The sequence below is a fragment of the Bradysia coprophila genome, unplaced genomic scaffold (assembly GCF_014529535.1).
Source record: "Bradysia coprophila strain Holo2 unplaced genomic scaffold, BU_Bcop_v1 contig_232, whole genome shotgun sequence".
NCBI lineage: Eukaryota > Metazoa > Arthropoda > Insecta > Diptera > Sciaridae > Bradysia > Bradysia coprophila.
The window spans coordinates 11,480,257-11,536,695 of record NW_023503493.1 but is presented as its reverse complement, the minus strand read 5'-3'; the positions used below and the strand labels follow the sequence as shown (position 1 = coordinate 11,536,695).

The following is a 56,439-nucleotide window of genomic DNA, read 5'->3' as shown; positions in this document are numbered from 1 at the left end:
GACTGAAAACAACAAAGATATCTCAATTTTAGTTTTCATTTCCTATCCATACAAAATCCAAGGCTGTAAACTTTGGGGAGGTCACGCAGATACAGATACGCGGGTGACACACCACAGTTGAAGATAAAATGGCGGATTTCATACAAAAATTCACCTCCTGCGACGATTCTCACATGACAAAATCGCCAAATAAACTGACAGATAATAACAAAGAAGAAAAAAGCAAGGTCTGTCGTACAAATTTATACCACTCAATTCAAAAGTCCGAAAGACACAAAAAAGTATTTCGCTCAAACTGCAACTGTAATGGCGAGTGAATAACAGATAGCCTGTCAAGGTAAATTAAATGAACTAACCGAATTGCTTAGCGTTGCCAACGTTGTTAGAGGTTAAAGTACCTAGAAAGGACTTCGACCCTAGAAGCTAAAACCACTTTTTAAAAAATTCCTCGAAGCTTGTGTGGCTGGTGAAAGGTGATCAAAAACCGAAAGCTTGCACTTTTCTTACCAAAATTTCTCCAGTTATGCGAACCATGTCGTGTGGGGTGTCATTAGAAAGGTAATCACACGAACTATTGAACCGAATAGGGTCTAATCATGATGATTTTTCGCTGTTTTTACTTTTTTCAAAAAGGATGCGAGCTCAAAATTATCATCAAAAATATAACATTTTTGCGCCCAAATGTAGGCTCCAACTTTGTCAAGTGAAGATGGCTCTTAACAATTTTCCTAATTCTAACAGTAGTTCACTCAACATCTGCCGCCACTTGTGAGGCAAAATTTTGTTGGTAGAAATGTTCTTTTTCTAAAATTGTTGGGACAATTTTTGTAAAAAAAAACTTTTGCGTAAAGCCGCAGAATGCGTCAATATCAGTTATTTTGTAAGTGGAAACAAGGACTTACGCCACTTCTCCCTACGGTTTTTTGACTGATTCAAACAATGTTTCAGACAATGTGCTCTATAGATCATTTTCATTATACGGTACTCGTCAACGTAACACCACTTACTTTCCTCAAGTAGTCCTTAACCTCAATTAAATGACGTAAACTGTGTTTAATTTACTGAAAATCGTTGGTTCAATTCTTTCGATATTTTTCGACATGTCTAACAGCTGTGATCGTGTGTAACATTTACAAGGTCATAAAAATGATGTATTGTATGAAATGTGAACTGCCATGTACACGGAAGCAAAACGGATGACTGTGAATTCAGACTTAGATTCTCAAAAAGAATCAATTACGCATATATACGATGCTGCGTTTGATTAACTTCAATACAATGTGGCTCCTGATCTTCCAGAACCTAGCTATATTATGTTCGTTGTTTTTGTGAATGCTATGGAAATTCTCAAGCATGCATACAATATTGCATATAAACATCTTACGCTATCGGATCCCTGCCCTGCTTTCTAAACGAAAACAGTTTATTCCCAATTTTTTCAGTTCAATAATGCAACATTTGCAGTCATTTTTTGTCATTTCTCTGTGTGACTATTTCCAACATGCACTGAGTATATGATTCAATCATCACACGTCAGACCTTTTTTCAGCTAATAAGTGAAGAAGAAGCAAAAATCTTATTTTCTTTTTTGTGATTTGATTGTTTCCTTTTTTCTTATTGACAAAAAGCAACATAAAATACAAATTTTTACTCATATCATAGAATTTACCGGTGAAACCGAAACCCCAAAATCTATCGACATGGACCTATCGTCATTGCCCGACCAAAAGTGCTGCATATGCGACAATTCCGTCGAGTCCGAGAATAGCAATATCTTTGAAGTGGTCAGTGGTCACAGTCAAACTCCTGTTCATTTATTTATGGAAAAATTTCTGGGACACAGCCTGTCTAGTCGAACGGAAACAAATTTTTCGAATCAGTTGTGCCAGCATTGCATCGATAAATTCAACGAATACGATTTGGCTGTAGTAACGGCACAAAAAGTTTCTAACGAAATGCTGGAACGTTACAATGCAACGATCACCAAATATGACGAATTCAAATTGGAAGTGGTAGAACAGGACAATTGCGTGGAATTCGACCAGTTGAGTGGTTATGATGACGGTGTCATTGTGATAAAGGGTGAAAATGCGGAAGGCTATGATGATTACACGTTCATGGCAGATAATTTGGATCGTATGGAGAAGACAAATGTAGCCAGAAAACGTACACGCAAGAAACTGAAAGTGGAACGTTTGCAAGAGGATGATGGTAGTGAACATTGGGGCTCCGTTGAAGTTGTGGAAAAGAAGTGTCAGCGACTGTTCAAGTGCCAGGAATGCAAAATTGAATTCGAAGACAAGTCACAGTACAGAGAACACATACGGAGTCATGACATGGGCAGTAAAGAGATGCACGTCTGCGACGTCTGTGGTCAGACATACAAATCAAAAACAGCGTTGGCCATTCATGTTGACCTGCACAAAGGCGTCAGTCCGCATAAATGCGAGGTAATGACAAATTTTCGATTTCGTTGCGGAATGCCAACCGAAACTCGGTCCATTCACAGGTTTGCGGCAAGAAATTCACTCAGAAGGGTGCACTAGTCCGACATATGCCGATCCATACCGGGGAACGTCCCTATCAGGTAAAGTCGCTCCACGTTTGCGAAAGTCGAACCAAAACATTTTGATTGACCGTTTCAGTGTGACAAATGCGGCAAGCAATTCATTCATTATTCGTCGTTTCACATGCACCAATTGGCCCATGACAATATCAGAGAGAAAAAGTGCTCGATTTGTGGATTGGAGCTGCGTTCGAATTCTCATCTCACCAGACATTTACGAGTCCATTCGGTAAATATTGAGGCCATTTCCGACGACGTTGCATTTCTTTTGTATTTTTGAAGAGAATTACTGGAATTTACCTAAAATTCATTTTTTCCATAGGGCGAGAAACCGTATTCGTGTCCCACCTGTGGTCAGAAATTTGCGCAGAGGTAATTCAACGGATTGAGTATTGTTAAGGCAGGTCCCAGGACCTAATTTAGGTTAATGGTTTATAGTTAAGGATCGAAAATGGTCGATCCACTTCTGCCTTGGAATTTTAGAACGCACAGTAAAACCCCGGACTCAACCTTTTGCATCATGCCGATGGGAATTTTTTTGCTAATTTTTTACTCGTAGATGGCATGTAGGTTGAATCGATTTTACAAACTTCAAAATCAACAACCATTCCCTATCGCAGCTTACAGAGAAGAGTCCTCTGCAGTTTTAGCTTATCATTTCGGACAACTTTTGAATAATCCACCTCAGCTTAACTTAACAATGATACCTTGTATGGATCTGTGTGTACCGGCTGCCAAGGCATCTGATTTAGTATCTTCAACCGATGTAGTGGATGTATTGGAACTGTAGACAGTTCGAGTAGATGTAGTGGATGACATATTCACACCACAAAAGTGCACTAAAGTCGTCCAGATGCAGTTGGACTATCATTGGCAACTACAGTTTTCATGATCTACAGACGGGTTTCATGGAGCACCAGTGCTCCTCGAAGTTCAAAATACACCGAAAAATCGTTCAAGTTGAGGTGGGATATTCAAAGGGAGTCGGAAATGTTAAATTAAAAATTCAGAGTGGTTTGTCTCGGCAATCTGCAATAGGGAATGGGATGTTGATTTTCAAGTTCTTAAAATCTTCCTGCTCTATACCAATGTTCAATACTTATGCTCTTAGTTCTCATGTCAGAAGCGGATCCTTATTTCCATTTCCTCTTGAGGACAACCCTGAAAGTTCTAAATCGAATTAAAGCTCGGGTCTGCAAATATTTTCTTCAAGAGTCGTCAATGTCTTGATACCCGAATATTTCTGGCATCCTCTAAAATTAGTTAACCAACGACAGAGTCAGTTGGAGTACTCTAGAGATTTACTTAATTCTTCACTGTAAATTACCTCGTCTCCAATACACTTGCTACTTGACTTCAAACTAAAATTCGTCGCATCATTCCATTCCAGATACAACATGACCACACACCTAAAAGCCCACCAAGGTATTCACCGTACTACAAACAAAATCCATTCATGTCCCGTATGCCCAGTGACATTCAACAAATTGCCGAAATTGGCCGAACACATGTCCACCGCTCACAATATGAAAATGGAATTGCCGGCTGCTCGATCGAATCGGGTGCAAATCAAGTCACAGACATCGAAAAATAACGCATCACTCGATGCGGACGCAAATTTGGTTTCGTTGGTGTCGGATGTGGATTTGGTATCGAACTATGCGGGTAATGTGGGCGACAATTTCATTGGCATCATGGAAATCAAGAATGAATTTGCCGCCAACGTGCAATAAACGGAAATTTTTGAGTTGAGACTCGATTGTGTTTGTGTTGGATTTTTGCGTGTTTAGAGTGGAGGAGTATGAGGTCAACCAAAAGAATGGAATCTCGTCTCAAGTAAGTAACACCGTTGTATCTCGGTCGGGTTTTTTTAATTTTGAATACTTTCTCGTTTAAATCGATACCATCCATCACGTCGATTCTTCACAAACCTCGGAATTTCACAGTCTTACGGAAATGAACCGCTCACTGAACTACTTTCGTTTTCACCAAGTCATCAATGGCATTTTTGTCTAAACGTAACAAATTCCACTCTTCCGATTCAGTCCAATTTGTCGCTCCCATGGACTCATAAAATCGACGGGCTGCCGTATTCCATTCCAAAACATGAAAGTACAATCGTGAAGCATTCACCTCCTTTGCATGCTCGGCAATAGCTTTGATCAGTCTTCGGCCGATGCCCAAATGCCTGTAACCGTCTTTGACATAGAAGTCTTTTAGTTTTAGTGTTCGCCCGAGCCACGTAGAATAACCGTTAAATACAATTGCATAGCCAGTTGACGCTCTAAAATGGAATGAAAAGAAAATGGGAACTGATGTCCAATAAAATTTCATGTAAAAAGTCTCAGCACCTCTTGCCATCATGTTCGGTTTCAGCGATGAAGCACACAAATGTTGTAGGATCAGTTGACGACAGGAAACCACCGTCTCTGTGCAGGTCTGTATTGAACGTGACAATATTTAATTGCATTGGTTTAGGAACGTGGACGCGATACCTTCTACTGTTAAGCTGGGTTCGTTGGTCATTTTTTCGAATTTAGCAAGTTCCTAGAATAGAAAAAAGTAAAATTTTCAATTTTTTTGTCATGGCTGTTAGGATGTCGGTTCCACAAACTCTTGAAAATAGGAAATAGATCTCGTAGAAATGTGAGCCCATAAGATTGGAATGATTCATATTGGAAAATCGATTTAGTGTCATTCGCATTTAACATAAAGTCCAATTGGGAATGGTTCTGAGGAATTAAAACAATTTGTTTACTATGAACCACGGCCATGGTTTGAAACCTCTGCCATAGTATATTACACAACCCGAGACGAGAAACATTTTACCGCGACTTTTACTTGTGAGCCCTTGTGAACGAGGATCCAAATGTAATTTAAAAGTAGGGCCTGACTCGGTCGAAATATAATCTACTACTTCCCTCGTTAATGGCCCTTCTAGGATACACTAGTAAAAGTTGTGGAACAAATGTTTTAAATGTTTTTAGATCGCATTGGATATTCCAATGATAAACTCAACTCAATTAAGAGCGCTCACCCCTTGGTAAAATTCTAGCCTACATTTGTGCGCAATAATATTCGTTTTTTGATGATTTCTCTGAACGAAAATCATTTTTGAAAAAGTAAAACCATTAAAGCATGCAAAAATGTGTTACTTTTAAAGGAAAAATTGGTTTGTAAGTCATAACTTTACCCACTTGGAGAAACTATTGCAAAATGTGTAATCTGTTATCAATCAAGCAAAACACAACTTTTAAAATTATAGGTTCGGATTGTCATGATCAGTTTCCTAACTAGTGTTGAAATATCACGACTTCGTCGCTTTTATTTCGACTCCAGAATTTGACTTGTTCAGTTCTTCGTGGGTTATATTCGCGTAGGATAACCTCTTATTTGCTAAAAAATCCTTTTAAAATTGCTTGGTTAGTTTTCTTTGGTACAAAAGCACGGGAGCCAGATTACATTGTCTGTTTTTCTCGTCATAGTCAACAGCGAGGACTAACTGATTCTGAATTTGGTAATGAGCATGCCTCAAGAAGGCAAGATGTTATCATCTGTTATCTAAAACGACGACAGAAATAAACGATGACCTATCCACAACGTCGTCTTATATATTGCAAGATCCAATTTAAAACAAATGAAGTAAAAGATTTTTTGTCAATCCTTCGAAAATTCTTAGATCAAATCAAGTAATAGATTCGTTCAGTCGGAACTCCCTAACTCTGTCGTCTGTTAAAGGTTAAAATCAATCTAAGTGGCACATTTTCAAGCAAGCTTCAGTTAAAATCTATTCAAATAATCTGGAGCATGAGAAATAAGGTAAGAAAACAGCAATGAATTGCTTGAAATGATACTTTAAGTGCTTCAAGCTTAGAAATAAGGTTTGTAAAATGTAATGTCAAGTTAAGAAAATGTTTTTTTTTTGTTCGTAACCATCATTTAATTTCGATTCCAATTTCAATTTGAACAAATTTTATCCAAATCTTCCCTACGAAATACATAATAAAGCCAGCTTTTCGATTCAGTCAAATTGGCTGCGCCCAATTTTTCGTAAAACTTTACGGCCGGATTCCAATTTAACGCTTGAAAATCGATTCGACAACATCCAGTCTCCGATGCATAGCTAGCAATTTCTTGCAAAATCATTTTGCCTATGCCAAGTTTACGATAGCTGGGCTGGACGTACAAATCCTCCATATATAGCGTTCGACCACCCCATGTGGAATACGATGAAAAGAAACAGATTGAATAGCCAATTGATTTTCTTTGGGAAAAAATGAAAAATATATTCGAGTTGTGGTTGGCTGTCTTCGTCGTCGCGTAACTTTTTTAATTATTAAATCCAGACGAGAAATTTATTTTGAAATTTTATTTTTCATAAAAAAAACACAAGAACAAAAAACAACACAAATGTTTAAAGTCTATAAAACCAATTTGACGTTGAACGAACACGATATAATCACAGCACAACAAATATTTCATTTTCTTATCGGAGTTTTTAATATTTTATAAATATAGATGATCTTACCGGGTCATTGGCTGTCGATTTAATGTTAAATCAACATTACCATCGTCGCCGATTCGATTCGTTGTTGGGCTGATTTCTTCAGCAATGAAACAGAAAAATAATGGATGGCCATTTGCGTCATTCGAATCGAAACCACCGTCCCGAATGAGATCTTAAAGATTTGAAAACAGGTTCGTTAGATGGTTAACGGAAAACTTGTGTTGAAATCATACCATCAACCGTAAGTTTCGGTCCATCTGGCATCTTTTCAAAGTCTGCCAATTCCTGAATGTGAAGAAAATGCCGACGGTAAATGAGAGCAGTCACAAAAGATATCACATTTCCATTTTTGTTGTTGTTAGGTTTCTTTTAGAAAGTTTCTTATTCACATTTTCAACTGTTTTTTTACAAAAACCTTCAATCGTGAGATGCAGAATCACCGTTTAATGTCTTCGTAGGACGAACACAGGTTACACGAAACAGTTAAAGATGTGTCAGGCCTTGGACATAAAGCTATAAAAATCCCCAAATTAAGTTGCCTAAACCTGAAGTTCGAGCACTTCCAAACTACACTTTGACTAAAGTGCGCTAGGTCTATTTTCGTTAATTAAAATTCTGTAAATTCTACAAAATTCTTGATCATTTATTTTGAGAATTTCAAGATTAATTTTCATGAACTTCCAAGAATTCTCGAAAATAGGTCATGAATTCGAGGGTCTTTAAAACTAGCAGACGAAAGAACCTAAAGCCCATCTTGTCCAAATGAACTACTTTCTGATAAATTCAGGACAGACTTTATGAGTCGAATGCACTAAATGCTGACAGATTTCCGTATGCAACTCTTTATCAATATCAATGAACCATTTTGGTCTAGAATTAGATGGAAAATTTCGCTCCCATTTCCCGCTATAAATGAATTAAGACCTCTTAAAAAGAGTAATCATCTGTTATCGGTTGCATCGACGAAAGTGAAAGATGATCCCTAACATGCGTTACCTCATATGGAAAACTGCATGTTAACACCAATGAAGTAAAAGATCATATTTTATAACAAACTCTACCAATGCTAGCAAATACAGTTGAAGCAAAAGAAGTAATAGATTGTACCGTGATATGATTAACATTTTTCAAAGTTGATGATCTCTTTGAAATCGCTAATACCCGATGAGGGCAACCCAAAATGCATCTATGTCGCAATCATAACGAAACTGAGTTATTTGCTAGCCTTTCTAAAATAGATATGGTGATAGATGATGGTCATAAATCAGACAAATATTTATGTACTTGAGTGGCACAACTATCTTGAACTAAATTCCCATCCATTTGCCCATTTTAATAATTTCATGGTCAACATAGTTCAAATTTCATCTTAAGTAGCACCAGAAATGAACACAATGTTTACCAAAATATCCAAAACAATTGTTAAATTGAACGTAAACATAAATTGCATAGACTGTGACTCATATAATACAGTATTTCCCTTCACACTAACATAACAAGCACTCGAAAAAAAATACATTTTTAAAGTACAGTGAAGGTAATATACCTGGCCTGGCTGTGCATGCATCGTGCAACGGTATTTAAATGACCTATCTGTACATGACCTATAATAATAAATCTTAAAGATTACAATTACGAATTATTTAGTGTGAGTAATATGAGAATATTGTTAATCTATCGATTGCATCCAGTAAAGATGACTAAAATTGGTTGTTATTTGCTTACAATATTTTCTGAGTATTGTTGTCTTCGTTTAGTCTTATTGCATTCTATTAAACCCGTCCAAAGTACAGATTCGTATTTGTCATTCTAAACGCATATATTCAGGCGGACAGAATGGATTATAAAATTTGAAATAAAAATTTATGATCATCCATTGGTTCACCGTTATGTCTACATCATACACCGAATATTCGACGTCCTTACTCATCCGTAACAAAATAAAATAGAAAGAAATCTGTGTAAAATTGGAGAAGAATCGAAAGTGATGCTTTCGATATAAGGGTTGACTTTCAGGTAGACCGATAGGTAGAGCGATAGACTCACGTACAATATCTCATGGGTTCGACTCCAGTATCAGACATCGTTCATAGGGTTTTTCCTAATAAGTGATTGGTCGCTGCTGTTAGTTACCACTTGTCGCGCTATGGATGTTATACGTGATTCTAAAATATCAGCTACTAGCGACACCTAATAGATGTTCTAATAGATCAATTATAATCGATTCGCAACTCACAAATGTAAAATCTCAACATGCCCATTTGCAGCTTGGGCTGTTTGCAGGGCATTAGCGTTCCTGTCCATCTTATCCTATTCTAAGAATGATTTCACATCATGAAATAGTAGATTACGTACTGGTTTCGAGATTTTTATTTCGACGAGTCTGGCGCTTGCAGCTCCAGCCGAAGACGAGGGATGAAAACACAAAAATCAAAATAAGAATAGCCAAACAATTGCGTAGTATATTTTACTCGCTCCATCACCGGCATCTCGTTTTCATTCACGAGAAATCGTTTCCGGGGATTTGGAGATTGTTACTTTAACTTTTGTGGTTGCATGCATGCATGGAACAGCATTTAAGGGGATGATGAAGTGACAAATAGGGAATGCGTGAGACAGTAAAATTACAGGGCAAATCATCGATAATTTGAAATTCGTTAGATTTCCTGAAAATCGTGGAAAAATTGTATACTTGCAGCTACATTCATTTTAAAAATGAATCAGATGATTGCAACGCAAATCCTCAAGAGAATAGAAAACGTCCTTTTGAGGAACCACCCACTTAACGACAAACAATTGTAGTTGGACTGAGAACGACCGAAAACCACACAAATTGAATGGGCTGTTCTTGGTTATTTTGCCAGACGCTTTCATAACAATTTCATTATAGAGCGCACAGACATTTGTACGCATGAGTTGATATAATTATGTGAACAACAACAGACACAAAAAAATACGTTCTGAGTTGAACAGTTTCTAAACGTGGCTCCATATATGGTGGCTTTTCGATTGATTTAATAACTTTGTTATCACTGCGTTTCGTTTCTAGCTAATGAAATGTATAACTCATTGAACTACTAACCCCGTGAAGCGAGTTAAAGTTCAACACAATAATTAGTTTTTTTACGTTCCTCAAACACAAACGTTTTTAACTCAGGCTCAGCCACTACATTTTCGTATAATTTACAGCGTTCAGATTCGGTTTTTTTTTTGATTTTATATCGACGGACATACAGTAAGTCCTTCGGTCGATTTAGCGTAAAACAACACTATCACTGAAAGTTGGCATCGCTTTTTCGAACCTGAATCATTAGAAGAACATCAGCCATATCCTCTTTTGCAGCTCGCCTGACGGTAATCCTTGATTGGTCGGCCATGTTTCCCTGTTACAATTTTTCCCACTTTTCATTTACACAGAAACTGTAAGACTGAATTCGTCTACTAATCATGGAACTACACCAAGTGAAAAACGATTCTCTGTAATCACATTGAAATGTTCCTCTTGTTACAATTGAGCATGCTGATTAGATAAGGGCTTGAATAAAAATTTCTTTTGGACGGGGGCTCTTTATCATTCGTTATAATTCTTTATAATATTCCATATCAATTTTCAGGAGTTGTTCACCGTTCAGTTGTGCGATAACTTCTTCTCTACTTTTTTTTATCAAATTTTACATGTTATCATGTATGGTATGAGGCCGGTCTCTTCTCAATCTTCTTCATTGTCGATTGTGTACATCATTCAGATTCCAACATAGGCGAATAACCTCTTCGATAACAAAAAAAATTAAATGTTTCAGAGAGAAACACAATAAAATTGGAAACGTTTCTGTCTGAGTTCGTATCATTCAGTTTAGAATGATAAAAACCAAAAAAAAAATTCTGTTGCATGTGAGTGTGTCGTTATCAAAAGCGGATCGCAAATCTATTCAATGTTGTTCAAATATTTCATTTAAATATATTTCAAAAGGTTCCCTTAAAACTGAATTTTGTTGGGTAGGCAGAAAAGATCACATAGTTAAAAGCCATATTTTTGGAAATCATATTAGGACAGACAACTTAAACAAATAGAATTTTTGATAACGAACATACTGTGTACAAGCAAACCGAGTCTAAGTATATATTTATACAGAGCGCAAATAAAAATTGTTTCGTTCTTATCAAGTTTACATAACAACAAACTAAAATGTGTTGTGGTTTCTTTTTCGGGAAAGGAAAATTTATCTGAGACTATAATTCTACACACAGACACACAATTTCGTAGAATAAAAAACAACCAAAATCATTTGATTCTGCTTTACACGTTCTATAATGGAAATGACGGTTAAGATGGGCCATGTTTATTGGAAAATTGAAATCAGTCTATCGATGTCGAAAGTGAAGAAACTTCGAATCAGACATGAGGCACAATTGCCGTAATCGAACGATGAATCGTTTTATTCTCCTCAACAATACCTACGCAGGCTGCAGTTGTCGTAGGTCACAACTTGGTATTCTAGGTTTGACTTCGCTGGTAATTATGAATGTGTCTTGACAATGCAAGTAAACTAATGTAGCTCCTTAGAATTGTTTACATACTGGAGCTACGCGGATCAATTGCAATCGATATATTTTTACGGAAAATAAATGAAATGAACTAATGTGTGGACATTGTCCTAGATTGTGCCTAGATTGATATTTGTCCTTGCCCTAGTCGGTACATGAAACTTACCACTCGCCAAATTATAAAAATGTCCCAAGAAGGGCAGAATCTACTACTTCAATTTTCTATTACTTATGTTGACAGAAGTTTTTTGATTTTTACATGACCTGAGGCCTAATATTTAGATATTTTCAAAGATTTGCTGACAATATTACGAAATTTTAGCAAAGAAAAGTTCCAAAAATACACTCTGGTCCAACGCATTACTACCATGAGTGGTATGTGGTACTCTAAATATTTGACACTGTAAAAAAGGTGGAAACACTTTTCATACAAAATAGTACTCTATCTGGCTCTTCTGGTCTCTTCTCGAAATTGTTATTAAACAATAATTATACAATGGATCATTCTGTCAGTTCCGTTGTCTCCTCACCTGAAGAGAATGTAGTCGTAAATTTTACACTTTGAAGCCGATGCTTTGTTTGCCATTTTTCGCGTAGAAAAACGGATGTAAATGTACCAGAAGCTGTTAAAAAGTTTCACAATTTTCCATCAGAAGTTCCATGTACAGAAAGCAAATCATTTCATTGTGCACATCTAACAACATCTGATTTTTTTCCAGCTGGTGTGTCATTGATTTTGTTAGTATGATCTACATTCATAGTTTGTTACCCGTGACATACACATGCATATTAAGATATATAAACCCGAATTAAACCAAGGTTCTGTAAGAACAAATTAAGACACTTACGAAAGCGGGTGGGGTGAAACACAAATCTTGACAATTTAGACATTTATATTGTTTCAAAAGTCAACTTGAAAACAAAATTTTGATTCCACTGCCTTCGTGATCAACTGGAAATTGTCTCTCTTATTGAATTAAGCAAACATTTCAATGTTGATCAGCTGATTCAATGTGAACACCGAAAAAATTTACTCCCTGTACTTATGTGGTCCACACAAATGCGTTACTTCTAGTCGGAACTTTGGTTTTGTGTACAATGTAAGCTCACTGAAACTGGCAGAACAAATATTTTTCGTATATTTGGTAGCGAACAGGTTTCTTGGTGCCAGGCGCGTCGAGTTTTAGTTGAGTCGTATGGGGCAAGCGGAGACGATTTTGGAAAAATTTGAAAATGTCGAAAAAAAAAGTTCTCTGAAACGTGGCATGTTTTGTGGGTCTTGTGTTATTGCATCTCTCGCCTTTAACTCGAGCTGGAAATGCCACACTTGGCAAAATTAAAAGTAAAATTAAAAGTAAACAGGGCGTAAGCTACTATTTTTATAAATGAATAAAAGCTTGCACCGCTGCTCTTCTAAAAATTTGCTTGTTTTCCGTTGTATTATGGTAACCAAAAAATCTGCAAATACTTTTGCAAAGTTTTCACTCTACAAAGTTAAAAAATGTTGTAACGTCGTTATGGTGTAGTACAACGCACTTCAAGCATGAGTGGTACTCTAAATAGGGTCCTGAAACCTGGCAGTGTGTTGCACAACTGTAACACACTGTAAAAAAAACATTTCATACAAAATAGTACTCTGTTCGGCAGCTGTATCATGACAGTGATGACTTTGGCTTGCAGTGCGTCGTGCGGTACCAAGTTTTGCCAAGGTCCAATTTTTAAAAATCTCACATCTTCTGGGTAAATTTTCTACAAAGTTTTCTTGTGATGGCACATTTCGAGATGTAAATTTAAATATTTTGAGTTATCTTTGTCGTAAGGCCCGAAAATAATGAAAGTGAATTATACCCTTCTAGGATTCACATCAATTGTTCAAGTTTAACTTTGTTCGTCCTAGATTTTTGTTGAAAAAACCTTCTCGTAAAATGTTTGAGGTTTGTTATTTGTGCATAAACTCGTATTCGTATTTTACTTTTCCAGAAACATCAAGATTATCGCTAGTAACCATCATATACTTAAAGCCCAACACACACTAGCATCTAGTGTCAGTTGGGAATATGATATTTCTATTGTTAAAACCGGTTTTAACAGATTTTAGCTGATTTAAACAATAGAAATATCGTATTCCCGATGACACTAGATGCTAATGTGTGTTAGCCTTAAAACGTTTATGTTTCGAGTAGTACTTAACACAAATTGTATTACTTCATTTCTTTGAACATTCGTCTTACTATATCAGAACAAATACCTCGCAGATCATCTCGTTAAGTCTTGTCACTGCTGTCGCTAACAGATGACTAGAAAAAATTCAAGAAAAATTAGCATGTAATGCTTGCTAGGAGAGTGATATATTTCCCAAAGGCAATGTGAACAGAAACATTATACATTTATAACACACAAAAAAAAAGTAAATTTAGAACGGAGAGTTTTCTATCCCCGTTTCACATTATATTGTAACTTGCTTAAAACTATAAAACAGCAAACAACATCACACCAATACTAACACAAAATAAATTTCATTAATCAAACACATCATTTTTCCCATATTGTTCATTTTTATGGTATTAACCGCGACTCGAATATTATATTATGTGCAAAGAATGAGAATTTGAAGCGACATTTTTACATGAAAACACCATACACAACACACATTTATTATTCCAACATTTTTATATAAGAAATTTTATTTGAATTGTTGGTGCGGCCATTTTGTTTTTAAAACCATTACAAAGTAAGAAATTTTTTTCTGGTGTTGTTATTTCGAATCTAAGTTGGGTACATGTTTGAGACGTTGTATATGTATAGACACCAATGTAGGGCTTGATGTTTCTTTTTTTTCATTTTTTTTTTTTAAATTAAACGTTTTGGTAACATCCCATAATTAATGTCGCTAATGAAGTCAATTAAAATCCCAAATTTTATTAGAACCAATTTTTTGTACAATTTTTTTTTTTTGCGCTTGTAACAACATCAAATTCATATATACTGAGTTATATATGTAGGTTCTCGTTATATATAGAAAATAAAATAAAATTTATATTTTCATTTCACATTCATCGTACATTCGACCATTTTTAATAAAAACGTTCATAAAGTCTCGGGTATGAAAAGCACAGCACAATTTATAATAAAATGTGAGTGAAGCTTATAAAGAGCTGGTATAAACAACAGTATACGCGCTACACTTAAACAATTTACAACCGAACCGCGGTCATTTGACGCACAGAACTCCGTATCGAACGATTTACACTTTAGAACTGCACAACCAATATTTTGCTTCCGCCAGTTTACTTTTTAATAAAAAAAAGAATTATTTTTTTTTCTATATTTTCAACGGGTGTGATTTGTACAAATATATTTTAAATAATAAATTTTGTTCGTTATAATCACTTTACGATATTGTGAGCTATATATTTGTATGTACAACAAAACGTGTGATAAGTACTGGAAAAACCATTATCAATAATATTGCCAATGCCTTTTCGAATCAACGTTTAGTGGGAAAAAAAAGTGATAAAGACTTTGTCGTCACAACGAACACACCGACTTTTCTGATAAGTAATACTTTTAAGATAATAGAAACTTTGATACGGTGCTGTATGGTGAAAAGTGTTGGTAATTTTTTATGTTTTGTTTTGTATATTAATTTAAAGAAACACAACAGTTCAAGTTCACGCGGAAAAAAGGGGTTAACATAAAACCATCAAATTGAACTTACAATTTTCCAATATGTCGTCCGATAAAGATTATTTTGGTAAGTGAAAACTGTTCATCACACCGAAAGGTGGCCATTTTTCTCTTTATTTCATTCATCAACCACATTTTCCATCATCATTATCATCATCATCATATCCACCTTACACTGGCGAATAAAACTTATCTCTCCTCCAATTAAAGATAAACCGAACACATAGTTTTTGATTAGGACTTGTGTCGTATTTAATGCACCTAAAACTCACACAAATCCCGATTCGTTGTTATCAATTTTTGTTGTGTAGATTGTGTTATCACAAAGTTTCCGATAAAGATATGATAAGGTGTACATAAGGTGTGATAACTGCACTTTTTCATTCTTGACAATTAAAAATAAATAAAAAAAAGTTCAGTACGAAAGCAAAAGTGGTTCAGTCGGATGCTATTTGTTGCAGGAATAACAACGAAATTTTTGCATGATTTTTTTTGTTGATTTTTTGTGTGTTAAATGGCGAGTGTGGAACTATAAAATGTGGATTAACTGATTGGAATTGGTGGTTGTATTTCTGTTTTGAAAGACTTTTTTATGTGGGAAATTTAAGTTCAGTAAAAAATTAGTTTTGAGTGTCAAAAGATTCAATAGCTCGTATGGTTGTTAGTACTAAGTTGTTTAATTTCTTATGGTGTCTGAAGAATTATCTGAAAATTGTATTTGATAAAAATGTCACTCCTAATTGTAACAGTGAACGAGTTTGCGCTTCTTTTTTTGACAATTGACCATTATCAAATTAACCTGTCATCTGTTATCGATAACGACGACAAAAATAATGACAAGCTCTGTGTAATATATAGTTATTTATATAGTAAAATGGATGTTAAAGACATTGAAGTACAAGATTTGAAGTCAACAGACTAAAAATACTTTGATCAATGGAAGTAATAGACCCGATAATAAAACTGATCATATGCTTGCCGTCTGTAACAGGTTAATAATGACTAGACAGGACATTCATTTAACGAATTTACTAAAATTTACCAAAAGCTACCGAAGTTTATTGAAAATTTCCCGGTAAATTTCCGTAAATTTCAGTAAATCTACCAATAAAATGTCCTGTGGCTCGACTTCGGATTTGACACTACGAAGTGACTATTGGCAGGCGCCTGCAAATAGCCATTCTATTATTGAAAATACTATTGGCAGGCGCCTGCCAATAGCCAATTTATTATTGAAAATGCTATTGGCAGGCGCCTGCCAATAGCCAATTTATTATTTAAAATGCTATCGGCAGGCACCTACCAATAGCCCATGTATTATTGAAAATGCTATTGGCAGGCACCTGCCAATAGTTAATTTATTATTGAAAATGCTATTCGGAGGTGGATTTAGTCTAACTTCAAAATAAAAATAACAAAATTGCAAACGAAACGACTAATAATCTGGCGGGTCATTAGCCTCCTACAATTTTTTCGTTTTAAGTGACTTGTCCAACAGACAGCACATCATTTTACTGCTATGTGACCTTATTCTCCTTATACGAAATGATAAAGGAAACAATTTTGCCATGACACGAATTTGATTTTCCTGTGGAAATATTATCGAAATTATTTTAAAATTTGGAAGAAGCATTTTACAGTGAACTCGAATTTTCTCTCGAAGACTATTGGCACGCATGAGTGATTGCTCTATAAAAGACTAATTGCTAATTAGCAACGGCCACTCTATTATAAATTTAGCTTTTCCATAAATGCAATTTTTGTGTCCGAAATCGTGCTAATTTTCCACATAATAAAAAATGAGAATATCCAAAAACTTGATTAGACTTAAAGACTGCAAATGTTGGAATAAAACTTAAAGAAACGGAGATATTGTAACTCCGTTTTTATGCTCTGAACTGCTGCAATAAGTCTATGGCTGTCAGACTGGGAAGTTCATCCCTTAATTGTTGCAGTGGATATATTGAAAGACGTATTTAGACTGAGCAATAATAATACTGTGTATTCAGGTTTTATAACACATAATGTCACACGATACAATAACTATATTAGTAAAGGAATTTGCTTACTAATTTCCCTTTACACAATGACCGTTGTCATTGCACTCACTAAATATGCTCACGGTGAAACATTCCATACTCGATATTTCAACACTTTCCCTTAATGAATAATCAATTTCCTAAAGATTCTTCATTATACAATGCAAATATCCAAAATCACTTGAAACTAAAAATTGATAACACATTAACCATAACCCAAGTCTCAACTGTTACACATCATTTCACCAATCACATTCCATTCAGATGATTGCCATTCTACAAGTTAATCGGACCTCACTCTCCCGAAATCAAACTCTCTCAAACTCAAGTGATTACCCACTTCTTCTTTTACTTGGCCATTTAACAACATGGATATAATCTAACGATTCACGAGCGTGCACTACTGTGCAACATACGAAGTGTCGATTCATCAATTCATTACTTCAAAATTAATGAACTTCAGCAAAAGGTCTGTGGCTGACAGACTAGAAAGTTCATCCTTTCAAGAAGTGCTGCAAAAGATCTGTGGCTGACACACTAGAAAGTTCATCCTCTTACGAAATGCTGCAACAGGTCTGTGGCTCACATGCTAGGAAGTTCATAATTTATGAAGTGACTGTTGCAAAAGGTCTGCAATTGACAGACTAAAAAGTTGGGATATTATATTCGACCTATAGTTTAATTCAATACTACCGATAAAAAGTAACCGACACCATATTTATACTCTAAATACAGCATAGTTTAAAGAGCCGTGAATAACCGATAAAATCTCTTGTAATAAATTATCGATTAAAAAAGGCATTACGCCCATAAGTCATAACCCATACAGGTTAATGCTCGTCATCGTTGGTATAGTATCAAATATTAATCAAATAAAGAAATTTACCTTAATAGTCTAATTATTATTGACAAGACTATTCGCAGTCGAAAGTGGAGAACATGAGGTGTTTTGGCGCTGCGCCAAAACACCTCATGTTCTCCACTTTCGACTGCGAATAGTCTTGTCAATAATAATTAGACTTATCGCAGGCGCCTGCCAATAGCCAATGTATTATTAAAAATTATATTGGCAGGTGCCTGCGAATAGTCTCTTCAATAATAAATCGGCTACTTGCAGGCGCCTGCCAATAGCATTTTTAATAATACATTGGCTATTGGCATGCGCCTGCGAATAGTCTTTTCAATAATAAATATGCTATTGGCAGGCGCCTGCCAATAGCATTTTCAAACATAGATTGGCTATTGGCAGGTTTTGCCTGCCAATAGCATTTTCAATAATGAGTTGGCTATTGGCAGGCGCCTGCCAATAGTCTCTACCTTGACACTAAATTAATTCCACAACAATTGCAAGTTCTGACAACGAAAATTGAGTTCTGTATAAATAGTTCTGCAATAACTTGTGAAAACCATGTGAATATTTTGTGCACCGTGTTGCACAACGTCGATTTTCGGAGTCTTTCACGAGGTACACACTACGAAATGTACTAGAAATGTAATAAAATTACTCAAAAATCTATTACAATGCTGATTTAGTTTCCAAAGAGCAATTCCCTATTCAAACCCTGATAACAATTGAGAACATAGTGACTACAGCAATAAGACCGAGATATTTCTTGTAATCTTCTTCATTAATTTTCTTGCTTCCTCTTAAACCAAGGTCAATTTTGGGATAAATAGAACAAATTCGAATAGTGATCTCTGAGAGCTGTCGGCTTCTGCTCAATAAATTCCCTTGATTATATCTGGAATAATGGAACTCTTACACCCATTCTATAACGCTCGAACGTTTCTGTTCTTTGTTTGATGAAAAGTTTATTGAGTTTGTTCTAAGCAAAAATCAAGTCTCTAGGAAATTGTATGTATGAACCAGATAAATGTGTGCTGTGCATGTAATAATAAACTAAAAACTGCAATTTCCAATTGTTATGCCAGCGTAATTCAATAAATACCTAACTCGGTAGCAAATTTTTTTTTATGACTTAAACAGTCTTGAACTAGTTTACAGGAGGTGCATTACGTATTACATTTGCAACTGTGTGTGCAAAGCAAAACTACGGATTGAAATTAAATTTCATTTTAAAATGTTGCCACGTATCGATATATAAATTGTAAACATGAAATGTACCGTACATACACCGTAGTTACATTCAGCAATATGAATTTTATTGTTACTTGTGAAAAAAGTACTCACTCGGCTGTCATGGAGAACTTACATTGGTTCAACAAAAAAAAAGTTGTGTTGTACAGTTCACATAATATGCAAACTAATTATAACACAATAGGTATACGATACAAAAAACAAGTAACAAAATATCGGTAAAAGAAATGAGAATGAAAGCATATTTTGATAGCAGCGAACGCAACACCTGTTAAACACTGTCGATGGTGATTCTTTGAATCCTTTTGACCCAATATTCATGGCGATCGTGTGATTTTTGAATGAAATTAAACTCGGTTGAACAACCTGTTGAGTTTCGTTTTAATTTTTGAGGATAGCTGTCGATTAGAGTGAAGAAAGTGTTAGTTGATTGTTGTTTTAGTTCAGAATATTTACTTAGCGAATAATATGCATGTTTCCAACATTCCATCTGACTTTCTCTATTTTAAGAAACCCTTCCAGACACTTCCTAAATATTTATAGACGGTAAGCGTCTAATTATCCAATTATACCTCTTCTGACGGAGTGGTGAATAAACTAGAAAATCCCTAAAAATTATAGAAACACCTTGAAAATCCGGTAACGAAAAACTTCTTAAAATAATACAGGTGACGTCACTAAAATTTAGGCATGAATTTGACTCAGCTGTTTTTCAGTTGGTCCACTCATCCATGCAAAACTGATCATGCATCTTTACACGGTTTTACCACTACCGCACGCGCCTGCGCATTTCATATCTTGGTACGAAAAATACTATAAATCTCAGCCCTTGTCATGAACCTTTGTTCATTTTTTATTGAAAATCTTCAACTTCATTTGTTTTAACATGCATTTTGCTATATAAGGAAGCATCAACCAGAGTTTATTGTTTACTTTAGTTGTGGCTATTGATAACAAATGACTAACCGTTAAAAATGATGATACTTTCCGAACACTGCAGATGGTAGTAGCCCATTATGCAAGCAGCATTCATACGTAAAATGAGTATTCTAATCTTTTGAATGAACTCTCAAGCTAGATTCACCCTTAACGGGGTTAATTCTGATACGTACTTTCGAGTGTTCTATACAAAATCTTTGACTTCATCTGTTTTAACTCAAATTTTCTGATATAATAGAACATCATTGTTGCCGGCATGTTGCAGCGGTGATCACTATCACATCTCATTGTCTTATGTCGACTGCATAATACAGTCACTCTACCCAATCTTTTCCCATAAATATAGATCCGATAAACCTGAGGGCTCTCGATTAAAACTGGATTTTGTTATCCTTTACCGTTTTGTTTCGTTGTCTCCTTTATAAAAAGTTAATTTATCAATCAACGACAACGTCGTCGTTCACAAGTCATGGAATATTTAAACCGATTTCGGTAACAGCCTGTAAATCAGTCCGATACATGTAACAAGTGCGACAATATTTTATTGCAGTCATCGAGAAATGTTTTATGCTGCGATAAGATAAAGGGAAAATTGTATGTCTCTGACCACCAGATAACGGCAGACACACGTTAAAACATTGCCGAAAAGCAATAAATGGGCTATCAAGTGATGTAAAATTGGTTTTTAATAGCCAGAGGAGCAACCACACTCGAGAATTAAAATTTTTACAACATTTTTAAACGAATTTAATAAACCATTCGATGAAAGTTAATGGCTTTTTGACACACAGACAAAAAAAACTCAATTTTTTTTATCATTCAGATTGTCGCAGCTACAATCAACCGAGTTGTTGACTATTTTTACTATTGAAACGGATTTTTAATTAGTAATAAAAATATTAAAAAATTATTTCTCATTTCAGAAAATTTATTTCTTTCACATAAAATTTCGGTTTTGCATGTCTAACATATTCCGTGATGATATTATAGGCTTCGACTCACATAAATATTAAATCTTCAAATAAGAAAAAAAAAAATAATTCTTGGTCTCCGTATAGTACAGTGTAACATTCATAAAAATTTTAGTCTCAATGGTGAAATTAAGTGTGACATTGAGGTCGCCCATAAATTTCTTCATTATGACCGATTCGGAAAATATTCTTATTGCCTTACCCTTTTCGATGCATATAAACTGGATCGTTGGGAATTCAGTATATTTTTCGTGTGAAATGAGTTTTTCGTTTTCTTCAACGGTGAAAGTGTTTCACATGCACGTAGGCAAGACGATGCACGTTAATATTTTTGAGGAAGAAATGAATGTATTGAATTTCACCATATAAGCATCAACGATGAAATCAGAAAATTATGGTTTTTATTTGGAAGATTTATTGTGCTGTTTTACAGTTCATTTGAAAATAATTTGTTTATGTTTGGAAAGAGAGAATTTTAATTTGTTGCCGGTTTTGTTTTATAATCGAAATAATTCGAAATAAAATTTAGAAAAATCGGACGGTAAATGAAAGGATTTTCCATGCGAAAATTATTATTTTACAGCTGAAACTTCGGCAGCATTTGTTGTGAAAGACGTTGACCTCGAGAAAAAGAAGAAATTTCATTTTTTTTTCAGGTGAAAAACACCCTTGAATTTTCATCAGTGAACTTCATGCTTCGGTGACGAAAATTAGGTCAATTTTGGATTTTTCTCGAGTTTTCGTTCTTATGCATGAAAACTTACATACTTATGGTGGAGATTGATTTTTGGCAATTTGGTGAGTGTTGTTTGCCTTATTCTCTACCCCAATATGCAATGAAAAAATTGGCGATTGGTTGAATGACATTTCTAGTTAGAGAAGTGTAGCAGTTTTATCCCGTGAGGAGACAATAGAACGTTTCTCCCTCGAACTGTCACTTCGTTTATGTCTTCAAAAATAAAGTGGTGAATTGGAGTTTTTTTATGTCACGGGACAAAATTACAGTCTACAACTCGCTATATTGCCTAAAATTTATCGTCCACAGATACGTAAATAGGCGAAATATGAAATTCCAAGTCGGTCGAAATTACGGCCCTAGGTAAACCAATAACTTGTTTCTCCGATGCGTTAAGAGTCATATCGCCAAGACTTCAGGTATCTTTATGCACTAACACTTTATTTGACTAAAATCCTCCGAGAAAAATTTAATCATTTTTCTCTTGATATTACTAACATTGGATCTGTTTCAACGACATATATTCGCGACATATCGAAGCGTTTTTCTATTGATAAGGTAAAAGAATAGTAGACTATAAAAAATGACTGCCGTAGTACCGTTCCAAATGCTGTTCCATCTGTAGAGCTCTCAGAAAGAAAGGAAAAAATCTGCATTTTGGCACCAACTTTTTTTCCAAGAAATCTGTGGGCCTGCATCACAAAAGTACTGGGTTTATTTATATGTGAAACGATAGTGGGTGAGGCCAGCTACAACATCCCATACTCAGTTCCGTGGAACAACGAAGTTGCAGAGAATCCGAACTCTCCGAACATTCACTATATTTTTAGTCATAACTCTCGTGGATGTACTCGCACCAAGCAGTGCGTATACTCTACCTGTAGGTCTTTCCAAAGCCGATATTCGTACAACATTACAACAATTTAAAATAATTTTTTCTTGAGTTATTGCTGAAAAACTGTTTTCGGTACCCTCTGACATGTCTTCACTTTTGAGCTCTTTTCACAGAACTTTTTTTTTAGAAAAAGTGAAAGATACGTGTTTGCTGGAATTGAACGACGAATCCAACGAGCTATCAGTCATTAAAATCGGAGACCGCTTGTTCCCAAAATTAAAAAAATCGCCTGAAGATTTGGTGATATGACTCTTAAGAAAATGGCTAATTTCTACTAACTCTGATAATTCCGAAAATCCTAAGTTTCCGTTGACCCAACAGCTATGACAATTTGTTTTATGTACTTTCTAATAGAATTCGTGAAATATGAGATGGAAACGTAGAGATTCTTTTTGGTTGTTTGGACGACTCTCCTTCAATTGTTTGTGACTTTTGTATAACTTCACTTTCTTGGAAGCTTAAGTGGAAACTATTTTTCTTTGTCACTTATGGAACACATGGGACTTTTTAACGTTGCTACCCGACTTTTCCCCGTTTGTTTTCGTCCTTATGGTGAAATACCATCGCTCATAAACCAATAACATTTCATAATTAAAATACCATTGCAGGTTTCACGTTTTGTTTCATCGAAATAATGACATTTTCTTACGTTCTCAATTAAAGCAATTTAAATGTGAAGTTCAGTAGAAATGCACACTCCGTCGACGACCGATAAAATCATTTCTTTACCTTTTATAATCTGTTCTCTTGTTTAAAGTATCCCTTACCAAATCTTGTACTTCTATAGTTTGGCCAAACATTTCTTTATATAAGAAAAAACAAGTCTCAGTTCATCATGTAATTTTGTCATCGTCGTTGATAACAGATGTAGAAAAGGGAATTCGGCTCGCTTAGATTTTTAAGTTTCGAACGTTACTTACGACACGAGTACATCCAGCTAACAACAGTATTGATCTTAAAATACTTTTGTTTAAGGTTTCATTGCTAAAGAATACATTCAATATTTACGATTAAAATCCCCTATTCTTTCGGCATCATAAATTTCCTGCATTCGAATTGAAATTAGCACAGGTTCAACAAATAAACAAGGAAACAGAGAAACACAGAAAATTTGAAAATTATTATTTTAAACCAAATCAATATTTATTTTCTATGCCATTTTTTACCTGATAGAACACATACGAAAATTGGCATCATTTCTTTCGTTAACCACGCGACTCGTTTGCATCTTCTGCATAATATTTATAAAAACAACTTGAGAAGAGAAAAGATTTTGTTGAAAGTGTTTTAGGAAAATATAATGAAATTTACCAAACAATATTATTACGGTCAAGTGGTAAACATTAACACGCGTTGAGGGGTGCTTTCGGAATATGATGTGAATTGTTTTTCTTTCTTTGATCCTTTTGTGTTTATAAGATAGCAACATTTTTCGTTGAGATGTTGTTTTTTACACAATGCCCATTAGAAAGGGAAACATTTTTTTGTTCGCGTTGTTTTCTCAGACATTTTGTGTTCCGATTTCAAAACTCATTCCGGATCTGAGTGAAGAGTCAAATGGAAACAAAGTCTTACAATGACTTCATTCGATAATTAAAATAAAAAACAAAAATTTACAAAATTCTATTAATAAATTCCATGCCCAACGGAAATCCTTCTCTCACAAAGAGTCTTGGCTCAAAACACAATGAAAAATGTTTAACAGGAAACTCATAATATGTACGGTCTTTTGTTCTGGGGAGATAAGAACGTTATTAGAAAATGTACATTAAATTTAAAAACTATTTTTTTTTGTAATGAAATCAAGGCGACACATGCACATGTAACTCGAATAGCTGGAGACATTTCATCGACTATGTAATGTCGTTGTCAGCATCGTCTCATTATTTCGTTAATTTTTTTTGGTAACAGGCCCGTGTCCTGAACAATAAAATAATCCAACAAGGTTGTTCTTCTGTCGTACCTGTCGGTCGGTAGTATTCAAATATATGGCCGTGAAAGTCGCTGTTATTTGAAACATTCACTCATGACAATCGCATAGTTAATAAATCTGCTACTTCTTTTGTTTAAAGTAGAACATACTGTCTGATGCAATATGCAAAATCTTTTACTTCATTTGTTTTAACACACATTTTGCCATAAAAGTGTACACTGACCAGAGCTGATCGTTTATTTTCATCGTTGATGTCGCCTACAGATTTGTTTTGACATTCACATTTCTTCAACACGATTGCACGAATGAAACAACAGCCATCAGGGTCATAAGTGTATTGTTTTAGGCTCAACATAAATATAAGTAAGTTTAGAAACTCAGCCAAATTTGAAAGCGATACTTCAATTTTTCGTCAAATAAAATTCGTAACACGATTTGACTCATTTTAAACATCCTTGACCATTAGTATCACAATGAATCACAATGAACGAAGACTTAGATCACAATGAAAAAACGGGGAACGACATCGTAATGGAAATATTGAATGAGGAATCTACAGCGACATGACGAATGAATTAACTAATCTCCGACTGAAAGAGCAATTCTTTGTGTTTTTTTTTTAAATTTTGAGCTTATGACTTGTCGCCAAAATGATAATTTATTGATGGAAAGATTATGTTTTCAGTTCTCTTGTTTTTGGGCGGAAAAAAGCTGAAGATTCTCGTGAATCACAAGATGAATCAATTGTATATTTCAGTCATATTTTATGTGCAACTCAATTTTGCTAAGATTTCGGCAATTAATGTGCGTCCAACTCGACCATAGAGTCTAAAGAAACTTTTCAACATTAACACTAGCAGGACGAAACGGAGAGCTTAGGAACTTCAGGGAAGGAAAATACAGGGACGATTTGTTGAAATGAATGGATATATCTAGTTATTGCAAAATGAGTTTTCAAAATGTTGCATGTTGCTGAGAGCATGGTCCGTTTTATATCAACAACGTTGAAATAATCCTGTCGACCACAGTCCCAAATTCTAGAAAATATGTCCTGAGTTCCATGCTATTGATTAGGGTCTCACTGGCTATCAAAAGATCCTCAAAGGCAAGATTAAGTCGCTAATATATTGTTTTCAACCGAAAATATAAAAAACATAAATTTGACAATATGGCCAGTCTAGCCCTGCTATTGATGTATGTGCCTCGGGATCTGGGACAGTAGTTCGGAAATCAAACGCCCTGTAAGACTATTGTATCTTCGTAAGAAGAAGTTACTCTAAAGATTTAGGATATTTTTTCAAGTGCAACACCACCACGAGCATCAGTTGGTTTAATTAGACACAGGGATGTTGACTGGCCAATGGACCTACGTTACATTCTCATTCTTAGGTGACTTAACAAATTCTTCATTCCGAACTCTTTCCCCTCCACTTTTCTCGTATAAGTGTCTGGGCCATTTTCTTAAATTAGTTTCGTTTGAAGTCGAAAAGTCAATACAATAAAAATAAATTTTCATTTCAAAAATAAATTAGATAAATAAATCATAAATCATCTGAATAACGACACAATCCTTTCTTATTATAATTTTTGTTCCCAATATTTTCCCAATATCTACAAAGATATCGTGTGCTGTGTCTCCTAAATACGGGGCGTTTTTTTTTTCTTGTGTGTAAACACGACGATAACGTTAATACAGACAAAAATGTAATCGAATATCAGCATCTGTTTTTATCAAAAAAATTACAGAAAAAAAAACATTTTTTTTTCATAAAAGAAAATATAATAAAAAATTTACCATTTAACCCGCTAGAGAGATAAATGAATATTTTTGTTGTTGTCGAAATATACCAATTACTGTTTGTCCAAGAATCCAATGCATATGATCGTTCCTCTGTTGAACAGGGATTTGGAAAAGTTCGTTAGTCAGTTAATTTTTTTTTTTGTTGAATAAAACGATCAACTATTTCCAACCCATTTGAATAAATTAGCAAAAAAAATGAGACAAGAAGACCATATGTTTGTTTGTATTTTGAAGGCGTACATTCTGTCCACCCACTGTTTAACGTTTTTAGCATTACATTTTTAATGATTGAGAAGATCATAGCAATAAATTTTGTGGCATAAGCCTAAATGTTTAATCTGCAACTTTTTTTTCCGTTTCTTTTCTTTCAAAATTTTAAATGTGTGGCTTTGTGGTTGGTTGAAATTCTGTTAAATTTGCCTGGAACTAAAAATTAGTTCTCACATACATGTTTTTTTGTCGTTGTTCTGAAATGGTCACACATGTTAATTAGCTGCTTTATGGTATAGCTAGCAGAACCCATTGTGTGTTATGTACATCGTACAACACATACGTGTATATACATAATTGCTGTTAAGTGTGTAATAACATATTCCAGTTGAATTGTAATTTATTCATTTATGAACACACCGAATGAATTTTATTGATAAAAACTAAAAGAACAATTACGGTATAATTGATGTAGCGTTTATGGTTTATCGAACCACTTTTCGTAGCGGTTTTCTTCTGGTCCCATCATACTCACTCGTTTTCCATTTGGTTCGCAAATGACAAAAGTCTACGAAAATTTATAATAATTTGATATCTCGTTGAGCTCCTGCTGACCGTGGAAGTCGGCACGGTTGAATATACTTCGATAATCGAGTCGACGCAGTTAGAAGGAATGGAGGCTAGAGCAGTGACAGAATTCTGTTCGAATAGTTAAATGAAGAAAAGGGACATGTCACATTAACGAATTATAAGAAAAATGAAATTTATTCATTTACCTCTGAAGCGACAGGCGTACAATGTTTGTTGTTTTAATTTATCAAAATAGTTTCTGTTAACATCATCAGCCTATTTGAGGCGGATCCTAATCAATGAACTCTAATTTTTCTTATAATTCGCTAATGATACACGTTACGTTTCTGCATTTAACTATTCGAAATGAGTAAAAATTTCAAAGTTTGTTTTAGATTTCTTGCCTTTTCCTAAATAGTAATTACAATTTACCACTACAGATTTTACCCCATCCCTAATTGGATGGGACCAGGAAGTTTCTACGTAAATTTCAGAAACTGTTAATCATCTGTCAATGACAACGACCACAGAAACGATAAGCTCTGGCTCGTTACGGCGAAGCAAATGATCTCGCAAATGATGTAAAATATGATACTTTTAACAAACGATGAATTATCATCGTAATCATCGTAATATGCGAAATTTCCAAACTCTTGATGCCTCTTTGGCGTAATACGTTAGATGCAACTCGAAGCAAAGTACTTTAGTAGGCTCACGATGCTCACGATTAGAGCCTAATAAAGTACTTTGCACCTCGATTGCATAAATAACTATTATGTACAGCAGTGCGATCAAAGTAGTGCGTAAATGGATTTTCATATGTTGAGTGCGTTTGACGTTTGTAAAAAATGTGGATCCAACTGCTGTACATAAAATCTTGTTGCTAACCCGTTAGTAAATGGGCGTTTTGCGCATAACTTGTGTTGCCGAACTCGCTTTCGGCTCGTATCGGCAATCTCAAATATATTTCCCAAAACATCCCATTTACTAACTAGTTAGCAAAATACCAGTTTTTAAGAATGTTTGAAGCGGTAAATGGCTATAGTGCAAACGCTCTATAGGGACATGTTTGACATGTAATTTTATGCATGGCCTCTAACAAAAAATCAATGATGCAGAGATCTGTCGGCAGAAATATGGGATAGGTTTTTCTTATTGAATGGTTGTTTCTAATCGTGAGCCTTCCAGTGACTATTTTCGGGAAAACATTTTTTCAAATTTTCCTAATTTTCCATTTTTTCTTTATTTTTCCAAATTTCTTCCTATCTTTCCTATCTTAAGTAAATTCACTCGCTAATTTTGCTTAAAAAAAATCGGAGTATAACTAACTTATTGAATATTCTAAAATATTCACCAACTCATCAATGCCATCGATTCAATGTCAGTTGGGGCATTCCTGGTACTCCAGTTAGTTAACATGAAACCTTATACTTGTAGTAATTTATTACTTTCAGAAAATTCTTACAAGAAAATTCACACAAAAATTTGTTTATTTCGAACGAAAAAGTAAATAAATCTCTAGAAAGAAAGAAATATTATGTTGTGACACTTTAAATGAACATTTTGAGTTTCATTTGAACATGTGTATGCATTTTGTAATATATTTTTTTAAATAAAATTTAACACACAGCACAGGTCACTTTAGGTCATGATGTATTTATTGGTCTATTTTTTATGATTTTTTTTAACTTTTCCAATACATTCATTCTATCAGAATTGATGTGAATTTATAAATTTACGGAGAGAGAGAAAAAATAACACAGAAAATATAAATTTAATTAAAAGCAGCATTTCTCATAAAATAATTGCTGATAATCCATACAATTTCATGAAGCTCTGTTGCTTTTGTGTGTAATGGAATTTAATTTAGATTTTTTTTCTGTGTTCAAAAAAAAACTTAAATGCGAAATGGTCAGATAGGTCATTCGTTTATCATTTCTCTTTTTTTTGAAATTATCATTGGGAATGTCCTCTGGATTTGCATCGAAAATTCTAATAAAAATATTTTTCTGTTTTAATTGGTTGTAGACAACATTGGAATTCTATTATTATTTTTTGAAGTGTGGTACTAATCCAAAGTTATGAAGAGTTGCAAAATGAGTTACATAAGTCGTTTGAATCCAGTCCAAAGCGCCAGTCGGATACAATGTTTTGAAAAATAAAAAGACGAAAACTCGATTAGGTGCAGCTCATCAAGACAAACCGCTGTTTAGGAAACGAGGTAGTTACAATTCAAGTGTCATAAGTAGGAATCAAAACTGGAGAAGAAAGGGTTTTCAAGTTTTCAATGTAAACAGTCGAAAAAAGCAGGATATTTACAGTAGGTAAATAGTGGGCTTCCTTTGAGGATGGGTCGATTTTTAGAACCAAGGTTACATGATCATACACTCTCATTTTTTACAAAGATGTTAATCTGTAAATATCCACTGATCAAGTAGAAATATCGGTAGAAACCCAATAATCAGAATAATTCGGAGAAAAAGATTCTGAAAGACAACACTTAATCCTTGGGAGACGTAGAATAATTTTACTTATAATGATGTACGTCGTTTCGTCGTTCTCGAGAAATTTATTGATTTTTTATACATGGGGCGGCACCAGTGTCCCGAAATGAACCAGTACTCGGAATCAATATGTGTATCACCGCACATTCGTCAATATTTGGAGAACGAAGGAACTTTTAAATAGCCACATCATTCGGAAAATTACGTTTCCCAGTGATTAAGAATTAAGATAAAATGTTTGTAAGTTTTACCTTTAACAGGTAAAATTTCTGATCTAATTATCGAAATCATATAAAAGTCAGGGTAAATATTAGCTTAGTCTAGTATGTTAGATTTCCATGTTCCAGGGAGTAGCAAATAAACCAGTGGAATACAAAATATAGTAGACTTTATTGAAAGCGTCCATTCCAATAGAATAAGTAATTAGACTGAACCAAACTAAAACTCAGCGCATACTAAAACGAGTCTTCCGGTTACTAGATTATTACAATTACAACTAGAAAACCAACACACCTCCTTAATTGTAATAATCTAGACTCTAGAGCCTTCTTCGTATCAACGATATCAAAATCATCAACACCTCCTTTAGTATGTTCTGATACCACTATTGCCATTTTCCAAATTCAAGGCCATTATCGCTGTTATTAATTACTATTATTCCACCAATCAGATTCCAATCGTTTTCCTCGTTAGCAGTACCAAATTCCAATACAAATTTGTGTCAGTATAAATTATATCCAATCCCCGCGGTCAATTCCTTCTACCGCATCCTTCCATTCCCGCGGTCAATTCCTTCTACTGCATTCTTCCATTCCCCGCGGTCAATTCCTTCTACCGCAACTTTTCATCTCCAGGTGGTCAATTCCTTCTACCACACAGCTTTCCCGCATTCATACAATTCCCGTTTCTGCACGCATATCAGCTGGACTATGGCTTGCACCACTCCCAACACCACTGACATTCACTGCATTCACATTCCGTTTTCGATTTCCACGATTCATTATGTCCAAATCGTGCAGAATTTCCAGCCAATTCCGATTTATAATCGTGTGCCGTTGCGAATGTGTTAATATAAGTTGTACCACTTCCAATTGGACCACTTCTAATTGTACTACTTCCGATTGTCCGGTCCTGATCAGTATCATGTCACCACCAACCACTTCCGTAATTTTGATTTTCAATAATTTTCGATTCCGAACAAATTCCTCCCTGTCCTACAATGCGTCTTCTGGGCCCATAACCTGTTAGATTTCCATGTTCCAGGGAGTAGCAAATAAACCAGTGGAATACAAAATATAGTAGACTTTATTGAAAGCGTCCATTCCAATAGAATAAGTAATTAGACTGAACAAAACTAAAACTCAGCGCATACTAAAACGAGTCTTCCGGTTACTAGATTATTACAATTACAACTAGAAAACCAACATAGTACATCCGAATTGTCATCATTGAACTTAATCAATTTTTAATCAGTCTAGAGAATTTATCGTTAACTTTTCTTATTAAAATGTCGGATCTAAGTCGTTTCACCTTGATATGAAATCTATTACTTCATTGACTTTAACATTGTATTCAGGCTGCATAAGATGACGAAGAATACAGTTTATTGCTTACTTTTGTCTTCGCCATCAATATCAGATGACTATGGTATTGGCTCGCTTGTATGTTGATTCTACCAGGGCCTATTTTCGATAATTTAAATTCTCGAAATTATCGAAAAATTCTCTAAATTCTACAAAAATTATCGAAATTCTTAAATTTATTTTTGGAGAATTTTGATAATTTTTCGATAATTTCAAGAAATTTTTGATAATTTGGAGAATTTAAATTATCGAAAATAGTTGATGAGTTGGTGTATAATGCAACATTCATGCGTCTCACAACAATCAATGTATTTACTTTGCATAATTTTGCTTAAAATCCAATGTATGATCTGTAACAACCTAACGTCTCCAAGTACTTTTTCGCATATTCGCTTATCTTCTACCAAAAACCTGCAAAACGACCTTTGAACACAATCTAAGACATTTTTGTTATTGAAGCGAAGCCAACAATGTATACGTGTGCCGTTCGCGACATTAAATTGGAATCGAAAGTCAAGTTTATGCTCTGCATCGAAGAAAAAAAAAAATTGTTTTGTAACAGCAGATGAGAACGCAAAAAAGCCATGGTCTGGGTGTATACGAATGGTGGGTACATTTTTTGTTTCTTGCTTGTGTGATCCTCTCGTCAGACCAATCCCATGCGCCGATGAGTTTTGATTATCTTGTCATGCGCGTTACTTAATAAAGCATCGCGTATCGTGGATTTGTTGGTTGGTCTCTTTCATCGTTCATTTCGAATTTGATGTGTGCGTGTGCATATGTGCGGGGGAAAAACTGATGTATAGTTTTCTGATTGTGTGTACAATGATTGTCTAGTACAGTCAAATTTTCCGATGGAACAACTTTCGGGTGTATATAAATAATGAGCAATTCATGGTTGAGAAACGAAACGTTTTATAGTCCGGACAGAGAATCTTCATCATTTTTGATATATTTGTTTTCATCTTCTTTCCTCTCATTCCCCATACAATATTCATTATATCCGCATGCAGTTTGTGTATATATACACATCATCGGTATGTATACAGTGACTAAGTTCCTACCATAATATAGCATATAGAACCAAACAGACGTTTTTATCTTCTTTCGTCATGCAGTAAATGTTACGATCAAGTTCATTTCGAATATTATGCTCCTCTCACTCAAGCGCATGAAGACCTATTCAATTTCGGTTTTGGTTCATAATTTTTGTTGGTATACACATTGTCGTTGTTGTTTATTTCTTCATTTCCCTTTCAGCGACCGATACCACACCGTACGAGTTAGCCGCTGCCGCATTCAAACTTCCAGTCGTCGTTTCACCACATAACAGCAACAGTAGTACTGGCATCGATAGTTCAGCAACATCAGTGATCGAGTCCGTTGTGAAAAGTGAAAATATTTTATTGAATTCGTCGAACGATCGTTGCGAAGGGAACAACAGTGAAAATAATATTCTATTGCTATCAACCACATCACCGGACATTGCACACGGTGCAGCGGTACGTGGTGCATCACTATCCGATCCAATTTGTTCGGATATAACTGATATGACAATGGTTCAGCAACAAGGTGTTCGGAAGACGTACGAGGAGAATCATAATCCGTCTGTGATCATAGAGAATGCTCAGGCGCGGTATTTAAGTAGTTCAGATCTGTGTCGCTATGCAAACGAGGTGTCACCGTCAACATCGCCGGTTCGATATTCCATGCAAATCATACAGAACACAAACCATTATCTGCAGGGCAATAATAACAATTACGGCAACTGGAACTATGACTCGTCGTTAGACCTGCGCCACAAGCCCACTGACATCGATAAAATGACCGAGAAACATCAGCCGCACCACCATCAACACCATAACAACAACAACAATAACAACAGCCACAGCGATAACGAATTAATTGAGCAACGCAACATTATCGCAGCGAATAATAATCATCATTTCAGTGATATCCAGCAGGCTGTTGATCATCACAACCACAATAATATCAGTGCCGAAGCAGCAGCCATGCGAACCGGTCTCTTGTCTATGTATCCCGGTTACACAACATCGACACCGAATCATCACAGTGACGTTGGTACAGCGGCGAACAGTACCATCGACGAAGTTATAGCCGACACATTAAAAGATGAAAATTGTGCAATTGTAGATAACGGTGCGGATGAAGCATCCCATTACCTCACATTACATTCGTCCAGCGATTTGCATCATTTGAAAGAGAGTGCATTTTTGAATGCGAACAACAATAACATTAGCAATTCGGCAAGTAGTTGCGGTGATTCGAGAAGTCCGCCCGGTCTGGGCCATGACGAATTCGACAATAATATTCACAGTTTTACGAATTTAACCAGTGGTGCTAGTCAAAATAATAATCGATCGATGTACAGTGCCGGTGTTATTGGCGCTATTCAAGCAACAAATGAACATTCACCGATCATACACACGAGTGCATACGAAACGGGAATTCATTCAGCTATTTCAACCAGGTGAGTTTAGCTTTTTTTTGTTCAATTTTAAATTTGCATTACCGTTTTTATTAATTAGTCGACCACCCTATTCAGACGATAATAATTATTTGAGACTTATCTTTATTAAGCTTATCGCACGCCCATAATTTTAGTGAACAATTAATCAAATGAAAAGTTATATTGAAAGCGATATTATAGTGCAGCAGTGAAATAATTTTTGTTAGAAAATGATTGTCTGTCACCATACCAATTAATTGATCGTATGCCCAATATTTTATCTTAAAAAATTCTTAAAATTTTTTTCTTAAAAATTGGATATTTAGTGCCAGTGAATCAACAGAAGGGACTGCGAAACATATTGGAACTGATTGTCTAAATATCAGAGACAAAATTAATGATCCGTCATTCTCGTTGATTATTTGAAAAAAATCTCATAGCTGGATGCAGCCTAACTGTATGCAGAAATGTTCGATTTGAATTCGTAAGAACCGTTTATAATTAGTTCACGGTCACAGAACCATAAACAGCTCACAATCTCAGTTCAAGTAATTTCGATGATATTTTCAGTTTTGCGTTCGTTTTAGGACTACTATTTTTACCAAGAAAAGCAAAGCATCATTTTTTGATTCGAGGAAGAAACTATCAAACCTGCAGCAGGACAATTTTCTACACATTCTCGACAATCTCAATATCAACACACCTTCAAAAATAGTTCTGTTATTTTCGCCGTGTTTGGTACAAGTCTGCCCAACAACGCATTTAAAAAACTTTGTGCAAGAGAGATGCACGATTTTGTGAGAGAATTTTATACATTTACTCGCTCAAAATCTTGCATCTTTTTTACACTAAGTTTTTTATGCGTTGTTGGGTAGAAGTTCTCACGCTGTATATTATATCATTGAAATTTTCTGTATGGATCGAATAAAATGAGCCCTGCATTTCAGTCACTTTTCCAAGTCTGTAAAGTCTGTAAAGTCGGGAGATTGCTTAAGTGCCTTTTGGATTTTTGTATTTATTTTTATAATTTATGGGCATTTTACAAATTAGTGTATGTGGCTAATGAGGGGCTTTTCCAGGGTCGGATGAAGTGTCATGTACAGAATTTAATTATTCGTAATTCGTATGCAATTGTTTCGCGGGTCAAATCTTGCCCACCAAGTGCTTCATAATCGTAATATTTGTACCAATGCGCTCTGCATCGAATTTTTTTCATTTTGTTTTGAATGAGGTCGTTTGTAGCCACGGTAAATATAAATTTGTCTGAGCTGCCCGGTAGCTAGAACTATATGTCTATCGACATTTATCTGTCAATAGAATGTCACGAATGTCATCAAAAATATTTTAAGGGCGGCTGTACGTTTCGAAGTTGAGACTAACGTGTAGAAAAGTTGGTTCATTTTGGAGGCATTCAGTTGAAATTTGGCTTTTTTCCTTAGAATAATATTTTAGGTCGATGCAAAACAACGTGTGGGAATGCCCTAACTCATTTACCACACAAATATCAGGCATTACGGGAAAGGATCATCAAATCTTTGATCTTTGTTGTTTAAAGTAGTCTCTAGATTTTGGTCATTGTTCAATTTCAGTTGCTATGGTACAAAATCTATTACTTCCTCAGTTTTAACATACAATTCTACACTTTACTAAAAGGTCACACACTGGTTACTTACCATAGTTGTTGTCTAGAACAGATGACTAGCTGTTTCTAAATGGTTAATTTCGCTGTAATTCAAGTCACAAGAAAGTTCTGCAACGTCTTTTCGGGGCTTGCGTACAGTAAAAAAAATATTTAGTCGTTTGTCTGGTCATACTATATTAGTCAGACCTTAGATTATTATTCTTTCAATAAAAAATTTCAATACACAACTCAAGACACACATACAGCAAACGTTGCACACACTTCTTGTTAAAAATTCCATAGCCACCAGAAACGCGGAGATGGTATTCATGTTTACATTGAAATTGCTTAAACAAAAATTCTATCTCTGAAATGGATCTCCATTCACATATTATATCGTTCGTCTCATCGCATTTCAAATGTGATCCAATTCATTGCTATACATAATGTGTGTATGTTGGCTGCTGAATGTTTATGAATATACATCGAATTAAACGACACACAGCACATATTTTCCTTGTAACAATATTCAGATTCAGAGTGTACATTCGCAAATTAGATGTTCTGGATATTTTGTGATGTTTCGACGAGTTCGTTTATTCCGTTTCTTTTAAAATTAAACATCACAAACAGAACTTGGATTAAGTTTCATAATTTCTCATTTTTGCGCACATTTTTTTTAATGGCATCTAGAGTGTACGTATGGTTGCGCATATTAACAAAAAATTGTTTATGAAGTTTATGTAAATTATTATTTTATGATTTTTGCGAGAGTTTGGTCGGACAGATTTGACTCGCGAAGCAATCGCATACAAATAACTAAATTCTGTACATGAAACCAACGTTTGATTAAAAAGCGAAACCATCGAAAAGTACGAGGTATAAATCGTGGCGTTAAACAAATTTCGTAATCGTAATGCTTCAAAGTACACAAATTTCTTGTTTTTAATTTCTGAAAATTGACGTAGGTCAGTAAGTTTATCAACGAAACTTAAAATTGTTTTATTTTCTTATTTTATCTAACACGTTACGTGCCTTCTCTCAAACATGCTTCCAATGACTTTATGTCATGTTTTGTATATAACTCCTCATAGATAACGAACAATAATTCTAACGTCTCTTTCCCTTGATCGACCGAAACCGTTTGCGGACTAAACAAACTCTTTGATAACTGACGTCACATAAGACATTTGCTTTGTCACTGTTTTTCGATTTTCTCGCATTCAGTGTTTGTGTGATGGTTCAATGTAAAATGGGAATTTCATGTTCGAATGTCCACTATTTTGCAGAATAAACAAATTGTTCAATATTAAAACTAAATTCTCGTTATTCATCGTGTAACACTGGTCGATGGATGTTTATGGAAGCTAAGCACACAATTAAATGATTATTGTTAATCATTGGAACGTCTGGTGTTTAGTAAAAACAAATTGAACAGCAACGAAATACATCATACGTTAGTCACTATGTATAGGTGTTTAGGGGGCTCGAGTTGTGAGTTATCACAGATGGAAAATTTAGATTGCTATAACATGACAATAGAGGGCTCGTATTACAGCAGTGGCTCGTATTTGGTTCTTTTACCAAATTACAGGCTGGTATTGATCAGGATACCTGTCCAACGTAGCCAAGTGTCCCAGTGATCTTCTTTCGTTTCCCTTCAGAATTTTCAGGTCGAATTCGATCAATGGTTGTATTCAGTAGTCACGTGTCACCAGCACAATTGCCGAGTCTATTATTTCCTTAATACTGTCAGTAGATTATAAATCTTTTACTTCATTAGTTTCAACTTAACATTTTGCAATATAAGACCAAACGAGCCAGAGCTCATCAATTATTTCTACCTACGCTGACCATAGCAGATGACTTAGTCGATTAATACAGTGCAATAATGTCTCGTTGTGACAACCTATGTTATAAAACAACCAAGAGCAGATATTCTTGAATGTTAATTAAGAATCAAGCAAAGATGCAGACACTGATGGAAATAAATTAATTTCCCGCATCTTCCTGCTTTCTATGTCAATACTATATTATTCTTATATCCACTTTGTCCATTATACGCATTTAATATTATAGAAGACGTTTACAAGTCTTCGTAGCTTCTAACTTCAATATTCAGGCCCTCCTGGTCTTTTGATAAAATGTAGTAAATTTAACTGTGACCTAGCTAAGAGGCATACTATGGTACATTCTCACTAATGCATCGACTTATCGACTCAATTGTCTCTATTCATAAATTATCGCTGTGCTCCGCAATTCACTAATACAATAACGACAATTCCTAACAATCAATTATGATGGTACAAAAGAGATCCTTACTGACCAAGTATCGTTTCCTGCTCTTTAACTTAAACTCCAAAACCTTTTTTTATTTAATTTATGTAAAGTTAAAAAGCAGCACGTGCGGCTTTTAAACCGAAACATCCATCAGAACGAATTAAAAACGAAATGATGGAATGTTGTTCAACCAAAAAAAAAAACTGAGTATCCAAGGGTGTCTTCCTCATTCTATTAAAAAAAGAAATAATTTTTTTAGTTACGCCCATTGAATAAGAAAGAAAAATGTGCACTATGGTCACAGAAGTATGACAATATATCTGAACATGATGCAGGTATGGAATGAATGTTTGAAGAAAGGTATTGAAATGACGTCACGCTAACATTAATATGTTTCTCTAAGTACGAAATAAATAAATTGGACATTATGGTGGCTTGCATAGATGTTTTGTGACTACTTTTTTTTGTTGTCGTTCCTATAGGGGTTATTAACCTTTTAAGTTCCTCAACAATATAAACTCAAAATTAATTTATTTTTAACGCATATTAATGTAACAACTGAATGCTTGTTTAGCAGCTTTCAAACAGCAAAATTTTATTGTTTTTTTTTCTGTTTTGACAATATAGTCATGCAATTCACTGTTTCACTAATAGATAAGCTCATTATTGGACTTGTTGTTTTATAATTAATGTGGTTGAATAAAAATAGATATTTTTGATAAACCTGTTCGTGGTGGCCATGATACATTTCTAGTGAGTCTTTAGAGTCTATTAATTGAGATGACCTTTTGGTCGAAAAGTAGACACTTGATGGATAAGTTGGTGGCTTTAGCCGAGGCTATAGCATAGAATCAGAAAATTTAACTCATTCCAAATTCAGACTCTTTTATATTCAGAAGCACTGACGCCCCCTGACAAGTGTTAGCCAAAAGCATTTTGATTGACCTTTGAGTCATCTGCTATGGATAACATGGATAAGAATAAGCAATGAGCTCTAGATAGTCCTCTCTTACATACGAGAATGTTTGTTTCAATTAACGATGTAATAGATTTTGTAGAAAATATTACTCAAATGAAGTAAAGATTTAATGATTTTGTTCCGATACTCTAGCCGTCTCTAAAAGGATGCGACAAAGTTTTGATTATCAGATGAGGCAAGAAATTATAACTGTACGTTCAATAATGGTACGTTCACAAAGTGCGGACGTGAAAAGTGACGGATTTTAAGGTCCCACACCTCATTGTATGCAAAAATGTATGAAAAGTTGTCTTTCAATGTGTTAGCACAATTTCTTCTGGCCCCTTCCTCCTGATAAGAGTGTGTACTTTTACTTTGTGAATGGCCATTCAATCTGTGACCTATTTAATTTGCTAAGAATCTTAGCCTAAGATGTTCCAAAACTTATTAAAAAAATTTTGTTGCCAAATTTTACCAAATTTAAAAAAGTTTTGGAAAGTCTTAGTAAAGTTTGGATTTAGCTAATAGATTTTCTAGAAATAGACATTTCCCGTAACGGAAAATTAGTACAATGGATCATCCAACCAGGACCAATTTGACTCTTGACTCTCCAATTTGATACGACGAATTTGCACTTTAATTTTGTGTAATAAAAAATTTACCACCCATACTCCCCTAGCAACAGTCGTTATACTGCCAATTTTAGTACATTAAAAAGAAGATCAACCTGACTTTGAGTCATCCTATTTCACTTTTAGATGCATAATTGTCGCATAAACAATTTTTCGATTTAAAATACTTTTAAGTTCTTGTTACAATGTTCTTTGTGCTGTAGGTTCTGTTACTGGTTCTTCATTCCATTATTTTAACTATAGATTTAATATGCTTCTATTCATAAAGTAATTAGACTTGTTTTTCAGCTAAATGACAAAACGCACACGTACAATTCTCTATATTGAAATGCAGACATATTTATACCGAGTGTGCACCGAATAAACCATATATGGTTCAAATATTGGTAACAGTTTATTATAATATGAGTGCTGTTCCAACGTGACATATTTCATTTTATAATCTACATACACACAACAAACACACAAAAACGAATCTTGATTTTTCTCTTTATTTACAATCACAAAGCGAACAATTCACTCCTCACTTCTTTGATGATGATCATAGGTTTCGATAAATTTTATTTTTTGATTTTATTGTGCATTGTGCAATGTGCAGATCTGTTGTTAGGACTGATAAATAATGCAGTGCAGTGTGTAGTAGTTGTGTTATTGCTTTGTTGTGGAATAACTGGAATGAGTCAGTGATATTGTTTTAATTCTATCGAATTTATTTTGACTTTCATAATGGATTTTCACAAGTCTGGATTTAAAATGTTGGTAAATTTTTTGTGGTATTTGGAAAACTTGAAATTCTCAAATTTACGCGCGAGTGGTTTAGATGAAAACGGGTTTTCATTCCACGGTTTCCCAGTTTTAAAACATGGAGCAGGAACTATTTTTGGGAAATATTTTCTTACATTTTTCCAGGATTCCAAATTTTTCGACAATATTTTTGAGGAAAATCTAGAAAAATTCGGAGAAATGTGTTCCAGGAAAATCCCGGAAAATTATTGAAAATGTGGGAAAATGTCTTTCCAAAAATATTCACTGTCATGGAATCTAAAGAAACAAAAATTAAGAAGCAGATGGAATCACTTCAAAATTATCCCAAGAACGTAGTACTCTTCGCTTTGGACTATCATCTTCAAGGAGATTGAGTTAATGTCGAATGAGTTTGATCTGTTCGAAGCTTCAACCAAGCCTTTGAGAATTTTTATTATTTCGATTCTGGGGGATGTATGAATTAATTAGGAAGACAAAAATCAGGAATCCAATAATCAGTAGACAAAAATCAGGAAACATTATTCAGGAAACACAAATCAGGAAAAATTAATCAGGAACTCCACTTATTAGGAAGCATTAAGCATTAAGAAAACCATGAATCAGAAATTGTAATGAGTTTCGGGACAAAATAAATATCGGACAAAATATCCACATCAAAGTTTATAAGGACGTGCAAGGGGGGATACTCCCCCCTTGACCCCCCTTTGCGGGGGTTGCCGCCCCTCGACCCCGCTTTTTTATTTTTTTAATTTCTTCACGGCCTGCGGCGCTACATCATCTGTAAAAAACATAATATTACTGGCGTGCGCAATATTGTACTTATGTATATGAAGTGAATTCCAGTACAATCGAGTCATAATTTATTTGTCTTCCAATTACAATCGAACTGAACTTACTCGATATATTCTCATATGCTCAATGAGCATTGGTCATATGCTCGACTATTCCCGGATATAGTCGATGTACTCGAATAAAGCAGACGACGTCCTCTAATATAGTCGATGTCCTCAAATATAGTCGATGTTCTCGAATATAGTCGATGTCACGTAATATAGTCGACATCCTCGAATGTAGTCGATGTCCTCTAATATAGTCGATATAATCGGTGTCCTCGGATTTAGTCGACATCCTCGAATATAGTCAACTTCATTGAATATAGAAGATGTTCTCGAATATAGTCGATGTCCTCGAATATACTAGATGTCCTTGAATATAGTCGACATTCTCGAATATAGTCGACTTCATTGAATATAGAAGATGTTCTCGAAGATAGTCGATGTCCTCAAATATAGTCAATATATTTGTAGATGTCATCTAATATTGTCGATGTACTCGAATATAGTCGATGTCTTCTAATAAAGACGATGTACTCGAATGTAGTCGACATCCTCGAATATAGTCGACATCATCGAATGGCGAGTTATTGGTGAGAGTCTATGCAACTCTCATGGAAAAAAAAACTAATTTTTCTTCCAACTTTTCATATTTTTCGTGTTACTTGTTTTATGTTTTCCCAATTTCACATTTTCCTAATATTTGGTTTCGTAAATATTTTTCCTAATTTACGTTTCCTAAAAAATTTTCCTGATTTTTGGTATTCTGAATTAAAATTTTCCTGATTAATGAGTAATACCGATTCTGGGCAACCTTAATAGTGCGCAATCCATTCATAGCTCTATCAAATCAAGTCTAACTCATTCACACATTAATGAATCTTTGATCTTTGATAAGAATTAAAAACGTAATAGAAATGTTAATGGAAGTGAAGTCTTGGAAAAAGGTTATGGAACAGCTACGGCTATAAAAGAAACTATTGAACGGACAGTTCGAAATGTATATTCTCTGCTTCTATAGCCGGATATTTATATTTAAAAACAATCAAAGATCATAACGCAGATTGTTTGTATTATTTGAAAATTATTATTATTAAACACACAAGTTGAGTAGAAGAGAGGAACTAAAAGAAGAAGAATGACGACGATTTTTTTGTTTCTCGATTTTTTCGTTTTGTTTTTATTATTTTATAAACAAACGACAAAATGTGTTTCTTCGCGCATTTATTTGTTTTCCAAGAGCACATGAACATGCCGAGCCACCTAAAATTCACATTCCGGTGACCAGTGTGTGATTTTATAATGGAAAAAAGTTGTGTTGCAATTATGATGTTTGAAGACAGTAGTAGAAAGAATACGAATTAAAAAAAGAAAAGATTTATGGTCAAATTTGATGTTTATGCTAATTTTGCGTATATGATTTGTGAATGTAAGGGTGGGCTGAGATATTCATGTGACATGTGTCAACATTAGCAATCGGCACCTAATTTTAGGATGATTTTAGGCTTTTTAGTTGCCACTGATTACTTTAATAAATCGTATCCTATAATGCGAGCTCTTCTAATACAAATTTGAAATGACCTTATGAAACAGACCAACGTATCCCATTATTAATGTAATGACACCGAATTGCACAATTTTTGTAAAAATTCAGCCAAGACAGAAATTTTTAGATTTTGAAATTACATAGGGCGCCAGTGAAATTTAGACATGAATTTGCTTCACTGTTTATCAACTGGTCCGCTCATGCCTATGCTTGTTTATATGAGCTTGTTTGTGTAAGAAGACCAGCTGAAAAACAGCTGAAGTAAGTTCATATCTAAATTTCACCTACGCTCTCTGTACAGTTATTGTCAACCAAGTCTAAGTTAGCTTCAGCTATTTTATCAGCTGACCCACTCATTCAAACACGCCCATTATACATTTTTATACGGGTTTCACGATCACACGCATCACGTGGTAGAATTGAAGGAACGCGCTTTAAACATGAGTGGTACTCTAAATAGGGTACTCAAACTTGACAGTGTGTCACACAACTGTAAAACACTGTAAAAAAACCATTTTAATCAGTATAAGAAATGTGATTGTAAGAGTGAACCAGCTGGTATAACAGCTGAAGCTTAGTTAGGCACAAATTCGATTGACATTAACTGTGCTTCGTTTTCAAACAGAAAACAGTTTCACTCAGTGAAATTCACTGTCGAGAATCATGATGTTGAGAATAACATTATGGCACGTATTTAGTAACGTCGATATGGCTTTCACATGCGGATAGAATAAATTGGAATCAAAATTGTCGGTTCTTATAATGCTTTCAATGTACACCAATATTCTCTATTATTCTATTCATCTGGAGCAGGGCCTATTATCGGAATTTGATTTAATTTTTTTCCGAATTTTTCCCATATTATTCGGAATTTCTCCGAATTTTCTGAATTAAAATCCCCAAAAATAAGCCGTGATTGGAATTTTGACTTCTTATTTTTCTTCGACAGTACTGAAGGGACAATACTTTTCATGGAGGGGTTTCTTTTAATTAATTAGAGGTACCAATGTTCAATTAGCCTCTGAAAGAACTCTACTTGCCTTAGAAAACAAAGAGGACAGACCCTTTAAACACAGAGCATTAGGACTCAAACGAAATGAATGTTTGTATTCCAATCTCTTTTGAAATTCATTCGCATCGCGTCCACACACAATATATTATATTTGAGTCACACTCGGTTGCGGTATTAAGTTATTATTGTTGTATAAAATATGATATATTCGCATGTTTATTTTCAGTTTAAACAAACCACTTGCAATGGCTAAAATTCGGTCGGTCGGGATTTAAACAATAAAAAAATCCAGTAGCATCAATATGATGTGTGTTGTTTTAAAGATTCACAAATTGCATTATTGTTGTTGGAAACATCAGCAATATTTGACATAAATAAAATACAGAACCGTTTCAATTCGTTGAGGGTGGTCTGACTCATTGATTTTATTAATGTTTAAATTGAACCTGAAAAATGATTTATTTATTATTCGAAATTCCTGCCTTACTTTCTTTCGATTAAAAACCTTTTTTTTTCCTCCTCCATTCATCAGTCCAATGTACTCACCACACCGTACGTTTACACCGTCCTCCGGTAATATGCAATACTTCAACAATAGTCCATCGCATGAATCCCAGATGTGGTCGGCTGGCAGTGGATTGACAACGGACGATTACGCAAGTCCAAAAGGTGGATTGCCAGCGTTTCAACGATTAACACAAAGTAGTTACAGAACGAATAATCGATCGCATCCGTACAATTACACTTCAACACATCAGGTACGATGTTTGGTTTTACCAGTTGTTTTGTGCAGATTATAACCAATTCTATTGTTCAATTTATACAGACTGATTCATGGACTAGTCAATTTGATTCGGCCAGTGTGTCGGCATATACGACCGCATCTAGTGGACGGAGTGGTCGTCCGCCAACGACTCATAATATATCAGCAGCAGCTTCACTCACAGCAAGTAAGTTAATTTTAATAAAATTAGTTGACGTAGATTTCCTGCACGTTCAAACAATCTTTTCTGCATATCGTAACGGCGATTTTTGAGGATTCTAATCTGATAATTTGTCAACATTTCACTTTCTCAATTTATTAAATTTGAAGTGTGGTGTGAGTGACGGAAAAAAATTATTCGTCTTTATCAACTTGTGACTAGGAGTCCTTGGGCTGGATGCTCCAAGTTTACCATTTCTATGTTTTGTCATTAATTTTTCTGTCGTTCAATCATTTCCGTGGTAGTCTTGGAGCATCCATTTAGTATGGACATTCCGGGCCTGTCACTTGATGCAACATTTGCACCATTTTTGGCTGAGGTCTATAATTAAATGGCTGGTAGATGTGTAGCCAAGCCACACATAAGGATAGTTTGTTTGATAATGAGCGACAGAAAATTATGGTCTCCATGTTTCAGTGTGTAATAGCGTTCGGCAAGGAAACTGTATATCAGTCCAAAATCGAATCCGGTCCATACAATTTAATTTAAAAAATTTCATTATTTTCGCAAGATTTTTGAAGGTCAATTGAAATTTCTTCTTCGTTTTTTTTTTGTTAATAATTTGATATCAGCTCTCCGATGTTGTCTAAATGAAAATCTTGTTGATCCAGAACAATATCAAATGAACATTTTTTTTGTGTCGAAGAGAATATATTATGCTGACCTTAACGCGATAAACTTTTTCAGATCTTTTTTTAAATTCTTATTTTTCTCCTCGTTTTTCAACATTTTGTTCAACATTCAAGATTTCTTTTCGTGTTGATTTTTCAAGTGAACACACAATATATGTGTGTAATTAGATGTCACGCTTATGCTTGGTGCAATTCGAAGTTGTTGTTTTTCTTCGTTAAAATAGGATCTTGTTGCAAAGAGGCCTTTGACTCGATTAGATTTCGTTGCAAAGATACGAAAAGATGGAAATGTTTATTGTAAAGACATTAGTTAGTTGTAAATTTGTATGATAGGATCGGTGAACTGACTCCGAAGAATGTCAAGCACCTAGAAAGTTAAGTGTCCCTCTCCAGAGCTAAATATTTTTTTCCACCTCATTCCTTTGCTACGTCGTTGCCTTTTCTAAATAATTCTTCTACCGATCAACCGCCACACACCACAGCTCATTATTGTGTTCAAATCAATTTATAGATGTAGACATGGAGTTTCTGTTTACTTGAATATGTGCTCGACTGGTTATCACACTTTATTTGTTGTTTTATTTCTTGTTTTCTTATCTTTGATGTTGTCGCTGACATTGGAGCAATTTACGAGCTCAGGGATGCCATTTACCGTACGATGATTCTTTTTTTCTTTGTCAAACATCAATATTGAAAGAGATAGACGAGGTATGACCGAATGATGGGAAGCGTAATTTAATTACGAATTAGTAGATAGGTATATGAATAGTCGTGCATGATTTTCGGCATTTTGGACTGTACTCTGCCCTCTTGTACGCCGTTTTTTTTAAATATGTATTTCTCAGCCTCCGTGGTAGAACTTCATAAATTTTTGACGGAATATACTTACACTGCCAAATAAGATGGTACCTGAAGGTCTGCTACTACTTCGTTACATAAATTTAAATTTTCGGAAGTACAAGATTTAATGAACACTGTCACCCTTTACAGAAGTCGATCGTAAAACCATCAATAAATCCTTTACTTCTTTTGCTTGAGGTAATTTTCTTCTGTTTGATAACAAATCTTTTACTTCATTCGATTTAACATACAGTTGGCTAAATAAACGGATGCTACACAGAGTTCATCGTCTAGTTCTTGTCGTGGTTGACGATAACAAATGACAATCAAGAGGTTCGCAAAGACCCACAGCTTTACTATAACAAAACAAAAAATGATTTTAAGAAAATACGAAAATTGCTGTTCTCATTCGAACCGTGGCGTGGTAGAAGAAACGACTGTCTTCACCATTCAGTTGAAAAAGGAACCTCTTTAATATTCCATTCCGAAGGCATTTATATTCACTGATATGCGCTGAAAGGTTTATTTATTTATTTTTCCCAAAATTACCATTTAAACCAAACAAACACTCAAATATGATCACATACTCGTTAAACCATCCAGATGAAGAAAAAAAAGGGCCATAAATTTTTTGTTGCTTTTACGTCCAACCTCGGTTTCAACAGAGAGTTGACCCCAGACCCTAACCACATAAGTTGAAAAGAAGATGAAAAAAATAACCATACAGTCTGGATTACAGGACATATGAGCAACTAAAGTATAATATTCGAGTGTGTAATTTATCGGTTTTGTTTTGATGATGTTCTGCTTGAATATGATCCTTTATGAAAACGTAACCGTACATTCAACATACCATGCATTCAAAAGTGTAATATTAAAAATGAAAATATTGGACATTTAATGCCACCCAATTTACGTTACAAACAACCAGGGGCTTTGGTTTGCTAGTAATTTTTTCCGTTTTTTTTTTTCTTCGTTTGGTGTCATAATTCAAACAGATTCATTAAACTGCTGCTCTGGCCTGGCATCGGTAAATTTTAATTGTTGATTCGGGCAACCTTTCCAGTTCTTTTCATGCGCATTTAGTTAATATGGGTTACCATTATAGGACTACCTTTATATTTGCCGATATTGGTAGAAATTGAAGGAAATAACGGTAAAATGCTCCTAAAAAAATTGGAAAAGAAAAATTCTCATTGGTAAACCGGGTCTAATAAGCCCAGAAATTCCGTAGCTGGAATATATTGTCCCTATTAACAGGTCATCTGCAAAATTTTAGATCACTCTTCATCATAATACAAACAGTTCGTGAGACGAAACAAAGAAAAAACCGTGTAAGTGGGGCGTTCGCACAAAACTCTTAAAATTCCAGTCATTTAGAACGAATTTTGCTTTCGTTTAGTTACGTCACGGTTCCTATAATAAGCGATGAAACAGTCTCAGCTAGAACCAACAGTCCAATGAAACATTTACAACCAACACATTTCGGGAAGAGTTTTCTCACTAAAAATTCCGACAATAGGGCTCGGAACCTTTATATTATTCTAATCTAACTCTGTTGTGAAGATCTCGATTACAGTCCGAAGCGGCATTGTATTTAGTCTATTTCATAGGCTTTCCGTTGCATAATGTCAATGCTACTGTAGGGGACGTACTTACATTGATGGTTACCATTCTAAACAGATGAACATCAGGTTCTTTACAAGGCGATTGAGTCAGTTTGGCACGACCTGTTTCAGTTTCTAGCCTTACTGGGCAATTCCTAATAATACATTAGCCATTTAAATATCCATCCAATCCATTTTCTCTCTAGGATGAGTAAATCTTAAGAATTTCTCAAAGAAATGGTCCATATTGTAGACTCTGATTGAATCGTAAATTTCGAAAGCTGAACATTCCTAACGATTACAATATTGAAATATTTCTAAAACTTTGAGATAATTCACTAAAAATCATATCCTCTTCGTTGTTCCTCGTCGTATGATGTTTTGTTGTGATTTGAGTGACCCATTTTAAACTAGAACGATTCAGATCCTGTGTCCTTATCGCAAACAGTAGCATTTTTTCGAAAAAATTCTCAGACAAGAAATTGTTGCGCATAAAATACCTATCTACTCCTTCATTCTGTCCTTAATATTTTATACCTTTTTTTTATCGCTCCAAAGAATTTTAAATTCTTCCGTCAATTCCGGTCAATTCGAATGTTATGCGCAAACTATTTCTCTCTTTTTTTTGGAAAGGATACAGTCCATCATACAATGTAAAGAGCATTCCAAAACATCATACCATTTAATGTACCTCAATTACAGAAAGCGAAAGACTTGACGACACACCATATAAACGGAAAGTCAATAATCGAAAATGTTAAACAATATTTTTCAATTTGTTTTTTTATTACACATGCTGTGTTTCTGGTCTGTTATCTTCACATATTTCTATAAATATATAATAATGTACTTGTCTCTGTGTGACGGGGTTTTGACTCATTTCCTGCAGGAACTAAAAATTCTGTAAAGAGAATGATTTCGTAAAAATATTGTTGTACTCGACAATATTATGGGTACGGTTTTTCTATATTTAAAAAAAAATATTTTTCTGTTTTAATTGTTATATGTAATGCGCATAAATTTAACACACACAAAAAAATATGTTTTTCACTTATCTATTACTTTATAAATAACTTGCATCTTTTCATACCGAACTAACCATTTCTTTGTGTAAAAAATTTAAAAATAAACACCACACACACCCACTAAAGAATGCATTTATTTCGACATCATCAACAAACCAAAAAATTAAAAAAAAAGTTTTTAAAAATACCAAAAATTGTAATAAATTCAATTAAATCCATAATATCAATTCAATAAAATATGTATCAAAAGTAGGCGGATTAGGCGGTGTTGAAGCTGATTTATTTACGGAAGGACGTGAATGCGTCAATTGCGGTGCAATTTCGACACCTTTGTGGCGACGCGACGGAACCGGTCATTATTTATGCAATGCATGTGGCCTGTACCATAAAATGAATGGAATGAATCGACCGTTAGTCAAACAGCCTAGACGATTGGTAAATTGTTGTTCTTCTCTAGCTCATGTAAAAAGATTTTGATATTAAACACACAAAAAGACTAATATCTCAACGAAGAATGTCCATTGTTGAGTTGAGACCAAAAAAATGTTTCATGCGAAAATAAATGTCGAACACACAAATGATTTAAAACAAAAAAAAAACGACGAAAGATTTGTGGGTTCGAAACTTTATGGGGCGGGAGTGAAAAAGTTTATAGAAATCCGGAAAATGCGCACGGCCAATTGATTTTTGAATTTAATTGAATTTATTATCGTTTTTGATGTTGTTGAATGTTTAGGAGGAACTGAAAATATTAGAAATTTCCCTCGACCAAACCATTTCTTTTACTCTTAATCTTAAATCCTTCTCTTCCTTCCAATCTTTCACACTTCGCTTATATTCTATTCACTTGATTTTATAATTTTTTGCAACACCAACAATATTATTGACAAAAAAAAAACTGCAAATCACAAAAAATAACAAAATTTAATTAATTAGACCTTTGTAAACCACAGATACAAAACAAAAACATGTAGTTTCGAATATGAAAAATATTTCTAATATTGTTTCAGTGGCCGCTGAACAAGGCACGGATTTCTATAAGCGGTACTCCTCCCCCTATCCATTTAGTTCCGTATCACCTCGAGTACCCGAGGAAAGATCCAGCAGACGATTGGTATGTGTTTACGAATCTTCTAAAGCAAAAAAAAAACTTATTTAAAAAACAAAAAAGATGAAACATTTTTTTGGAGTTAGTACCTTCATGCACTTACCGCTCAAACATTTGTCACGCTTTTTTCTTGCTATATAATAACAAAACGAACCAAACTTAACAAATGTTCATTTTTTCCTTTCTCTCTTCGTTTTTTTTATAAACGTATAGAGTGCATCGAGGCGTGTCGGTTTGTCGTGTTCGAATTGCCACACGTCACAAACATCGCTATGGCGAAGAAACCAAGTCGGTGAACCGGTTTGCAATGCCTGTGGATTATACTATAAACTACACAATGTTCATCGACCGTTGGCCATGAAGAAAGACACCATTCAGGTAATGTTGTGTTTAGCATTTATATGGTTTGTTGGTGAATTTGCTTTTATGGTATGGATTCTTTTTGGTTGAGTGTCTTTGCTTAGTTTTCGTGTGGTAGATTCGTTAAGGTTTGATATATATGACGAATCGATGGATCTTAAACACATTAATGTAAGGTAACGAACTCTGCTAATCGGATACCTTCCTAGTATTTCTGTTGTGGTATGGAGTCTTAGGAAGTTCGTCTAGGTTCTGGTTATATTCCCAATGTTCATTCTTAAGCTTTATATGATTGAAGCGAAATCAGAAAAGATTGGGTCTTAAAATCAAAGTTTTAGTAAATGAAAGGAGAGTTTTGCTCAGTTGCGGATCATCCGATGGGCAGTTCGGTGACGTCCTGAACTCAGTTATTGAACGGACATTTGTTGTCGGATCAGAAAAGGTTTTGTTTTGTGCTATTTCATATAAAATCAATGAACCGTGAGTCGGCTCGGCATTAAATGCTCTAGGGAAATCACTATTAACTGTACTGTTAGCTGTGCTACCATTTTACACGAACTCATGATCAGTTTTTACGTTCAGATTAGAGGAAATTCATATGTCAGTGCTAGAGGGGAATGAAGTCTAGCCTATAGTGTGAAAAGAGGATTTTTCGGGAAGAAAAATGCTGACGTGATTTATGGATGTGTCTCACGTCGTATAATTGAAGAAGCCAAATCTATTGACTTAAACTTCCCTTCAAATTTGCATTTTATTCGGGGTGCGGAGAGCAGTAAATTGAATTTTAGTTAGTTGCACAGGCTTTCGTATGCAAAATTTGTCTTTCAACCAATGAAAATCTGTAAAAGAGAGCTAGACGGTTTGGTAGAATTGAAATGCCTCGCTCAACGCATTCACTATTATCTCAATCTCAATTTTATTGTTTCAAACCATAACTAATTTTCGTCTTTTATTTTTAGACACGAAAACGTAAACCGAAGGGAACGAAAAATTCGGCAAACAGTGAAAAGAACATCGTTCAAGACTCCAGCAATGGTGAGTGTCATTGTAATAAAAAATTGAAAATTGTTTCGTTAAAATTTCCCTCTTCTTCCCTTCAACCAGAACTTCGTAGTCTACAAAATAACATCAAATCGGCCACGGCAAACATCACCGATCCGAATAACACAACACCCCCACCACAAACTCATTTACAACAATCACAAAATCACTCGCCATCGAATCATCACAACGTGTCTCCGATTCCATCCTATACACAAATTCCATCGCCCATCACCAGTCTGCCATCGTCGATAATAGCAAACAACAATAATAGCACCAAATTCAGTCTACCGCGCTACATAACCATTCATTCGCAAGGCGCCGAAGGCCATATGTACCCGAGCCAACATCTGCTCAGCCCATCGGATCCATGCAGTCCGGTCAATCAGATGGGCACCTATTTCGAAATGATCAGTCCGAATATACCGACCGATCATGAGGTGAAATTGGAAATGCTCAACAGTCACCATCAGAGCCGCAGTCCATCGATCGAAGATAACAATCATCACGACGGAACGGAACATCAATACCACGAATTAGAATCTCATGTCGCACAGCGACCAAGTGTTGTTAACGTTAAAATGGAATAGGAATCTGATTTTTTGAACTATTTTTTTTGTCTTTGTTAAGAGCGTCTATTGTGTATACGTAGCGATAAGTCATGCTAAGGAATTTCTTTCAAATTTTTAAAATGGGTAACATAGCGAAAATTTTCGGTGATTTGGAATCGAGGGGTTCTCGATGGGAAGCGATTAATATCTTATTCGATTCGGGTTCGAGTTATACGGGATGATTGTTTCAGTTTATGCTTTGATTGAGACATCATCTGAAGTAGAAGCATATTATAACGCCACTGAACAATAACGAAAAGATAAACAGGCTAGAGAGTGCATTTTCTTGAGATATAACGGAAATACGCACACTTCACAGACTCGAAAAATTGTGGGAAAACAGTGCAAGAGAAGTGGTGGTTAGGGTAGGTTCTGTACGAACATTTTTTAAGAGAAAGGCTCGGCCACTATTGCCTGTAGTCTAGGTCTATGATTGTATCGGATAATAATGACTGAAGTAATTTAGGAAGAGTAACAGGTGTCGATAAAATTGTCTCACTCAAAAATGGAAGATTTTCACTTGAAGGGGAAGAAACAAGATATGAACGGACTTGCTAATGTACTGAAGGATTTGGAAAGGAGGCAAAGTTTGAGTGAAAATTCGCAGATATATCATTTCTGTTAATGAAGTAGTAGATTTTCTTTCCTTCTATTCTTCAATTGCTGATGCTACACACTTTATCTAAGCTTTCAGTTCTCTTTACAAAAATTGTGAATGTCGACACCAAAGTTCATCACATCCTCAGACAAAGCCAAACAGAAAGCAAATTTTAACTAACCGAAACTGAAGGTTGTTCGGGCTTTCATAAAATTGATTTGTTCTTCGTGGGTTATATCGGCGCAGGCTAAGACTAATTAAAACTCCGTTTGTTTACTATATTTCAAGCTCGTGTTTGGCTCCTCTTCAGGCTGTATTAATCAGATATTAATTTCTGTCTTTCCTCGGCTATTCGGCGATCCTGGGCTAGGCATCAAGTCAATTGCAAGTGATATATGAGGTTAATATTTTATTGTTGACAAACGAAATTTGGAATGTCTGAGACTATTTTTGGAAAAACATTTTACTAAATTTTCCAGAATTTTCAATTTTTGGGAAAATGCAATAAAATATGGAAAAAAGTTTTACCGAAAATAGTACATGCTAGGATATTTTCATAAATTTTTCAGTTCAACAGTTTTCCAAATTTTCCTAAAACTATTTTTGGGAAAATTTAGGAAAATCAATGAAAATTTTATAAAATATGGGAAAATGTTTTCCGAAAAAACCATGGATTTGTAGGACAAGTTGGGTGACGAATCACTCTCGTTTTAAAATCGTGGACGGATTCCACAACCAAAACTCTTGTTAAATCACCACGGTAAAGTTTTCGTGACGTTACTGCTAAAACAAAAAATGCTCTAAATTGAAAGGGAAGAAAATTATGCGGAGAGAATAACTGTAATATTGAAAAAATGAATCTTTTTTGTACGATTGTGATCTGATCCAATTTTTAGCTTTTTATCTTTAAGGATTTTTTTTGTAAATTTTTTTTAATTATTTTATTTTCTGAGATACTAAGGACTGTTTTAAAAAAGGAAATACTTTTGTACATATCATATCGTTATAAATTGCCTGTATATGCGTCCATACTGACGCACATAATATTCTATTTACGTTCTTTTCTTTGTTTAGTTAATAGGACAAAATTTTAGTTTTTAAATTCATTTTGCATTCAATTATTACGAAAATTTTCTATTTACTGAATTTAATTTAAGATTATTTTTTGCTTCTGTGTTTTTGTTTTTTCATTACGTGGATAAGAGTGGACATCTAATCAAATCATTTTTTAAAATCTAAAACCAATTTATTTACCGAAAAAAAATGTAAAAAAATCTCATTCAAAATATCAACCAGCATCTCATCCCGATGTTTCATTATTTTTATCAAATAAATAAATAAATAATTATTTTTAAGTTTAAAAGGATTGCTCTCAGTTGCACATTTCAAAGGTAAATGTGGAACAACAACAACAAAAAAATTAACGAAAAATTGTAAATCTTTTGTAAATAAGAATTTTTTTAGCAAAATAAAATGAAAATATTTAATGATTATCGCACAGACGCGTAATTGTATAAATACATTGTCGTCACAGCCTAATATTTACCAAATTTTATATCGTGCCCTACTGGACAAAAAGGCCTATAAATCTACATTCCGAACTCATGTCGGCCGTACACATGTCACCTTAGACAAGAATCTAGTAGGAAAATGTGTCGTCAGGTTCTTGACTATGAAAGTGTGCCTCGTTTGACTTCATTTATGTCTCGATGATTTTATCTGGAGGTCAAAACAGGTTAGCTCTACGTGAATCTAGATGCGACATTATTAATTTTGATCTGACTGGAATTGACATAATTCAGTTCAAAGCTGGCTAAATCTAACCGAATTTGTATGAAAATTTCAAGTTATCTGACCATCCAACACAAATTGTGAATTCAAGACACTCCTTTTAGATCCACACCAAGGCCTATGCTTTTGGGAATTTTATTTTCTGAATTTTTGGAATCGAAATTTCAAAAAATAAGCTCACCCAAAAAACCGGGCCTAACAAGTTTGAATGAAACGCGGATCAGGACAGATTAGGATTCTGAGCGAAACTGTCAGCTCAAGCTGATTTTTGACTGAGACTGACCTCGGTCGACATATGCCAAAATTGAAATTTATCGTCAACTTATAACACCTTAAAAGAAAGAAGAGTTTTTGGAGATCTGTGGGGTTGAATGTACAATATTAACTGGTTGAACAATCCTCTTCAACCAATTTTTCCCCGGATATCGAACCTGCTGTATTCGGGTGCACCTTCGCATCATCCATTTATTGGTGAAATGGTTTGGAAAATTTGATCAATTTTCGATTTAAGAGAAGATGAATCATGTGGATCGCTTTCGCAAAGGGAAAGAGTGAATCTTGAATCGACTGTAATTCCTTACTTTGAGTCAGAGGAACAATTCCAAAAAGACGTTAAAAAACTTCATTTACTTCACTGATTATTTGGAGTTAGAAGTTTGGTACATAATCGTAGGAGACTAAGTATGGAGGTATGCCATGAATAGTTCTAAAAACCATGACCCATTTCAATAAACGATTTTCTGAAGGTTTCATGAATTTTTCGAATTTTCTTTAAGTTTTTCTGAAAAGTTCACGAAAAATGATTTCAAGAAAATTCGAGAAAATTGACAAAAATGCAGGAATTCTTTCAAAAATTTAATCTGCTAAAAAATGGATAGTGAAGTTCGTTAGTATTGTTTTTATGCACGTATCCTGACTGTAGTAATGTAAAAACAGCATTCAATTGAGTCGATAATTAAATTTAGAGATCTGTTCCAAATCGGCGTAATATGCCTCCTGCCCTGGTCATATAAATTCATAGTTGTGAGCCTCTTTGGCCATTCCAAAAACATTACAGTCTGCGATCAGTGGAGGTAATACTGCAGCAGTTCTCTCTCTCTCTCTCTCTCTCTCTCTTCTATGTCAACTCTACCGATATAGTTAGATTCACTATTTCGCTGAAAGATGTCGCTACAACAAAGCCAATTTCAAATTCCGGACTCCGGAACAGTAATCAGTTTTTAAATCGGCCCTACATTTTCTTGGCCAATATAGCGCAGATTTAAAAATTACTGTTCCAGAGTCCTGAGGTCATGTGCTTTCCGATGGAATTTTATCTGAATAAAATCCGACGAGTAAAAAATTAACTATTTTTCTGTTGACATTGGCTTTATTGCAGCGACATCTTTCGGTGAATATAGTGAATCGTACTCTATCGGTAGAGTTGAGATAGAATTGAGAAAAGCGAACTGATGTCGAAACCCCCTCTAAACCACTAAAACTACATACACCTAGTGACTGTTATATGAAGCTTTACTAATGAGCTTAAATTTTCCTAACTTTAATTTTCAAGAGTTTGACCTCTTTAACAATAAAAACGATAAATGGTGCACTATACATCGGTATGTCGAATTAATTATCAGAAGCAAATACGAAATTTTACTGTTGCACGGTGAGGTACGGATATGACAATTTCATTTTCCATCATATTGAGTAGATTAGATCGTTAGTATTTATTGCTACGCTTTAGAGCTTATGATAACACGTATGGATACGAGCTTCATTGACAATTTTATTTCCGTACGACATTGTTCCAAGCTTCATATCGATTACAAAATATATTTGACAAAAAAAAGACTTGACACGAAATCATCGTGTAAACAGGTGCAATTCGGGAAACCCTACTCTTCGGTGTTATTATCCAATGGCATTATGTATACCTGAATGAATTTCGAACATGACAAGAAGAATTTATCAAAAAAAGTAAAAAAAAAATAAACGAAAGACGGCAATCCATCTCACTTGCACGCCTATTTTTTTGAATGATGTTGTATGCTTGGCTTTCGTAATCATTATCCATATCCATATAAAGTCTATAACACGACGACGTTGAAACGCATTTATCATTTTGTTTATATTGTATTTTGGTGTACGTGCAGGCAG

At 34.8% G+C, this 56,439-nt stretch overlaps 3 protein-coding genes and 2 long non-coding RNA genes across 14 annotated transcripts; 2 read left to right on the top strand and 3 right to left on the bottom strand.

Annotated features, from left to right (window-relative positions):
- The first annotated feature begins 1,566 nt into the window (after window positions 1-1,566).
- LOC119076619 (zinc finger protein 33A-like) lies at window positions 1,567-4,320 on the top strand. The gene is made up of 5 exons (XM_037183482.1): window positions 1,567-2,450; window positions 2,510-2,587; window positions 2,646-2,795; window positions 2,889-2,938; window positions 3,957-4,320. The coding sequence occupies exons 1-5, from the start codon at window positions 1,701-1,703 to the stop codon at window positions 4,297-4,299; spliced, it is 1,371 nt and encodes a 456-aa protein (XP_037039377.1). The 5' UTR covers window positions 1,567-1,700; the 3' UTR covers window positions 4,300-4,320.
- Window positions 4,321-4,420: 100 nt separating this feature from the next.
- On the bottom strand, window positions 4,421-14,221 carry LOC119076628 (thialysine N-epsilon-acetyltransferase). Of its 5 annotated transcripts, none has more exons than XM_037183496.1 (4): window positions 10,376-10,565; window positions 5,062-5,113; window positions 4,918-5,005; window positions 4,421-4,850 (listed from the first exon to the last, which is right to left on the bottom strand). In XM_037183496.1, the coding sequence occupies exons 1-4, from the start codon at window positions 10,448-10,450 to the stop codon at window positions 4,532-4,534; spliced, it is 534 nt and encodes a 177-aa protein (XP_037039391.1). In that variant the 5' UTR covers window positions 10,451-10,565; the 3' UTR covers window positions 4,421-4,531. The 5 variants fall into 5 exon arrangements, with proteins under 5 accessions (XP_037039391.1, XP_037039393.1, XP_037039392.1 ...); XM_037183498.1 differs by lacking the exon at window positions 10,376-10,565 and adding an exon at window positions 7,095-7,225; XM_037183499.1 differs by lacking the exon at window positions 4,421-4,850 and adding exons at window positions 7,095-7,245; window positions 7,307-7,358 and having other exon boundaries at window positions 4,943-5,113; window positions 10,376-10,834.
- A 477-nt stretch (window positions 14,222-14,698) lies between these two features.
- On the top strand, window positions 14,699-52,757 carry LOC119076614 (box A-binding factor-like). 4 transcript variants are annotated; one of them, XM_037183476.1, is made up of 8 exons: window positions 14,699-15,372; window positions 32,845-34,075; window positions 44,234-44,459; window positions 44,528-44,651; window positions 49,039-49,250; window positions 50,110-50,274; window positions 51,216-51,291; window positions 51,361-52,180. In XM_037183476.1, exons 1-8 carry the CDS (start codon window positions 15,348-15,350, stop codon window positions 51,885-51,887), a joined length of 2,586 nt encoding a protein of 861 aa, XP_037039371.1. In that variant the 5' UTR covers window positions 14,699-15,347; the 3' UTR covers window positions 51,888-52,180. The 4 variants fall into 4 exon arrangements, with proteins under 4 accessions (XP_037039371.1, XP_037039368.1, XP_037039369.1 ...); XM_037183473.1 differs by lacking the exon at window positions 14,699-15,372 and adding an exon at window positions 32,176-32,621; XM_037183474.1 differs by lacking the exon at window positions 14,699-15,372 and adding an exon at window positions 32,178-32,621 and having other exon boundaries at window positions 49,039-49,223.
- Window positions 27,093-52,229, bottom strand: LOC119076633. The gene is made up of 3 exons (XR_005087669.1): window positions 52,175-52,229; window positions 36,707-36,710; window positions 27,093-27,104 (listed from the first exon to the last, which is right to left on the bottom strand). It is a non-coding gene; the product is annotated as an uncharacterized LOC119076633 (long non-coding RNA).
- Window positions 39,576-50,125, bottom strand: LOC119076632. 3 transcript variants are annotated; one of them, XR_005087667.1, is made up of 3 exons: window positions 49,986-50,112; window positions 48,904-49,921; window positions 39,576-39,588 (listed from the first exon to the last, which is right to left on the bottom strand). It is a non-coding gene; the product is annotated as an uncharacterized LOC119076632 (long non-coding RNA). The 3 variants fall into 3 exon arrangements; XR_005087668.1 differs by lacking the exon at window positions 39,576-39,588 and adding an exon at window positions 48,650-48,664 and having other exon boundaries at window positions 49,727-49,921; XR_005087666.1 differs by lacking the exon at window positions 39,576-39,588 and having other exon boundaries at window positions 49,037-49,921; window positions 50,000-50,125.
- Window positions 52,758-56,439: the final 3,682 nt, after the last annotated feature.

Excerpts from the sequence above, each read along its gene's own strand:
- LOC119076628 (XM_037183494.1), bottom strand. The coding sequence starts at position 10,450 with ATGGCCGACCAATCAAGGATTACCGTCAGGCGAGCTGCAAAAGAGGAT. Across the intron at positions 7,246-7,306 it reads ACCGAAACTTACGGTTGATG|ATCTCATTCGGGACGGTGGT; the intron begins GTATGATTTCAA and ends CAAATCTTTAAG. Across the intron at positions 6,831-7,094 it reads AATCGACAGCCAATGACCCG|AAAATCAATTGGCTATTCAA; the intron begins GTAAGATCATCT and ends TTTTTCCCAAAG.
- LOC119076614 (XM_037183473.1), top strand. The coding sequence starts at position 32,468 with ATGAGCAATTCATGGTTGAGAAACGAAACGTTTTATAGTCCGGACAGA. Across the intron at positions 32,622-32,844 it reads TGTATATATACACATCATCG|CGACCGATACCACACCGTAC; the intron begins GTATGTATACAG and ends TTTCCCTTTCAG. Across the intron at positions 50,275-51,215 it reads TGAAGAAAGACACCATTCAG|ACACGAAAACGTAAACCGAA; the intron begins GTAATGTTGTGT and ends TTTTATTTTTAG.
- LOC119076619 (XM_037183482.1), top strand. The coding sequence starts at position 1,701 with ATGGACCTATCGTCATTGCCCGACCAAAAGTGCTGCATATGCGACAAT. Across the intron at positions 2,451-2,509 it reads TCAGTCCGCATAAATGCGAG|GTTTGCGGCAAGAAATTCAC; the intron begins GTAATGACAAAT and ends GTCCATTCACAG. Across the intron at positions 2,588-2,645 it reads CCGGGGAACGTCCCTATCAG|TGTGACAAATGCGGCAAGCA; the intron begins GTAAAGTCGCTC and ends TGACCGTTTCAG.